The sequence below is a fragment of the Pituophis catenifer genome, unplaced genomic scaffold (assembly GCF_029215685.1).
Source record: "Pituophis catenifer annectens isolate HBS135680 unplaced genomic scaffold, rPitCat1.0.hap2 SCAF_16, whole genome shotgun sequence".
NCBI classification, from domain to species: Eukaryota; Metazoa; Chordata; class Lepidosauria; order Squamata; family Colubridae; genus Pituophis; species Pituophis catenifer.
The window spans coordinates 15,298,861-15,370,582 of record NW_027256896.1 but is presented as its reverse complement, the minus strand read 5'-3'; positions in this window follow the sequence as shown (position 1 = coordinate 15,370,582).

Here is a 71,722-nt window from a genome sequence, read left to right as displayed (position 1 = left end):
AGTGTTTTTGGTGCCCGAGGAAGAAAACGCGTGATGCCGCGGTTAGAAAAAAAGCTGCCCAGGAGCAAAAAAATTTTTTTTTCTCAAATGTAATAACGGATGCTAGAATGTGATTCGGGGTGGAATTCCATGTCTAAAAATATTATTATAAGCTGTTTTTAAAAATCGAGTGTTTTTGGTGCCCGAGGAAGAAAACGCGTGATGCCGTGGTTAGAAAAAAAGCTGCACAGGAGCAAAAAAATTTTTTTTTCTCAAATGTAATAACGGATGCTAGAATGTGATTCGGGGTGGAATTCCATGTCTAAAAATATTATTATTAGCTGTTTTTGAAAATCGAGTGTTTTTGGTGCCCGAGGAAGAAAACGCGTGATGCCGCGGTCAGAAAAAAAGCTGCACAGGAGCAAAAAATTTTTTTTTTCTCAAATGTAATAACGGATGCTAGAATGTGATTTGGGGTGGAATTCCATGTCTAAAAATATTATTATTAGCTGTTTTTAAAAATCGAGTGTTTTTGGTGCCCGAGGAAGAAAACGCGTGATGCCGCGGTCAGAAAAAAAGCTGCCCAGGAGCAAAAAAAAATTTTTTTCTCAAATGTAATAACGGATGCTAGAATGTGATTCGGGGTGGAATTCCATGTCTAAAAATATTATTATAAGCTGTTTTTAAAAATCTAGTGTTTTTGGTGCCCGAGGAAGAAAACGCGTGATGCCGCGGTCAGAAAAAAAGCTGCCCAGGAGCAAAAAAATTTTTTTTCTCAAATGTAATAACGGATGCTAGAATGTGATTCGGGGTGGAATTCCATGTCTAAAAATATTATTATTAGCTGTTTTTAAAAATCGAGTGTTTTTGGTGCCCGAGGAAGAAAACGCGTGATGCCGCGGTAAGAAAAAAAGCTGCCCAGGAGGAAAAATTTTTTTTTCTCAAATGTAATAACGGATGCTAGAATGTGATTCGGGGTGGAATTTCATGTCTAAAAATATTATTATTAGCTATTTTTAAAAATCGAGTGTTTTTGGTGCCCGAGGAAGAAAACGCGTGATGCCGCGGTTAGAAAAAAAGCTGCCCAGGAGCAAAAATTTTTTTTTTCTCAAATGTAATAACGGATGCTAGAATGTGATTCGGGGTGGAATTCCATGTCTAAAAATATTATTATTAGCTATATTTAAAAATCGAGTGTTTTTGGTGCCCGAGGAAGAAAACGCGTGATGCCGCGGTTAGAAAAAAAGCTGCCCAGGAGCAAAAAATTTTTTTTTTCTCAAATGTAATAACGGATGCTAGAATGTGATTCGGGGTGGAATTCCATGTCTAAAAATATTATTATAAGCTGTTTTTAAAAATCGAGTGTTTTTGGTGCCCGAGGAAGAAAATGCGTGATGCCGCGGTCAGAAAAAAAGCTGCCCAGGAGCAAAAATTTTTTTTTTTCTCAAATGTAATAACGGATGCTAGAATGTGATTCGGGGTGGAATTCCATGTCTAAAAATATTATTATTAGCTGTTTTTAAAAATCGAGTGTTTTTGGTGCCCGAGGAAGAAAACGCGTGATGCCGCGGTCAGAAAAAAAGCTGCCCAGGAGCAAAAAAAATTTTTTTTCTCAAATGTAATAACAGATGCTAGAATGTGATTCGGGGTGGAATTCCATGTCTAAAAATATTATTATAAGCTGTTTTTAAAAATCGAGTGTTTTTGGTGCCCGAGGAAGAAAACGCGTGATGCCGCGGTCAGAAAAAAAGCTGCCCAGGAGCAAAAAAATTTTTTTTCTCAAATGTAATAACGGATGCTAGAATGTGATTCGGGGTGGAATTCCATGTCTAAAAATATTATTATTAGCTGTTTTTAAAAATCGAGTGTTTTTGGTGCCCGAGGAAGAAAACGCGTGATGCCGCGGTCAGAAAAAAAGCTGCCCAGAAGCAAAAAAAATTTTTTTTCTCAAATGTAATAACGGATGCTAGAATGTGATTTGGGGTGGAATTCCATGTCTAAAAATATTATTATTAGCTGTTTTTAAAAATCTAGTGTTTTTGGTGCCCGAGGAAGAAAACGCGTGATGCCGCGGTAAGAAAAAAAGCTGCCCAGGAGGAAAATTTTTTTTTTTTCTCAAATGTAATAACGGATGCTAGAATGTGATTCGGGGTGGAATTTCATGTCTAAAAATATTATTATTAGCTATTTTTAAAAATCGAGTGTTTTTGGTGCCCGAGGAAGAAAACGCGTGATGCCGCGGTTAGAAAAAAAGCTGCCCAGGAGCAAAAAAATTTTTTTTTCTCAAATGTAATAACGGATGCTAGAATGTGATTCGGGGTGGAATTCCATGTCTAAAAATATTATTATAAGCTGTTTTTAAAAATCGAGTGTTTTTGGTGCCCGAGGAAGAAAACGCGTGATGCCGTGGTTAGAAAAAAAGCTGCACAGGAGCAAAAAAATTTTTTTTTCTCAAATGTAATAACGGATGCTAGAATGTGATTCGGGGTGGAATTCCATGTCTAAAAATATTATTATTAGCTGTTTTTGAAAATCGAGTGTTTTTGGTGCCCGAGGAAGAAAACGCGTGATGCCGCGGTCAGAAAAAAAGCTGCACAGGAGCAAAAAATTTTTTTTTTCTCAAATGTAATAACGGATGCTAGAATGTGATTTGGGGTGGAATTCCATGTCTAAAAATATTATTATTAGCTGTTTTTAAAAATCGAGTGTTTTTGGTGCCCGAGGAAGAAAACGCGTGATGCCGCGGTCAGAAAAAAAGCTGCCCAGGAGCAAAAAAAAATTTTTTTCTCAAATGTAATAACGGATGCTAGAATGTGATTCGGGGTGGAATTCCATGTCTAAAAATATTATTATTAGCTGTTTTTAAAAATCTAGTGTTTTTGGTGCCCGAGGAAGAAAACGCGTGATGCCGCGGTAAGAAAAAAAGCTGCCCAGGAGGAAAAATTTTTTTTTTTCTCAAATGTAATAACGGATGCTAGAATGTGATTCGGGGTGGAATTTCATGTCTAAAAATATTATTATTAGCTATTTTTAAAAATCGAGTGTTTTTGGTGCCCGAGGAAGAAAACGCGTGATGCCGCGGTCAGAAAAAAAGCTGCCCAGGAGCAAAAAAATTTTTTTTCTCAAATGTAATAACGGATGCTAGAATGTGATTCGGGGTGGAATTCCATGTCTAAAAATATTATTATTAGCTGTTTTTAAAAATCGAGTGTTTTTGGTGCCCGAGGAAGAAAACGCGTGATGCCGCGGTAAGAAAAAAAGCTGCCCAGGAGGAAAAATTTTTTTTTTCTCAAATGTAATAACGGATGCTAGAATGTGATTCGGGGTGGAATTTGATGTCTAAAAATATTATTATTAGCTATTTTTAAAAATCGAGTGTTTTTGGTGCCCGAGGAAGAAAACGCGTGATGCCGCGGTTAGAAAAAAAGCTGCCCAGGAGCAAAAAAAATTTTTTTTCTCAAATGTAATAACGGATGCTAGAATGTGATTCGGAGTGGAATTTCATGTCTAAAAATATTATTATTAGCTATTTTTAAAAATCGAGTGTTTTTGGTGCCCGAGGAAGAAAACGCGTGATGCCGCGGTCAGAAAAAAAGCTGCCCAGGAGCAAAAAAAAATTTTTTTCTCAAATGTAATAACGGATGCTAGAATGTGATTCGGGGTGGAATTCCATGTCTAAAAATATTATGATAAGCTGTTTTTAAAAATCGAGTGTTTTTGGTGCCCGAGGAAGAAAACGCGTGATGCCGCGGTCAGAAAAAAAGCTGCCCAGGAGCAAAAAAATTTTTTTTCTCAAATGTAATAACGGATGCTAGAATGTGATTCGGGGTGGAATTCCATGTCTAAAAATATTATTATTAGCTGTTTTTAAAAATCGAGTGTTTTTGGTGCCCGAGGAAGAAAACGCGTGATGCCGCGGTCAGAAAAAAAGCTGCCCAGGAGCAAAAAATTTTTTTTTTCTCAAATGTAATAACGGATGCTAGAATGTGATTTGGGGTGGAATTCCATGTCTAAAAATATTATTATTAGCTGTTTTTAAAAATCGAGTGTTTTTGGTGCCCGAGGAAGAAAACGCGTGATGCCGCGGTTAGAAAAAAAGCTGCCCAGGAGCAAAAAATTTTTTTTTTCTCAAATGTAATAACGGATGCTAGAATGTGATTCGGGGTGGAATTCCATGTCTAAAAATATTATTATAAGCTGTTTTTAAAAATCGAGTGTTTTTGGTGCCCGAGGAAGAAAATGCGTGATGCCGCGGTCAGAAAAAAAGCTGCCCAGGAGCAAAAATTTTTTTTTTTCTCAAATGTAATAACGGATGCTAGAATGTGATTCGGGGTGGAATTCCATGTCTAAAAATATTATTATTAGCTGTTTTTAAAAATCGAGTGTTTTTGGTGCCCGAGGAAGAAAACGCGTGATGCCGCGGTCAGAAAAAAAGCTGCCCAGGAGCAAAAAAAATTTTTTTTCTCAAATGTAATAACAGATGCTAGAATGTGATTCGGGGTGGAATTCCATGTCTAAAAATATTATTATAAGCTGTTTTTAAAAATCGAGTGTTTTTGGTGCCCGAGGAAGAAAACGCGTGATGCCGCGGTCAGAAAAAAAGCTGCCCAGGAGCAAAAAAATTTTTTTTCTCAAATGTAATAACGGATGCTAGAATGTGATTCGGGGTGGAATTCCATGTCTAAAAATATTATTATTAGCTGTTTTTAAAAATCGAGTGTTTTTGGTGCCCGAGGAAGAAAACGCGTGATGCCGCGGTCAGAAAAAAAGCTGCCCAGAAGCAAAAAAAATTTTTTTTCTCAAATGTAATAACGGATGCTAGAATGTGATTTGGGGTGGAATTCCATGTCTAAAAATATTATTATTAGCTGTTTTTAAAAATCTAGTGTTTTTGGTGCCCGAGGAAGAAAACGCGTGATGCCGCGGTAAGAAAAAAAGCTGCCCAGGAGGAAAATTTTTTTTTTTTCTCAAATGTAATAACGGATGCTAGAATGTGATTCGGGGTGGAATTTCATGTCTAAAAATATTATTATTAGCTATTTTTAAAAATCGAGTGTTTTTGGTGCCCGAGGAAGAAAACGCGTGATGCCGCGGTTAGAAAAAAAGCTGCCCAGGAGCAAAAAAATTTTTTTTTCTCAAATGTAATAACGGATGCTAGAATGTGATTCGGGGTGGAATTCCATGTCTAAAAATATTATTATAAGCTGTTTTTAAAAATCGAGTGTTTTTGGTGCCCGAGGAAGAAAACGCGTGATGCCGTGGTTAGAAAAAAAGCTGCACAGGAGCAAAAAAATTTTTTTTTCTCAAATGTAATAACGGATGCTAGAATGTGATTCGGGGTGGAATTCCATGTCTAAAAATATTATTATTAGCTGTTTTTGAAAATCGAGTGTTTTTGGTGCCCGAGGAAGAAAACGCGTGATGCCGCGGTCAGAAAAAAAGCTGCACAGGAGCAAAAAATTTTTTTTTTCTCAAATGTAATAACGGATGCTAGAATGTGATTTGGGGTGGAATTCCATGTCTAAAAATATTATTATTAGCTGTTTTTAAAAATCGAGTGTTTTTGGTGCCCGAGGAAGAAAACGCGTGATGCCGCGGTCAGAAAAAAAGCTGCCCAGGAGCAAAAAAAAATTTTTTTCTCAAATGTAATAACGGATGCTAGAATGTGATTCGGGGTGGAATTCCATGTCTAAAAATATTATTATTAGCTGTTTTTAAAAATCTAGTGTTTTTGGTGCCCGAGGAAGAAAACGCGTGATGCCGCGGTAAGAAAAAAAGCTGCCCAGGAGGAAAAATTTTTTTTTTTCTCAAATGTAATAACGGATGCTAGAATGTGATTCGGGGTGGAATTTCATGTCTAAAAATATTATTATTAGCTATTTTTAAAAATCGAGTGTTTTTGGTGCCCGAGGAAGAAAACGCGTGATGCCGCGGTCAGAAAAAAAGCTGCCCAGGAGCAAAAAAAAATTTTTTTCTCAAATGTAATAACGGATGCTAGAATGTGATTCGGGGTGGAATTCCATGTCTAAAAATATTATTATAAGCTGTTTTTAAAAATCGAGTGTTTTTGGTGCCCGAGGAAGAAAACGCGTGATGCCGCGGTCAGAAAAAAAGCTGCCCAGGAGCAAAAAAATTTTTTTTCTCAAATGTAATAACGGATGCTAGAATGTGATTCGGGGTGGAATTCCATGTCTAAAAATATTATTATTAGCTGTTTTTAAAAATCGAGTGTTTTTGGTGCCCGAGGAAGAAAACGCGTGATGCCGCGGTAAGAAAAAAAGCTGCCCAGGAGGAAAAATTTTTTTTTTCTCAAATGTAATAACGGATGCTAGAATGTGATTCGGGGTGGAATTTCATGTCTAAAAATATTATTATTAGCTATTTTTAAAAATCGAGTGTTTTTGGTGCCCGAGGAAGAAAACGCGTGATGCCGCGGTTAGAAAAAAAGCTGCCCAGGAGCAAAAAAAATTTTTTTTCTCAAATGTAATAACGGATGCTAGAATGTGATTCGGAGTGGAATTTCATGTCTAAAAATATTATTATTAGCTATTTTTAAAAATCGAGTGTTTTTGGTGCCCGAGGAAGAAAACGCGTGATGCCGCGGTCAGAAAAAAAGCTGCCCAGGAGCAAAAAAAAATTTTTTTCTCAAATGTAATAACGGATGCTAGAATGTGATTCGGGGTGGAATTCCATGTCTAAAAATATTATGATAAGCTGTTTTTAAAAATCGAGTGTTTTTGGTGCCCGAGGAAGAAAACGCGTGATGCCGCGGTCAGAAAAAAAGCTGCCCAGGAGCAAAAAAATTTTTTTTCTCAAATGTAATAACGGATGCTAGAATGTGATTCGGGGTGGAATTCCATGTCTAAAAATATTATTATTAGCTGTTTTTAAAAATCGAGTGTTTTTGGTGCCCGAGGAAGAAAACGCGTGATGCCGCGGTCAGAAAAAAAGCTGCCCAGGAGCAAAAATTTTTTTTTTTCTCAAATGTAATAACGGATGCTAGAATGTGATTTGGGGTGGAATTCCATGTCTAAAAATATTATTATTAGCTGTTTTTAAAAATCGAGTGTTTTTGGTGCCCGAGGAAGAAAATGCGTGATGCCGCGGTCAGAAAAAAAGCTGCCCAGGAGCAAAAATTTTTTTTTTTTCTCAAATGTAATAACGGATGCTAGAATGTGATTCGGGGTGGAATTCCATGTCTAAAAATATTATTATTAGCTGTTTTTAAAAATCGAGTGTTTTTGGTGCCCGAGGAAGAAAACGCGTGATGCCGCGGTCAGAAAAAAAGCTGCCCAGGAGCAAAAAAAATTTTTTTTCTCAAATGTAATAACAGATGCTAGAATGTGATTCGGGGTGGAATTCCATGTCTAAAAATATTATTATAAGCTGTTTTTAAAAATCGAGTGTTTTTGGTGCCCAAGGAAGAAAACGCGTGATGCCGCGGTCAGAAAAAAAGCTGCCCAGGAGCAAAAAAAATTTTTTTTCTCAAATGTAATAACGGATGCTAGAATGTGATTCGGGGTGGAATTCCATGTCTAAAAATATTATTATTAGCTGTTTTTAAAAATCGAGTGTTTTTGGTGCCCGAGGAAGAAAACGCGTGATGCCGCGGTCAGAAAAAAAGCTGCCCAGGAGCAAAAAAAATTTTTTTTCTCAAATGTAATAACGGATGCTAGAATGTGATTTGGGGTGGAATTCCATGTCTAAAAATATTATTATTAGCTGTTTTTAAAAATCTAGTGTTTTTGGTGCCCGAGGAAGAAAACGCGTGATGCCGCGGTAAGAAAAAAAGCTGCCCAGGAGGAAAATTTTTTTTTTTTCTCAAATGTAATAACGGATGCTAGAATGTGATTCGGGGTGGAATTTCATGTCTAAAAATATTATTATTAGCTATTTTTAAAAATCGAGTGTTTTTGGTGCCCGAGGAAGAAAACGCGTGATGCCGCGGTTAGAAAAAAAGCTGCCCAGGAGCAAAAAAATTTTTTTTTCTCAAATGTAATAACGGATGCTAGAATGTGATTCGGGGTGGAATTCCATGTCTAAAAATATTATTATAAGCTGTTTTTAAAAATCGAGTGTTTTTGGTGCCCGAGGAAGAAAACGCGTGATGCCGCGGTCAGAAAAAAAGCTGCCCAGTAGCAAAAAAAATTTTTTTTCTCAAATGTAATAACGGATGCTAGAATGTGATTCGGGGTGGAATTCCATGTCTAAAAATATTATTATAAGCTGTTTTTAAAAATCGAGTGTTTTTGGTGCCTGAGGAAGAAAACGCGTGATGCCGCGGTCAGAAAAAAAGCTGCCCAGGAGCAAAAAAATTTTTTTTTCTCAAATGTAATAACGGATGCTAGAATGTGATTTGGGGTGGAATTCCATGTCTAAAAATATTATTATTAGCTGTTTTTAAAAATCTAGTGTTTTTGGTGCCCGAGGAAGAAAACGCGTGATGCCGCGGTAAGAAAAAAAGCTGCCCAGGAGGAAAAAATTTTTTTTCTCAAATGTAATAACGGATGCTAGAATGTGATTCGGAGTGGAATTTCATGTCTAAAAATATTATTATTAGCTATTTTTAAAAATCGAGTGTTTTTGGTGCCCGAGGAAGAAAACGCGTGATGCCGCGGTCAGAAAAAAAGCTGCCCAGGAGCAAAAAAAAATTTTTTTCTCAAATGTAATAACGGATGCTAGAATGTGATTCGGGGTGGAATTCCATGTCTAAAAATATTATTATAAGCTGTTTTTAAAAATCGAGTGTTTTTGGTGCCCGAGGAAGAAAACGCGTGATGCCGCGGTCAGAAAAAAAGCTGCCCAGGAGCAAAAAAATTTTTTTTCTCAAATGTAATAACGGATGCTAGAATGTGATTCGGGGTGGAATTCCATGTCTAAAAATATTATTATTAGCTGTTTTTAAAAATCGAGTGTTTTTGGTGCCCGAGGAAGAAAACGCGTGATGCCGCGGTAAGAAAAAAAGCTGCCCAGGAGGAAAAATTTTTTTTTCTCAAATGTAATAACGGATGCTAGAATGTGATTCGGGGTGGAATTTCATGTCTAAAAATATTATTATTAGCTATTTTTAAAAATCGAGTGTTTTTGGTGCCCGAGGAAGAAAACGCGTGATGCCGCGGTTAGAAAAAAAGCTGCCCAGGAGCAAAAATTTTTTTTTTCTCAAATGTAATAACGGATGCTAGAATGTGATTCGGGGTGGAATTCCATGTCTAAAAATATTATTATAAGCTGTTTTTAAAAATCGAGTGTTTTTGGTGCCCGAGGAAGAAAACGCGTGATGCCGCGGTTAGAAAAAAAGCTGCCCAGGAGCAAAAATTTTTTTTTTCTCAAATGTAATAACGGATGCTAGAATGTGATTCGGGGTGGAATTCCATGTCTAAAAATATTATTATTAGCTATATTTAAAAATCGAGTGTTTTTGGTGCCCGAGGAAGAAAACGCGTGATGCCGCGGTCAGAAAAAAAGCTGCCCAGGAGCAAAAAATTTTTTTTTTCTCAAATGTAATAACGGATGCTAGAATGTGATTCGGGGTGGAATTCCATGTCTAAAAATATTATTATTAGCTGTTTTTAAAAATCGAGTGTTTTTGGTGCCCGAGGAAGAAAACGCGTGATGCCGCGGTCAGAAAAAAAGCTGCCCAGGAGCAAAAAAATTTTTTTTTTCTCAAATGTAATAACGGATGCTAGAATGTGATTCGGGGTGGAATTCCATGTCTAAAAATATTATTATAAGCTGTTTTTAAAAATCGAGTGTTTTTGGTACCCGAGGAAGAAAACGCGTGATGCCGCGGTCAGAAAAAAAGCTGCCCAGGAGCAAAAAATTTTTTTTTTCTCAAATGTAATAACGGATGCTAGAATGTGATTCGGGGTGGAATTCCATGTCTAAAAATATTATTATTAGCTGTTTATAAAAATCGAGTGTTTTTGGTGCCCGAGGAAGAAAACGCGTGATGCCGCGGTCAGAAAAAAAGCTGCCCAGGAGCAAAAAAAATTTTTTTTCTCAAATGTAATAACGGATGCTAGAATGTGATTCAGGGTGGAATTCCATGTCTAAAAATATTATTATTAGCTGTTTTTAAAAATCGAGTGTTTTTGGTACCCGAGGAAGAAAACGCGTGATGCCGCGGTCAGAAAAAAAGCTGCCCAGGAGCAAAAAAAATTTTTTTTCTCAAATGTAATAACGGATGCTAGAATGTGATTCAGGGTGGAATTCCATGTCTAAAAATATTATTATTAGCTGTTTTTAAAAATCGAGTGTTTTTGGTGCCCGAGGAAGAAAACGCGTGATGCCGCGGTCAGAAAAAAAGCTGCCCAGGAGCAAAAAAATTTTTTTTTCTCAAATGTAATAACGGATGCTAGAATGTGATTCGGGGTGGAATTCCATGTCTAAAAATATTATTATAAGCTGTTTTTAAAAATCGAGTGTTTTTGGTGCCCGAGGAAGAAAACGCGTGATGCCGCGGTCAGAAAAAAAGCTGCCCAGGAGCAAAAAAAATTTTTTTTCTCAAATGTAATAACGGATGCTAGAATGTGATTTGGGGTGGAATTCCATGTCTAAAAATATTATTATTAGCTGTTTTTAAAAATCGAGTGTTTTTGGTGCCCGAGGAAGAAAATGCGTGATGCCGCGGTCAGAAAAAAAGCTGCCCAGGAGCAAAAAATTTTTTTTTCTCAAATGTAATAACGGATGCTAGAATGTGATTCGGGGTGGAATTCCATGTCTAAAAATATTATTATTAGCTGTTTTTAAAAATCGAGTGTTTTTGGTGCCCGAGGAAGAAAACGCGTGATGCCGCGGTCAGAAAAAAAGCTGCCCAGGAGCAAAAAAATTTTTTTTTCTCAAATGTAATAACGGATGCTAGAATGTGATTCGGGGTGGAATTCCATGTCTAAAAATATTATTATAAGCTGTTTTTAAAAATCGAGTGTTTTTGGTACCCGAGGAAGAAAACGCGTGATGCCGCGGTCAGAAAAAAAGCTGCCCAGGAGCAAAAAAAATTTTTTTTCTCAAATGTAATAACGGATGCTAGAATGTGATTCGGGGTGGAATTCCATGTCTAAAAATATTATTATTAGCTGTTTTTAAAAATCGAGTGTTTTTGGTGCCCGAGGAAGAAAACGCGTGATGCCGCGGTCAGAAAAAAAGCTGCCCAGGAGCAAAAAAAATTTTTTTTCTCAAATGTAATAACGGATGCTAGAATGTGATTCGGGGTGGAATTCCATGTCTAAAAATATTATTATTAGCTGTTTATAAAAATCGAGTGTTTTTGGTGCCCGAGGAAGAAAACGCGTGATGCCGCGGTCAGAAAAAAAGCTGCCCAGGAGCAAAAAAATTTTTTTTTCTCAAATGTAATAACGGATGCTAGAATGTGATTCAGGGTGGAATTCCATGTCTAAAAATATTATTATTAGCTGTTTTTAAAAATCGAGTGTTTTTGGTGCCCGAGGAAGAAAACGCGTGATGCCGCGGTCAGAAAAAAAGCTGCCCAGGAGCAAAAAAATTTTTTTTTCTCAAATGTAATAACGGATGCTAGAATGTGATTCGGGGTGGAATTCCATGTCTAAAAATATTATTATAAGCTGTTTTTAAAAATCGAGTGTTTTTGGTGCCCGAGGAAGAAAACGCGTGATGCCGCGGTCAGAAAAAAAGCTGCCCAGGAGCAAAAATTTTTTTTTTCTCAAATGTAATAACGGATGCTAGAATGTGATTCGGGGTGGAATTCCATGTCTAAAAATATTATTATTAGCTGTTTTTAAAAATCGAGTGTTTTTGGTGCCCGAGGAAGAAAACGCGTGATGCCGCGGTCAGAAAAAAAGCTGCCCAGGAGCAAAAAAATTTTTTTTTCTCAAATGTAATAACGGATGCTAGAATGTGATTCCGGGTGGAATTCCATGTCTAAAAATATTATTATAAGCTGTTTTTAAAAATCGAGTGTTTTTGGTGCCCGAGGAAGAAAACGCGTGATGCCGCGGTCAGAAAAAAAGCTGCCCAGGAGCAAAAAAATTTTTTTTTCTCAAATGTAATAACGGATGCTAGAATGTGATTCGGGGTGGAATTCCATGTCTAAAAATATTATTATGAGCTGTTTTTAAAAATCGAGTGTTTTTGGTGCCCGAGGAAGAAAACGCGTGATGCCGCGGTCAGAAAAAAAGCTGCCCAGGAGCAAAAATTTTTTTTTTTCTCAAATGTAATAACGGATGCTAGAATGTGATTCGGGGTGGAATTCCATGTCTAAAAATATTATTATTAGCTGTTTTTAAAAATCGAGTGTTTTTGGTGCCCGAGGAAGAAAACGCGTGATGCCGCGGTCAGAAAAAAAGCTGCCCAGGAGCAAAAAAAATTTTTTTTCTCAAATGTAATAACGGATGCTAGAATGTGATTTGGGGTGGAATTCCATGTCTAAAAATATTATTATTAGCTGTTTTTAAAAATCGAGTGTTTTTGGTGCCCGAGGAAGAAAATGCGTGATGCCGCGGTCAGAAAAAAAGCTGCCCAGGAGCAAAAAATTTTTTTTTTCTCAAATGTAATAACGGATGCTAGAATGTGATTCGGGGTGGAATTCCATGTCTAAAAATATTATTATTAGCTGTTTTTAAAAATCGAGTGTTTTTGGTGCCCGAGGAAGAAAACGCGTGATGCCGCGGTCAGAAAAAAAGCTGCCCAGGAGCAAAAAAATTTTTTTTTCTCAAATGTAATAACGGATGCTAGAATGTGATTCGGGGTGGAATTCCATGTCTAAAAATATTATTATAAGCTGTTTTTAAAAATCGAGTGTTTTTGGTACCCGAGGAAGAAAACGCGTGATGCCGCGGTCAGAAAAAAAGCTGCCCAGGAGCAAAAAAAAATTTTTTTCTCAAATGTAATAACGGATGCTAGAATGTGATTCGGGGTGGAATTCCATGTCTAAAAATATTATTATTAGCTGTTTTTAAAAATCGAGTGTTTTTGGTGCCCGAGGAAGAAAACGCGTGATGCCGCGGTCAGAAAAAAAGCTGCCCAGGAGCAAAAAAAATTTTTTTTCTTAAATGTAATAACGGATGCTAGAATGTGATTCGGGGTGGAATTCCATGTCTAAAAATATTATTATAAGCTGTTTTTAAAAATCGAGTGTTTTTGGTGCCCGAGGAAGAAAACGTGTGATGCCGCGGTCAGAAAAAAAGCTGCCCAGGAGCAAAAAATTTTTTTTTCTCAAATGTAATAACAGATGCTAGAATGTGATTCGGGGTGGAATTCCATGTCTAAAAATATTATTATTAGCTGTTTTTAAAAATCGAGTGTTTTTGGTGCCCGAGGAAGAAAACGCGTGATGCCGCGGTCAGAAAAAAAGCTGCCCAGGAGCAAAAAAATTTTTTTTTCTCAAATGTAATAACGGATGCTAGAATGTGATTCGGGGTGGAATTCCATGTCTAAAAATATTATTATAAGCTGTTTTTAAAAATCGAGTGTTTTTGGTGCCCGAGGAAGAAAACGCGTGATGCCGCGATCAGAAAAAAAGCTGCCTAGGAGCAAAAATTTTTTTTTTCTCAAATGTAATAACGGATGCTAGAATGTGATTCGGGGTGGAATTCCATGTCTAAAAATATTATTATTAGCTGTTTTTAAAAATCGAGTGTTTTTGGTGCCCGAGGAAGAAAACGCGTGATGCCGCGGTCAGAAAAAAAGCTGCCCAGGAGCAAAAAAAATTTTTTTTCTCAAATGTAATAACGGATGCTAGAATGTGATTCGGGGTGGAATTCCATGTCTAAAAATATTATTATTAGCTGTTTTTAAAAATCGAGTGTTTTTGGTGCCCGAGGAAGAAAACGCGTGATGCCGCGGTCAGAAAAAAAGCTGCCTAGGAGCAAAAATTTTTTTTTTCTCAAATGTAATAACGGATGCTAGAATGTGATTCGGGGTGGAATTCCATGTCTAAAAATATTATTATTAGCTGTTTTTAAAAATCGAGTGTTTTTGGTGCCCGAGGAAGAAAACGCGTGATGCCGCGGTCAGAAAAAAAGCTGCCCAGGAGCAAAAAAATTTTTTTTTCTCAAATGTAATAACGGATGCTAGAATGTGATTCCGGGTGGAATTCCATGTCTAAAAATATTATTATAAGCTGTTTTTAAAAATCGAGTGTTTTTGGTGCCCGAGGAAGAAAATGCGTGATGCCGCGGTCAGAAAAAAAGCTGCCCAGGAGCAAAAAAATTTTTTTTTCTCAAATGTAATAACGGATGCTAGAATGTGATTCGGGGTGGAATTCCATGTCTAAAAATATTATTATAAGCTGTTTTTAAAAATCGAGTATTTTGGTGCCCGAGGAAGAAAACGCGTGATGCCGCGGTCAGAAAAAAAGCTGCCCAGGAGCAAAAAAATTTTTTTTTCTCAAATGTAATAACGGATGCTAGAATGTGATTCGGGGTGGAATTCCATGTCTAAAAATATTATTATTAGCTGTTTTTAAAAATCGAGTGTTTTTGGTGCCCGAGGAAGAAAACGCGTGATGCCGCGGTCAGAAAAAAAGCTGCCCAGGAGCAAAAAAAATTTTTTTTCTCAAATGTAATAACGGATGCTAGAATGTGATTCGGGGTGGAATTCCATGTCTAAAAATATTATTATGAGCTGTTTTTAAAAATCGAGTGTTTTTGGTGCCCGAGGAAGAAAACGCGTGATGCCGCGGTCAGAAAAAAAGCTGCCCAGGAGCAAAAAATTTTTTTTTTCTCAAATGTAATAACGGATGCTAGAATGTGATTCGGGGTGGAATTCCATGTCTAAAAATATTATTATTAGCTGTTTTTAAAAATCGAGTGTTTTTGGTGCCCGAGGAAGAAAACGCGTGATGCCGCGGTCAGAAAAAAAGCTGCCCAGGAGCAAAAAAAATTTTTTTTCTCAAATGTAATAACGGATGCTAGAATGTGATTCGGGGTGGAATTCCATGTCTAAAAATATTATTATTAGCTGTTTTTAAAAATCGAGTGTTTTTGGTGCCCGAGGAAGAAAACGCGTGATGCCGCGGTCAGAAAAAAAGCTGCCTAGGAGCAAAAATTTTTTTTTTCTCAAATGTAATAACGGATGCTAGAATGTGATTCGGGGTGGAATTCCATGTCTAAAAATATTATTATTAGCTGTTTTTAAAAATCGAGTGTTTTTGGTGCCCGAGGAAGAAAACGCGTGATGCCGCGGTCAGAAAAAAAGCTGCCCAGGAGCAAAAAAATTTTTTTTTCTCAAATGTAATAACGGATGCTAGAATGTGATTCCGGGTGGAATTCCATGTCTAAAAATATTATTATAAGCTGTTTTTAAAAATCGAGTGTTTTTGGTGCCCGAGGAAGAAAACGCGTGATGCCGCGGTCAGAAAAAAAGCTGCCCAGGAGCAAAAAAATTTTTTTTTCTCAAATGTAATAACGGATGCTAGAATGTGATTCGGGGTGGAATTCCATGTCTAAAAATATTATTATTAGCTGTTTTTAAAAATCGAGTGTTTTTGGTGCCCGAGGAAGAAAACGCGTGATGCCGCGGTCAGAAAAAAAGCTGCCCAGGAGCAAAAAAAAATTTTTTTCTCAAATGTAATAACGGATGCTAGAATGTGATTCGGGGTGGAATTCCATGTCTAAAAATATTATTATAAGCTGTTTTTAAAAATCGAGTGTTTTTGGTGCCCGAGGAAGAAAACGCGTGATGCCGCGGTCAGAAAAAAAGCTGCCCAGGAGCAAAAATTTTTTTTTTCTCAAATGTAATAACGGATGCTAGAATGTGATTCGGGGTGGAATTCCATGTCTAAAAATATTATTATTAGCTGTTTTTAAAAATCGAGTGTTTTTGGTGCCCGAGGAAGAAAACGCGTGATGCCGCGGTCAGAAAAAAAGCTGCCCAGGAGCAAAAAATTTTTTTTTTCTCAAATGTAATAACGGATGCTAGAATGTGATTCGGGGTGGAATTCCATGTCTAAAAATATTATTATTAGCTGTTTTTAAAAATCGAGTGTTTTTGGTGCCCGAGGAAGAAAACGCGTGATGCCACGGTCAGAAAAAAAGCTGCCCAGGAGCAAAAATTTTTTTTTTTCTCAAATGTAATAACGGATGCTAGAATGTGATTCGGGGTGGAATTCCATGTCTAAAAATATTATTATTAGCTGTTTTTAAAAATCGAGTGTTTTTGGTGCCCGAGGAAGAAAACGCATGATGCCGCGGTCAGAAAAAAAGCTGCCCAGGAGCAAAAAAATTTTTTTTTCTCAAATGTAATAACGGATGCTAGAATGTGATTCGGGGTGGAATTCCATGTCTAAAAATATTATTATTAGCTGTTTTTAAAAATCGAGTGTTTTTGGTGCCCGAGGAAGAAAACGCGTGATGCCGCGGTCAGAAAAAAAGCTGCCCAGGAGCAAAAAAATTTTTTTTTCTCAAATGTAATAACGGATGCTAGAATGTGATTCGGGGTGGAATTCCATGTCTAAAAATATTATTATAAGCTGTTTTTAAAAATCGAGTATTTTGGTGCCCGAGGAAGAAAACGCGTGATGCCGCGGTCAGAAAAAAAGCTGCCCAGGAGCAAAAAAATTTTTTTTTCTCAAATGTAATAACGGATGCTAGAATGTGATTCGGGGTGGAATTCCATGTCTAAAAATATTATTATTAGCTGTTTTTAAAAATCGAGTGTTTTTGGTGCCCGAGGAAGAAAACGCGTGATGCCGCGGTCAGAAAAAAAGCTGCCCAGGAGCAAAAATTTTTTTTTTTCTCAAATGTAATAACGGATGCTAGAATGTGATTCGGGATGGAATTCCATGTCTAAAAATATTATTATTAGCTGTTTTTAAAAATCGAGTGTTTTTGGTACCCGAGGAAGAAAACGCGTGATGCCGCGGTCAGAAAAAAAGCTGCCCAGGAGCAAAAAAAATTTTTTTTCTCAAATGTAATAACGGATGCTAGAATGTGATTCGGGGTGGAATTCCATGTCTAAAAATATTATTATTAGCTGTTTTTAAAAATCGAGTGTTTTTGGTGCCCGAGGAAGAAAACGCGTGATGCCGCGGTCAGAAAAAAAGCTGCCCAGGAGCAAAAAAAATTTTTTTTCTCAAATGTAATAACGGATGCTAGAATGTGATTCGGGGTGGAATTCCATGTCTAAAAATATTATTATAAGCTGTTTTTAAAAATCGAGTGTTTTTGGTGCCCGAGGAAGAAAACGCGTGATGCCGCGGTCAGAAAAAAAGCTGCCCAGGAGCAAAAAATTTTTTTTTCTCAAATGTAATAACGGATGCTAGAATGTGATTCGGGGTGGAATTCCATGTCTAAAAATATTATTATTAGCTGTTTTTAAAAATCGAGTGTTTTTGGTGCCCGAGGAAGAAAACGCGTGATGCCGCGGTCAGAAAAAAAGCTGCCCAGGAGCAAAAAAATTTTTTTTTCTCAAATGTAATAACGGATGCTAGAATGTGATTCCGGGTGGAATTCCATGTCTAAAAATATTATTATAAGCTGTTTTTAAAAATCGAGTGTTTTTGGTGCCCGAGGAAGAAAACGCGTGATGCCGCGGTCAGAAAAAAAGCTGCCCAGGAGCAAAAAAATTTTTTTTTCTCAAATGTAATAACGGATGCTAGATTGTGATTCGGGGTGGAATTCCATGTCTAAAAATATTATTATAAGCTGTTTTTAAAAATCGAGTGTTTTTGGTGGCCGAGGAAGAAAACGCGTGATGCCGCGGTCAGAAAAAAAGCTGCCCAGGAGCAAAAAAATTTTTTTTTCTCAAATGTAATAACGGATGCTAGAATGTGATTCGGGGTGGAATTCCATGTCTAAAAATATTATTATAAGCTGTTTTTAAAAATCGAGTGTTTTTGGTGCCCGAGGAAGAAAACGCGTGATGCCGCGGTCAGAAAAAAAGCTGCCCAGGAGCAAAAAATTTTTTTTTTCTCAAATGTAATAACGGATGCTAGAATGTGATTCGGGGTGGAATTCCATGTCTAAAAATATTATTATTAGCTGTTTTTAAAAATCGAGTGTTTTTGGTGCCCGAGGAAGAAAACGCGTGATGCCGCGGTCAGAAAAAAAGCTGCCCAGGAGCAAAAAAAATTTTTTTTCTCAAATGTAATAACGGATGCTAGAATGTGATTCGGGGTGCAATTCCATGTCTAAAAATATTATTATTAGCTGTTTTTAAAAATCGAGTGTTTTTGGTGCCCGAGGAAGAAAACGTGTGATGCCGCGGTCAGAAAAAAAGCTGCCCAGGAGCAAAAAAAATTTTTTTTCTCAAATGTAATAACGGATGCTAGAATGTGATTTGGGGTGGAATTCCATGTCTAAAAATATTATTATTAGCTGTTTTTAAAAATCGAGTGTTTTTGGTGCCCGAGGAAGAAAATGCGTGATGCCGCGGTCAGAAAAAAAGCTGCCCAGGAGCAAAAATTTTTTTTTTTCTCAAATGTAATAACGAATGCTAGAATGTGATTCGGGATGGAATTCCATGTCTAAAAATATTATTATTAGCTGTTTTTAAAAATCGAGTGTTTTTGGTGCCCGAGGAAGAAAACGCGTGATGCCGCGGTCAGAAAAAAAGCTGCCCAGGAGCAAAAAAATTTTTTTTTCTCAAATGTAATAACGGATGCTAGAATGTGATTCGGGGTGGAATTCCATGTCTAAAAATATTATTATAAGCTGTTTTTAAAAATCGAGTGTTTTTGGTACCCGAGGAAGAAAACGCGTGATGCCGCGGTCAGAAAAAAAGCTGCCCAGGAGCAAAAAATTTTTTTTTTCTCAAATGTAATAACGGATGCTAGAATGTGATTCGGGGTGGAATTCCATGTCTAAAAATATTATTATTAGCTGTTTTTAAAAATCGAGTGTTTTTGGTGCCCGAGGAAGAAAATGCGTGATGCCGCGGTCAGAAAAAAAGCTGCCCAGGAGCAAAAAAAATTTTTTTTCTCAAATGTAATAACGGATGCTAGAATGTGATTCCGGGTGGAATTCCATGTCTAAAAATATTATTATAAGCTGTTTTTAAAAATCGAGTGTTTTTGGTGCCCGAGGAAGAAAACGCGTGATGCCGCGGTCAGAAAAAAAGCTGCCCAGGAGCAAAAAAATTTTTTTTTCTCAAATGTAATAACGGATGCTAGAATGTGATTCGGGGTGGAATTCCATGTCTAAAAATATTATTATAAGCTGTTTTTAAAAATCGAGTGTTTTTGGTGGCCGAGGAAGAAAACGCGTGATGCCGCGGTCAGAAAAAAAGCTGCCCAGGAGCAAAAAAATTTTTTTTTCTCAAATGTAATAACGGATGCTAGAATGTGATTCGGGGTGGAATTCCATGTCTAAAAATATTATTATTAGCTGTTTTTAAAAATCGAGTGTTTTTGGTGCCCGAGGAAGAAAACGCGTGATGCCGCGGTCAGAAAAAAAGCTGCCCAGGAGCAAAAAAATTTTTTTTTCTCAAATGTAATAACGGATGCTAGAATGTGATTCGGGGTGGAATTCCATGTCTAAAAATATTATTATTAGCTGTTTTTAAAAATCGAGTGTTTTTGGTGGCCGAGGAAGAAAACGCGTGATGCCGCGGTCAGAAAAAAAGCTGCCCAGGAGCAAAAAAAATTTTTTTACTCATATGTAATAACGGATGCTAGAATGTGATTCGGGGTGGAATTCCATGTCTAAAAATATTATTATTAGCTGTTTTTAAAAATCGAGTGTTTTTGGTGCCCGAGGAAGAAAACGCGTGATGCCGCGGTCAGAAAAAAAGCTGCCCAGGAGCAAAAAAATTTTTTTTTCTCAAATGTAATAACGGATGCTAGAATGTGATTCCGGGTGGAATTCCATGTCTAAAAATATTATTATAAGCTGTTTTTAAAAATCGAGTGTTTTTGGTGCCCGAGGAAGAAAACGCATGATGCCGCGGTCAGAAAAAAAGCTGCCCAGGAGCAAAAAAAATTTTTTTTCTCAAATGTAATAACGGATGCTAGAATGTGATTCGGGGTGGAATTCCATGTCTAAAAATATTATTATAAGCTGTTTTTAAAAATCGAGTGTTTTTGGTGGCCGAGGAAGAAAACGCGTGATGCCGCGGTCAGAAAAAAAGCTGCCCAGGAGCAAAAAATTTTTTTTTTCTCAAATGTAATAACGGATGCTAGAATGTGATTCGGGGTGGAATTCCATGTCTAAAAATATTATTATTAGCTGTTTTTAAAAATCGAGTGTTTTTGGTGCCCGAGGAAGAAAACGCGTGATGCCGCGGTCAGAAAAAAAGCTGCCCAGGAGCAAAAAAAATTTTTTTTCTCAAATGTAATAACGGATGCTAGAATGTGATTCGGGGTGCAATTCCATGTCTAAAAATATTATTATTAGCTGTTTTTAAAAATCGAGTGTTTTTGGTGCCCGAGGAAGAAAACGTGTGATGCCGCGGTCAGAAAAAAAGCTGCCCAGGAGCAAAAAAAATTTTTTTTCTCAAATGTAATAACGGATGCTAGAATGTGATTTGGGGTGGAATTCCATGTCTAAAAATATTATTATTAGCTGTTTTTAAAAATCGAGTGTTTTTGGTGCCCGAGGAAGAAAATGCGTGATGCCGCGGTCAGAAAAAAAGCTGCCCAGGAGCAAAAATTTTTTTTTTTCTCAAATGTAATAACGAATGCTAGAATGTGATTCGGGGTGGAATTCCATGTCTAAAAATATTATTATAAGCTGTTTTTAAAAATCGAGTGTTTTTGGTACCCGAGGAAGAAAACGCGTGATGCCGCGGTCAGAAAAAAAGCTGCCCAGGAGCAAAAAAATTTTTTTTTCTCAAATGTAATAACGGATGCTAGAATGTGATTCGGGGTGGAATTCCATGTCTAAAAATATTATTATTAGCTGTTTTTAAAAATCGAGTGTTTTTGGTGCCCGAGGAAGAAAATGCGTGATGCCGCGGTCAGAAAAAAAGCTGCCCAGGAGCAAAAAAAATTTTTTTTCTCAAATGTAATAACGGATGCTAGAATGTGATTCCGGGTGGAATTCCATGTCTAAAAATATTATTATAAGCTGTTTTTAAAAATCGAGTGTTTTTGGTGCCCGAGGAAGAAAACGCGTGATGCCGCGGTCAGAAAAAAAGCTGCCCAGGAGCAAAAAAAATTTTTTTTCTCAAATGTAATAACGGATGCTAGAATGTGATTCGGGGTGGAATTCCATGTCTAAAAATATTATTATAAGCTGTTTTTAAAAATCGAGTGTTTTTGGTGGCCGAGGAAGAAAACGCGTGATGCCGCGGTCAGAAAAAAAGCTGCCCAGGAGCAAAAAAATTTTTTTTCTCAAATGTAATAACGGATGCTAGAATGTGATTCGGGGTGGAATTCCATGTCTAAAAATATTATTATTAGCTGTTTTTAAAAATCGAGTGTTTTTGGTGCCCGAGGAAGAAAACGCGTGATGCCGCGGTCAGAAAAAAAGCTGCCCAGGAGCAAAAAAAATTTTTTTTCTCAAATGTAATAACGGATGCTAGAATGTGATTCGGGGTGGAATTCCATGTCTAAAAATATTATTATTAGCTGTTTTTAAAAATCGAGTGTTTTTGGTGCCCGAGGAAGAAAACGCGTGATGCCGCGGTCAGAAAAAAAGCTGCCCAGGAGCAAAAATTTTTTTTTTTCTCAAATGTAATAACGAATGCTAGAATGTGATTCGGGATGGAATTCCATGTCTAAAAATATTATTATTAGCTGTTTTTAAAAATCGAGTGTTTTTGGTGCCCGAGGAAGAAAACGCGTGATGCCGCGGTCAGAAAAAAAGCTGCCCAGGAGCAAAAAAATTTTTTTTTCTCAAATGTAATAACGGATGCTAGAATGTGATTCGGGGTGGAATTCCATGTCTAAAAATATTATTATAAGCTGTTTTTAAAAATCGAGTGTTTTTGGTACCCGAGGAAGAAAACGCGTGATGCCGCGGTCAGAAAAAAAGCTGCCCAGGAGCAAAAAATTTTTTTTTTCTCAAATGTAATAACGGATGCTAGAATGTGATTCGGGGTGGAATTCCATGTCTAAAAATATTATTATTAGCTGTTTTTAAAAATCGAGTGTTTTTGGTGCCCGAGTAAGAAAATGCGTGATGCCGCGGTCAGAAAAAAAGCTGCCCAGGAGCAAAAAAAATTTTTTTTCTCAAATGTAATAACGGATGCTAGAATGTGATTCCGGGTGGAATTCCATGTCTAAAAATATTATTATAAGCTGTTTTTAAAAATCGAGTGTTTTTGGTGCCCGAGGAAGAAAACGCGTGATGCCGCGGTCAGAAAAAAAGCTGCCCAGGAGCAAAAAAAATTTTTTTTCTCAAATGTAATAACGGATGCTAGAATGTGATTCGGGGTGGAATTCCATGTCTAAAAATATTATTATAAGCTGTTTTTAAAAATCGAGTGTTTTTGGTGGCCGAGGAAGAAAACGCGTGATGCCGCGGTCAGAAAAAAAGCTGCCCAGGAGCAAAAAAATTTTTTTTCTCAAATGTAATAACGGATGCTAGAATGTGATTCGGGGTGGAATTCCATGTCTAAAAATATTATTATTAGCTGTTTTTAAAAATCGAGTGTTTTTGGTGCCCGAGGAAGAAAACGCGTGATGCCGCGGTCAGAAAAAAAGCTGCCCAGGAGCAAAAAAAATTTTTTTTCTCAAATGTAATAACGGATGCTAGAATGTGATTCGGGGTGGAATTCCATGTCTAAAAATATTATTATTAGCTGTTTTTAAAAATCGAGTGTTTTTGGTGCCCGAGGAAGAAAACGCGTGATGCCGCGGTCAGAAAAAAAGCTGCCCAGGAGCAAAAAAATTTTTTTTTCTCAAATGTAATAACGGATGCTAGAATGTGATTCGGGGTGGAATTCCATGTCTAAAAATATTATTATTAGCTGTTTTTAAAAATCGAGTGTTTTTGGTGCCCGAGGAAGAAAACGCGTGATGCCGCGGTCAGAAAAAAAGCTGCCCAGGAGCAAAAAAATTTTTTTTACTCATATGTAATAACGGATGCTAGAATGTGATTCGGGGTGGAATTCCATGTCTAAAAATATTATTATTAGCTGTTTTTAAAAATCGAGTGTTTTTGGTGCCCGAGGAAGAAAACGCGTGATGCCGCGGTCAGAAAAAAAGCTGCCCAGGAGCAAAAAAATTTTTTTTTCTCAAATGTAATAACGGATGCTAGAATGTGATTCCGGGTGGAATTCCATGTCTAAAAATATTATTATAAGCTGTTTTTAAAAATCGAGTGTTTTTGGTGCCCGAGGAAGAAAACGCATGATGCCGCGGTCAGAAAAAAAGCTGCCCAGGAGCAAAAAAAATTTTTTTTCTCAAATGTAATAACGGATGCTAGAATGTGATTCGGGGTGGAATTCCATGTCTAAAAATATTATTATAAGCTGTTTTTAAAAATCGAGTGTTTTTGGTGGCCGAGGAAGAAAACGCGTGATGCCGCGGTCAGAAAAAAAGCTGCCCAGGAGCAAAAAAATTTTTTTTTCTCAAATGTAATAACGGATGCTAGAATGTGATTCGGGGTGGAATTCCATGTCTAAAAATATTATTATTAGCTGTTTTTAAAAATCGAGTGTTTTTGGTGCCCGAGGAAGAAAACGCGTGATGCCGCGGTCAGAAAAAAAGCTGCCCAGGAGCAAAAAAAAATTTTTTACTCATATGTAATAACGGATGCTAGAATGTGATTCGGGGTGGAATTCCATGTCTAAAAATATTATTATTAGCTGTTTTTAAAAATCGAGTGTTTTTGGTGCCCGAGGAAGAAAACGCGTGATGCCGCGGTCAGAAAAAAAGCTGCCCAGGAGCAAAAAAATTTTTTTTTCTCAAATGTAATAACGGATGCTAGAATGTGATTCCGAGTGGAATTCCATGTCTAAAAATATTATTATAAGCTGTTTTTAAAAATCGAGTGTTTTTGGTGCCCGAGGAAGAAAACGCGTGATGCCGCGGTCAGAAAAAAAGCTGCCCAGGAGCAAAAAATTTTTTTTTTCTCAAATGTAATAACGGATGCTAGAATGTGATTCGGGGTGGAATTCCATGTCTAAAAATATTATTATTAGCTGTTTTTAAAAATCGAGTGTTTTTGGTGCCCGAGGAAGAAAACGCGTGATGCCGCGGTCAGAAAAAAAGCTGCCCAGGAGCAAAAAAATTTTTTTTTCTCAAATGTAATAACGGATGCTAGAATGTGATTCGGGGTGGAATTCCATGTCTAAAAATATTATTATTAGCTGTTTTTAAAAATCGAGTGTTTTTGGTGCCCGAGGAAGAAAATGCGTGATGCCGCGGTCAGAAAAAAAGCTGCCCAGGGCAAAAAATTTTTTTTTTCTCAAATGTAATAACGGATGCTAGAATGTGATTCGGGGTGGAATTCCATGTCTAAAAATATTATTATTAGCTGTTTTTAAAAATCGAGTGTTTTTGGTGCCCGAGGAAAAAAACGCGTGATGCCGCGGTCAGAAAAAAAGCTGCCCAGGAGCAAAAAAATTTTTTTTTCTCAAATGTAATAACGGATGCTAGAATGTGATTCGGGGTGGAATTCCATGTCTAAAAATATTATTATAAGCTGTTTTTAAAAATCGAGTGTTTTTGGTACCCGAGGAAGAAAACGCGTGATGCCGCGGTCAGAAAAAAAGCTGCCCAGGAGCAAAAAATTTTTTTTTTCTCAAATGTAATAACGGATGCTAGAATGTGATTCGGGGTGGAATTCCATGTCTAAAAATATTATTATTAGCTGTTTTTAAAAATCGAGTGTTTTTGGTGCCCGAGGAAGAAAACGCGTGATGCCGCGGTCAGAAAAAAAGCTGCCCAGGAGCAAAAAAAAATTTTTTACTCATATGTAATAACGGATGCTAGAATGTGATTCGGGGTGGAATTCCATGTCTAAAAATATTATTATTAGCTGTTTTTAAAAATCGAGTGTTTTTGGTGCCCGAGGAAGAAAACGCGTGATGCCGCGGTCAGAAAAAAAGCTGCCCAGGAGCAAAAAAATTTTTTTTTCTCAAATGTAATAACGGATGCTAGAATGTGATTCCGAGTGGAATTCCATGTCTAAAAATATTATTATAAGCTGTTTTTAAAAATCGAGTGTTTTTGGTGCCCGAGGAAGAAAACGCGTGATGCCGCGGTCAGAAAAAAAGCTGCCCAGGAGCAAAAAAATTTTTTTTTCTCAAATGTAATAACGGATGCTAGAATGTGATTCGGGGTGGAATTCCATGTCTAAAAATATTATTATAAGCTGTTTTTAAAAATCGAGTGTTTTTGGTGCCCGAGGAAGAAAACGCGTGATGCCGCGGTCAGAAAAAAAGCTGCCCAGGAGCAAAAAAATTTTTTTTTCTCAAATGTAATAACGGATGCTAGAATGTGATTCGGGGTGGAATTCCATGTCTAAAAATATTATTATTAGCTGTTTTTAAAAATCGAGTGTTTTTGGTGCCCGAGGAAGAAAACGCGTGATGCCGCGGTCAGAAAAAAAGCTGCCCAGGAGCAAAAAAATTTTTTTTTTCTCAAATGTAATAACGGATGCTAGAATGTGATTCGGGGTGGAATTCCATGTCTAAAAATATTATTATTAGCTGTTTTTAAAAATCGAGTGTTTTTGGTGCCCGAGGAAAAAAACGCGTGATGCCGCGGTCAGAAAAAAAGCTGCCCAGGAGCAAAAAAATTTTTTTTTCTCAAATGTAATAACGGATGCTAGAATGTGATTCGGGGTGGAATTCCATGTCTAAAAATATTATTATCAGCTGTTTTTAAAAATCGAGTGTTTTTGGTGCCCGAGGAAGAAAACGCGTGATGCCGCGGTCAGAAAAAAAGCTGCCCAGGAGCAAAAAATTTTTTTTTTCTCAAATGTAATAACGGATGCTAGAATGTGATTCGGGGTGGAATTCCATGTCTAAAAATATTATTATTAGCTGTTTTTAAAAATCGAGTGTTTTTGGTGCCCGAGGAAGAAAACGCGTGATGCCGCGGTCAGAAAAAAAGCTGCCCAGGAGCAAAAAAATTTTTTTTTCTCAAATGTAATAACGAATGCTAGAATGTGATTCCGGGTGGAATTCCATGTCTAAAAATATTATTATAAGCTGTTTTTAAAAATCGAGTGTTTTTGGTGCCCGAGGAAGAAAACGCGTGATGCCGCGGTCAGAAAAAAAGCTGCCCAGGAGCAAAAAAATTTTTTTTTCTCAAATGTAATAACGGATGCTAGAATGTGATTCGGGGTGGAATTCCATGTCTAAAAATATTATTATAAGCTGTTTTTAAAAATCGAGTGTTTTTGGTGGCCGAGGAAGAAAACGCGTGATGCCGCGGTCAGAAAAAAAGCTGCCCAGGAGCAAAAAAAATTTTTTTTCTCAAATGTAATAACGGATGCTAGAATGTGATTCGGGGTGGAATTCCATGTCTAAAAATATTATTATTAGCTGTTTTTAAAAATCGAGTGTTTTTGGTGCCCGAGGAAGAAAACGCGTGATGCCGCGGTCAGAAAAAAAGCTGCCCAGGAGCAAAATTTTTTTTTTTCTCAAATGTAATAACGGATGCTAGAATGTGATTCGGGGTGGAATTCCATGTCTAAAAATATTATTATTAGCTGTTTTTAAAAATCGAGTGTTTTTGGTGCCCGAGGAAGAAAACGCGTGATGCCGCGGTCAGAAAAAAAGCTGCCCAGGAGCAAAAAAAATTTTTTTACTCATATGTAATAACGGATGCTAGAATGTGATTCGGGGTGGAATTCCATGTCTAAAAATATTATTATTAGCTGTTTTTAAAAATCGAGTGTTTTTGGTGCCCGAGGAAGAAAACGCGTGATGCCGCGGTCAGAAAAAAAGCTGCCCAGGAGCAAAAAATTTTTTTTTTCTCAAATGTAATAACGGATGCTAGAATGTGATTCGGGATGGAATTCCATGTCTAAAAATATTATTATAAGCTGTTTTTAAAAATCGAGTGTTTTTGGTGCCCGAGGAAGAAAACGCGTGATGCCGCGGTCAGAAAAAAAGCTGCCCAGGAGCAAAAATTTTTTTTTTCTCAAATGTAATAACGGATGCTAGAATGTGATTCGGGGTGGAATTCCATGTCTAAAAATATTATTATTAGCTGTTTTTAAAAATCGAGTGTTTTTGGTGCCCGAGGAAGAAAACGCGTGATGCCGCGGTCAGAAAAAAAGCTGCCCAGGAGCAAAAAAAATTTTTTTACTCATATGTAATAACGGATGCTAGAATGTGATTCGGGGTGGAATTCCATGTCTAAAAATATTATTATTAGCTGTTTTTAAAAATCGAGTGTTTTTGGTGCCCGAGGAAGAAAACGCGTGATGCCGCGGTCAGAAAAAAAGCTGCCCAGGAGCAAAAATTTTTTTTTTCTCAAACGTAATAACGGATGCTAGAATGTGATTCAGGGTGGAATTCCATGTCTAAAAATATTATTATTAGCTGTTTTTAAAAATCGAGTGTTTTTGGTGCCCGAGGAAGAAAACGCGTGATGCCGCGGTCAGAAAAAAAGCTGCCCAGGAGCAAAAAAATTTTTTTTTCTCAAATGTAATAACGGATGCTAGAATGTGATTCGGGGTGGAATTCCATGTCTAAAAATATTATTATTAGCTGTTTTTAAAAATCGAGTGTTTTTGGTGCCCGAGGAAGAAAATGCGTGATGCCGCGGTCAGAAAAAAAGCTGCCCAGGAGCAAAAAATTTTTTTTTTCTCAAATGTAATAACGGATGCTAGAATGTGATTCGGGGTGGAATTCCATGTCTAAAAATATTATTATTAGCTGTTTTTAAAAATCGAGTGTTTTTGGTGCCCGAGGAAAAAAACGCGTGATGCCGCGGTCAGAAAAAAAGCTGCCCAGGAGCAAAAAAATTTTTTTTTCTCAAATGTAATAACGGATGCTAGAATGTGATTCGGGGTGGAATTCCATGTCTAAAAATATTATTATAAGCTGTTTTTAAAAATCGAGTGTTTTTGGTACCCGAGGAAGAAAACGCGTGATGCCGCGGTCAGAAAAAAAGCTGCCCAGGAGCAAAAAAATTTTTTTTTCTCAAATGTAATAACGGATGCTAGAATGTGATTCGGGGTGGAATTCCATGTCTAAAAATATTATTATTAGCTGTTTTTAAAAATCGAGTGTTTTTGGTGCCCGAGGAAGAAAACGCGTGATGCCGCGGTCAGAAAAAAAGCTGCCCAGGAGCAAAAAAAAATTTTTTACTCATATGTAATAACGGATGCTAGAATGTGATTCGGGGTGGAATTCCATGTCTAAAAATATTATTATTAGCTGTTTTTAAAAATCGAGTGTTTTTGGTGCCCGAGGAAGAAAACGCGTGATGCCGCGGTCAGAAAAAAAGCTGCCCAGGAGCAAAAAAATTTTTTTTTCTCAAATGTAATAACGGATGCTAGAATGTGATTCCGAGTGGAATTCCATGTCTAAAAATATTATTATAAGCTGTTTTTAAAAATCGAGTGTTTTTGGTGCCCGAGGAAGAAAACGCGTGATGCCGCGGTCAGAAAAAAAGCTGCCCAGGAGCAAAAAAATTTTTTTTTCTCAAATGTAATAACGGATGCTAGAATGTGATTCGGGGTGGAATTCCATGTCTAAAAATATTATTATTAGCTGTTTTTAAAAATCGAGTGTTTTTGGTGCCCGAGGAAGAAAACGCGTGATGCCGCGGTCAGAAAAAAAGCTGCCCAGGAGCAAAAAAATTTTTTTTTCTCAAATGTAATAACGGATGCTAGAATGTGATTCGGGGTGGAATTCCATGTCTAAAAATATTATTATTAGCTGTTTTTAAAAATCGAGTGTTTTTGGTGCCCGAGGAAGAAAACGCGTGATGCCGCGGTCAGAAAAAAAGCTGCCCAGGAGCAAAAAAATTTTTTTTTCTCAAACGTAATAACGGATGCTAGAATGTGATTCGGGGTGGAATTCCATGTCTAAAAATATTATTATAAGCTGTTTTTAAAAATCGAGTGTTTTTGGTGCCCGAGGAAGAAAACGCGTGATGCCGCGGTCAGAAAAAAAGCTGCCCAGGAGCAAAAAATTTTTTTTTCTCAAATGTAATAACGGATGCTAGAATGTGATTCGGGGTGGAATTCCATGTCTAAAAATATTATTATCAGCTGTTTTTAAAAATCGAGTGTTTTTGGTGCCCGAGGAAGAAAACGCGTGATGCCGCGGTCAGAAAAAAAGCTGCCCAGGAGCAAAAAAAATTTTTTTTCTCAAATGTAATAACGGATGCTAGAATGTGATTCGGGGTGGAATTCCATGTCTAAAAATATTATTATTAGCTGTTTTTAAAAATCGAGTGTTTTTTGTGCCCGAGGAGGAAAAAGGCGTGATGCCGCGGTCAGAAAAAAAGCTGCCCAGGAGCAAAAATTTTTTTTTTCTCAAACGTAATAACGGATGCTAGAATGTGATTCAGGGTGGAATTCCATGTCTAAAAATATTATTATTAGCTGTTTTTAAAAATCGAGTGTTTTTGGTGCCCGAGGAAGAAAACGCGTGATGCCGCGGTCAGAAAAAAAGCTGCCCAGGAGCAAAAATATTTTTTTTCTCAAATGTAATAACGGATGCTAGAATGTGATTCGGGGTGGAATTCCATGTCTAAAAATATTATTATTAGCTGTTTTTAAAAATCGAGTGTTTTTGGTGCCCGAGGAAGAAAACGCGTGATGCCGCGGTCAGAAAAAAAGTTGCCCAGGAGCAAAAAAATTTTTTTTTCTCAAATGTAATAACGGATGCTAGAATGTGATTCGGGGTGGAATTCCATATCTAAAAATATTATTATTAGCTGTTTTTAAAAATCGAGTGTTTTTGGTGCCCGAGGAAGAAAACGCGTGATGCCGCGGTCAGAAAAAAAGCTGCCCAGGAGCAAAAAAAATTTTTTTTCTCAAATGTAATCACGGATGCTAGAATGTGATTTGGGGTGGAATTCCATGTCTAAAAATATTATTATTAGCTGTTTTTAAAAATCGAGTGTTTTTTGTGCCCGAGGAAGAAAACGCGTGATGCCGCGGTCAGAAAAAAAGCTGCCCAGGAGCAAAAAATTTTTTTTTTCTCAAATGTAATAACGGATGCTAGAATGTGATTCGGGGTGGAATTCCATGTCTAAAAATATTATTATTAGCTGTTTTTAAAAATCGAGTGTTTTTGGTGCCCGAGGAAGAAAACGCGTGATGCCGCGGTCAGAAAAAAAGCTGCCCAGGAGCAAAAAATTTTTTTTTTCTCAAATGTAATAACGGATGCTAGAATGTGATTCGGGGTGGAATTCCATGTCTAAAAATATTATTATTAGCTGTTTTTAAAAATCGAGTGTTTTTTGTGTCCGAGGAAGAAAACGCGTGATGCCGCGGTCAGAAAAAAAGCTGCCCAGGAGCAAAAAAAATTTTTTTTCTCAAATGTAATAACGGATGCTAGAATGTGATTCGGGGTGGAATTCCATGTCTAAAAATATTATTATTAGCTGTTTTTAAAAATCGAGTGTTTTTGGTGCCCGAGGAAGAAAACGTGTGATGCCGCGGTCAGAAAAAAAGCTGCCCAGGAGCAAAAAAAAATTTTTTTCTCAAATGTAATAACGGATGCTAGAATGTGATTTGGGGTGGAATTCCATGTCTAAAAATATTATTATAAGCTGTTTTTAAAAATCGAGTGTTTTTGGTGCCCGAGGAAGAAAACGCGTGATGCCGCGGTCAGAAAAAAAGCTGCCCAGGAGCAAAAATTTTTTTTTTCTCAAACGTAATAACGGATGCTAGAATGTGATTCAGGGTGGAATTCCATGTCTAAAAATATTATTATTAGCTGTTTTTAAAAATCGAGTGTTTTTGGTGCCCGAGGAAGAAAACGCGTGATGCCGCGGTCAGAAAAAAAGCTGCCCAGGAGCAAAAAAATTTTTTTTCTCAAATGTAATAACGGATGCTAGAATGTGATTCGGGGTGGAATTCCATGTCTAAAAATATTATTATTAGCTGTTTTTAAAAATCGAGTGTTTTTGGTGCCCGAGGAAGAAAACGCGTGATGCCGCGGTCAGAAAAAAAGTTGCCCAGGAGCAAAAAAATTTTTTTTTCTCAAATGTAATAACGGATGCTAGAATGTGATTCGGGGTGGAATTCCATATCTAAAAATATTATTATAAGCTGTTTTTAAAAATCGAGTGTTTTTGGTGCCCGAGGAAGAAAACGCGTGATGCCGCGGTCAGAAAAAAAGCTGCCCAGGAGCAAAAAAATTTTTTTTTCTCAAATGTAATAACGGATGCTAGAATGTGATTCGGGGTGGAATTCCATGTCTAAAAATATTATTATTAGCTGTTTTTAAAAATCGAGTGTTTTTTGTGTCCGAGGAAGAAAACGCGTGATGCCGCGGTCAGAAAAAAAGCTGCCCAGGAGCAAAAAAAATTTTTTTTCTCAAATGTAATCACGGATGCTAGAATGTGATTTGGGGTGGAATTCCATGTCTAAAAATATTATTATTAGCTGTTTTTAAAAATCGAGTGTTTTTTGTGCCCGAGGAAGAAAACGCGTGATGCCGCGGTCAGAAAAAAAGCTGCCCAGGAGCAAAAAATTTTTTTTTTCTCAAATGTAATAACGGATGCTAGAATGTGATTCGGGGTGGAATTCCATGTCTAAAAATATTATTATTAGCTGTTTTTAAAAATCGAGTGTTTTTGGTGCCCGAGGAAGAAAACGCGTGATGCCGCGGTCAGAAAAAAAGCTGCCCAGGAGCAAAAAAATTTTTTTTTCTCAAATGTAATAACGGATGCTAGAATGTGATTCGGGGTGGAATTCCATGTCTAAAAATATTATTATTAGCTGTTTTTAAAAATCGAGTGTTTTTTGTGTCCGAGGAAGAAAACGCGTGATGCCGCGGTCAGAAAAAAAGCTGCCCAGGAGCAAAAAAAAATTTTTTTCTCAAATGTAATAACGGATGCTAGAATGTGATTCGGGGTGGAATTCCATGTCTAAAAATATTATTATTAGCTGTTTTTAAAAATCGAGTGTTTTTGGTGCCCGAGGAAGAAAACGCGTGATGCCGCGGTCAGAAAAAAAGCTGCCCAGGAGCAAAAAAAATTTTTTTTCTCAAATGTAATAACGGATGCTAGAATGTGATTCGGGGTGGAATTCCATGTCTAAAAATATTATTATGAGCTGTTTTTAAAAATCGAGTGTTTTTGGTACACGAGGAAGAAAACGCGTGATGCCGCGGTCAGAAAAAAAGCTGCCCAGGAGCAAAATTTTTTTTTTTTCTCAAATGTAATAACGGATGCTAGAATGTGATTCGGGGTGGAATTCCGTGTCTAAAAATATTATTATTAGCTGTTTTTAAAAATCGAGTGTTTTTGGTGCCCGAGGAAGAAAACGCGTGATGCCGCGGTCAGAAAAAAAGTTGCCCAGGAGCAAAAAAATTTTTTTTTCTCAAATGTAATAACGGATGCTAGAATGTGATTCCGGGTGGAATTCCATGTCTAAAAATATTATTATAAGCTGTTTTTAAAAATCGAGTGTTTTTGGTGCCCGAGGAAGAAAACGCGTGATGCCGCGGTCAGAAAAAAAGCTGCCCAGGAGCAAAAAAATTTTTTTTTCTCAAATGTAATAACAGATGCTAGAATGTGATTCGGGGTGGAATTCCATGTCTAAAAATATTATTATAAGCTGTTTTTAAAAATCGAGTATTTTGGTGCCCGAGGAAGAAAACGCGTGATGCCGCGGTCAGAAAAAAAGCTGCCCAGGAGCAAAAAAATTTTTTTTTCTCAAATGTAATAACGGATGCTAGAATGTGATTCGGGTTGGAATTCCATGTCTAAAAATATTATTATTAGCTGTTTTTAAAAATCGAGTGTTTTTGGTGCCCGAGGAAGAAAACGCGTGATGCCGCGGTCAGAAAAAAAGCTGCCCAGGAGCAAAAATTTTTTTTTTCTCAAACGTAATAACGGATGCTAGAATGTGATTCAGGGTGGAATTCCATGTCTAAAAATATTATTATTAGCTGTTTTTAAAAATCGAGTGTTTTTGGTGCCCGAGGAAGAAAACGCGTGATGCCGCGGTCAGAAAAAAAGCTGCCCAGGAGCAAAAAAATTTTTTTTTCTCAAACGTAATAACGGATGCTAGAATGTGATTCGGGGTGGAATTCCATGTCTAAAAATATTATTATTAGCTGTTTTTAAAAATCGAGTGTTTTTTGTGCCCGAGGAGGAAAAAGGCGTGATGCCGCGGTCAGAAAAAAAGCTGCCCAGGAGCAAAAAAAAATTTTTTTCTCAAATGTAATAACGGATGCTAGAATGTGATTTGGGGTGGAATTCCATGTCTAAAAATATTATTATAAGCTGTTTTTAAAAATCGAGTGTTTTTGGTGCCCGAGGAAGAAAACGCGTGATGCCGCGGTCAGAAAAAAAGCTGCCCAGGAGCAAAAAAAAATTTTTTTCTCAAATGTAATAACGGATGCTAGAATGTGATTCGGGGTGGAATTCCATGTCTAAAAATATTATTATAAGCTGTTTTTAAAAATCGAGTGTTTTTGGTGCCCGAGGAAGAAAACGCGTGATGCCGTGGTCAGAAAAAAAGCTGCCCAGGAGCAAAAAAATTTTTTTTTCTCAAATGTAATAACGGATGCTAGAATGTGATTCGGGGTGGAATTCCATGTCTAAAAATATTATTATAAGCTGTTTTTAAAAATCGAGTGTTTTTGGTGCCCGAGGAAGAAAACGCGTGATGCCGCGGTCAGAAAAAAAGCTGCCCAGGAGCAAAAAAATTTTTTTTTCTCAAATGTAATAACGGATGCTAGAATGTGATTCGGGGTGGAATTCCATGTCTAAAAATATTATTATTAGCTGTTTTTAAAAATCGAGTGTTTTTGGTGCCCGAGGAAGAAAACGTTTGATGCCGCGGTCAGAAAAAAAGCTGCCCAGGAGCAAAAATTTTTTTTTTCTCAAACGTAATAACGGATGCTAGAATGTGATTCAGGGTGGAATTCCATGTCTAAAAATATTATTATTAGCTGTTTTTAAAAATCGAGTGTTTTTGGTGCCCGAGGAAGAAAACGCGTGATGCCGCGGTCAGAAAAAAAGCTGCCCAGGAGCAAAAAAATTTTTTTTCTCAAATGTAATAACGGATGCTAGAATGTGATTCGGGGTGGAATTCCATGTCTAAAAATATTATTATTAGCTGTTTTTAAAAATCGAGTGTTTTTGGTGCCCGAGGAAGAAAACGCGTGATGCCGCGGTCAGAAAAAAAGTTGCCCAGGAGCAAAAAAATTTTTTTTTCTCAAATGTAATAACGGATGCTAGAATGTGATTCGGGGTGGAATTCCATATCTAAAAATATTATTATTAGCTGTTTTTAAAAATCGAGTGTTTTTGGTGCCCGAGGAAGAAAACGCGTGATGCCGCGGTCAGAAAAAAAGCTGCCCAGGAGCAAAAAAAATTTTTTTTCTCAAATGTAATCACGGATGCTAGAATGTGATTTGGGGTGGAATTCCATGTCTAAAAATATTATTATTAGCTGTTTTTAAAAATCGAGTGTTTTTTGTGCCCGAGGAAGAAAACGCGTGATGCCGCGGTCAGAAAAAAAGCTGCCCAGGAGCAAAAAAATTTTTTTTTCTCAAATGTAATAACGGATGCTAGAATGTGATTCGGGGTGGAATTCCATGTCTAAAAATATTATTATTAGCTGTTTTTAAAAATCGAGTGTTTTTGGTGCCCGAGGAAGAAAACGCGTGATGCCGCGGTCAGAAAAAAAGCTGCCCAGGAGCAAAAAAATTTTTTTTTCTCAAATGTAATAACGGATGCTAGAATGTGATTCGGGGTGGAATTCCATGTCTAAAAATATTATTATTAGCTGTTTTTAAAAATCGAGTGTTTTTTGTGTCCGAGGAAGAAAACGCGTGATGCCGCGGTCAGAAAAAAAGCTGCCCAGGAGCAAAAAAAATTTTTTTTCTCAAATGTAATAACGGATGCTAGAATGTGATTCGGGGTGGAATTCCATGTCTAAAAATATTATTATTAGCTGTTTTTAAAAATCGAGTGTTTTTGGTGCCCGAGGAAGAAAACGCGTGATGCCGCGGTCAGAAAAAAAGCTGCCCAGGAGCAAAAAAAATTTTTTTTCTCAAATGTAATAACGGATGCTAGAATGTGATTCGGGGTGGAATTCCATGTCTAAAAATATTATTATGAGCTGTTTTTAAAAATCGAGTGTTTTTGGTACACGAGGAAGAAAACGCGTGATGCCGCGGTCAGAAAAAAAGCTGCCCAGGAGAAAAAAAATTTTTTTTTCTCAAATGTAATAACGGATGCTAGAATGTGATTCGGGGTGGAATTCCATGTCTAAAAATATTATTATTAGCTGTTTTTAAAAATCGAGTGTTTTTGGTGCCCGAGGAAGAAAACGCGTGATGCCGCGGTCAGAAAAAAAGCTGCCCAGGAGCAAAAATTTTTTTTTTCTCAAATGTAATAACGGATGCTAGAATGTGATTCGGGGTGGAATTCCATGTCTAAAAATATTATTATTAGCTGTTTTTAAAAATCGAGTGTTTTTGGTGCCCGAGGAAGAAAACGCGTGATGCCGCGGTCAGAAAAAAAGCTGCCCAGGAGCAAAAATTTTTTTTTTCTCAAATGTAATAACGGATGCTAGAATGTGATTCGGGGTGGAATTCCATGTCTAAAAATATTATTATTAGCTGTTTTTAAAAATCGAGTGTTTTTGGTGCCCGAGGAAGAAAACGCGTGATGCCGCGGTCAGAAAAAAAGTTGCCCAGGAGCAAAAAAATTTTTTTTTCTCAAATGTAATAACGGATGCTAGAATGTGATTCCGGGTGGAATTCCATGTCTAAAAATATTATTATAAGCTGTTTTTAAAAATCGAGTGTTTTTGGTGCCCGAGGAAGAAAACGCGTGATGCCGCGGTCAGAAAAAAAGCTGCCCAGGAGCAAAAAATTTTTTTTTTCTCAAATGTAATAACAGATGCTAGAATGTGATTCGGGGTGGAATTCCATGTCTAAAAATATTATTATAAGCTGTTTTTAAAAATCGAGTATTTTGGTGCCCGAGGAAGAAAACGCGTGATGCCGCGGTCAGAAAAAAAGCTGCCCAGGAGCAAAAAAATTTTTTTTTCTCAAATGTAATAACGGATGCTAGAATGTGATTCGGGGTGGAATTCCATATCTAAAAATATTATTATTAGCTGTTTTTAAAAATCGAGTGTTTTTGGTGCCCGAGGAAGAAAACGCGTGATGCCGCGGTCAGAAAAAAAGCTGCCCAGGAGGAAAAAAAAATTTTTTTCTCAAATGTAATAACGGATGCTAGAATGTGATTTGGGGTGGAATTCTATGTCTAAAAATATTATTATTAGCTCTTTTTAAAAATCGAGTGTTTTTGGTGCCCGAGGAAGAAAACGCGTGATGCCGCGGTCAGAAAAAAAGCTGCCCAGGAGCAAAAAAATTTTTTTTTCTCAAATGTAATAACGGATGCTAGAATGTGATTCCGAGTGGAATTCCATGTCTAAAAATATTATTATAAGCTGTTTTTAAAAATCGAGTGTTTTTGGTGCCCGAGGAAGAAAACGCGTGATGCCGCGGTCAGAAAAAAAGCTGCCCAGGAGCAAAAAATTTTTTTTTTCTCAAATGTAATAATGGATGCTAGAATGTGATTCGGGGTGGAATTCCATGTCTAACAATATTATTATAAGCTGTTTTTAAAAATCGAGTGTTTTTGGTGCCCGAGGAAGAAAACGCGTGATGCCGCGGTCAGAAAAAAAGCTGCCCAGGAGCAAAAAAATTTTTTTTTCTCAAATGTAATAACGGATGCTAGAATGTGATTCGGGGTGGAATTCCATGTCTAAAAATATTATTATTAGCTGTTTTTAAATATCGAGTGTTTTTGGTGCCCGAGGAAGAAAACGCGTGATGCCGCGGTCAGAAAAAAAGCTGCCCAGGAGCAAAAAAAATTTTTTTTCTCAAATGTAATAACGGATGCTAGAATGTGATTTGGGGTGGAATTCTATGTCTAAAAATATTATTATTAGCTGTTTTTAAAAATCGAGTGTTTTTGGTGCCCGAGGAAGAAAACGCGTGATGCCGCGGTCAGAAAAAAAGCTGCCCAGGAGCAAAAAAATTTTTTTTTCTCAAATGTAATAACGGATGCTAGAATGTGATTCGGGGTGGAATTCCATGTCTAAAAGTATTATTATAAGCTGTTTTTAAAAATCGAGTGTTTTTGGTGCCCGAGGAAGAAAACGCGTGATGCCGCGGTCAGAAAAAAAGCTGCCCAGGAGCAAAAAAAATTTTTTTTCTCAAATGTAATAACGGATGCTAGAATGTGATTCGGGGTGGAATTCCATGTCTAAAAATATTATTATTAGCTGTTTTTAAAAATCGAGTGTTTTTGGTGCCCGAGGAAGAAAACGCGTGATGCCGCGGTCAGAAAAAAAGCTGCCCAGGAACAAAAATTTTTTTTTTTCTCAAATGTAATAACGGATGCTAGAATGTGATTCGGGGTGGAATTCCATGTCTAAAAATATTATTATTAGCTGTTTTTAAAAATCGAGTGTTTTTGGTGCCCGAGGAAGAAAACGCGTGATGCCGCGGTCAGAAAAAAAGCTGCCCAGGAGAAAAAAAATTTTTTTTTCTCAAATGTAATAACGGATGCTAGAATGTGATTCGGGGTGGAATTCCATGTCTAAAAATATTATTATTAGCTGTTTTTAAAAATCGAGAGTTTTTGGTGCCCGAGGAAGAAAACGTGTGATGCCGCGGTCAGAAAAAAAGCTGCCCAGGAGCAAAAAAATTTTTTTTTCTCAAACGTAATAACGGATGCTAGAATGTGATTCGGGGTGGAATTCCATGTCTAAAAATATTATTATTAGCTGTTTTTAAAAATCGAGAGTTTTTGGTGCCCGAGGAAGAAAACGTGTGATGCCGCGGTCAGAAAAAAAGCTGCCCAGGAGCAAAAAAATTTTTTTTTCTCAAACGTAATAACGGATGCTAGAATGTGATTCGGGGTGGAATTCCATGTCTAAAAATATTATTATTAGCTGTTTTTAAAAATCGAGTGTTTTTGGTGCCCGAGGAAGAAAACGCGTGATGCCGCGGTCAGATAAAAAGCTGCCCAGGAGCAAAAAAATTTTTTTTTCTCAAATGTAATAACGGATGCTAGAATGTGATTCGGGGTGGAATTCCATGTCTAAAAATATTATTATTAGCTGTTTTTAAAAATCGAGTGTTTTTGGTGCCCGAGGAAGAAAACGCGTGATGCCGCGGTCAGAAAAAAAGCTGCCCAGGAGCAAAAAAATTTTTTTTTCTCAAATGTAATAACGGATGCTAGAATGTGATTCGGGGTGGAATTCCATGTCTAAAAATATTATTATTAGCTGTTTTTAAATATCGAGTGTTTTTGGTGCCCGAGGAAGAAAACGCGTGATGCCGCGGTCAGAAAAAAAGCTGCCCAGGAGCAAAAAAAATTTTTTTTCTCAAATGTAATAACGGATGCTAGAATGTGATTTGGGGTGGAATTCTATGTCTAAAAATATTATTATTAGCTGTTTTTAAAAATCGAGTGTTTTTGGTGCCCGAGGAAGAAAACGCGTGATGCCGCGGTCAGAAAAAAAGCTGCCCAGGAGCAAAAAAATTTTTTTTTCTCAAATGTAATAACGGATGCTAGAATGTGATTCGGGGTGGAATTCCATGTCTAAAAGTATTATTATAAGCTGTTTTTAAAAATCGAGTGTTTTTGGTGCCCGAGGAAGAAAACGCGTGATGCCGCGGTCAGAAAAAAAGCTGCCCAGGAGCAAAAAAAATTTTTTTTCTCAAATGTAATAACGGATGCTAGAATGTGATTCGGGGTGGAATTCCATGTCTAAAAATATTATTATTAGCTGTTTTTAAAAATCGAGTGTTTTTGGTGCCCGAGGAAGAAAACGCGTGATGCCGCGGTCAGAAAAAAAGCTGCCCAGGAACAAAAATTTTTTTTTTTCTCAAATGTAATAACGGATGCTAGAATGTGATTCGGGGTGGAATTCCATGTCTAAAAATATTATTATTAGCTGTTTTTAAAAATCGAGTGTTTTTGGTGCCCGAGGAAGAAAACGCGTGATGCCGCGGTCAGAAAAAAAGCTGCCCAGGAGCAAAAAAAATTTTTTTACTCATATGTAATAACGGATGCTAGAATGTGATTCGGGGTGGAATTCCATGTCTAAAAATATTATTATTAGCTGTTTTTAAAAATCGAGTGTTTTTGGTGCCCGAGGAAGAAAACGCGTGATGCCGCGGTCAGAAAAAAAGCTGCCCAGGAGAAAAAAAATTTTTTTTTCTCAAATGTAATAACGGATGCTAGAATGTGATTCGGGGTGGAATTCCATGTCTAAAAATATTATTATTAGCTGTTTTTAAAAATCGAGAGTTTTTGGTGCCCGAGGAAGAAAACGTGTGATGCCGCGGTCAGAAAAAAAGCTGCCCAGGAGCAAAAAAATTTTTTTTTCTCAAACGTAATAACGGATGCTAGAATGTGATTCGGGGTGGAATTCCATGTCTAAAAATATTATTATTAGCTGTTTTTAAAAATCGAGAGTTTTTGGTGCCCGAGGAAGAAAACGTGTGATGCCGCGGTCAGAAAAAAAGCTGCCCAGGAGCAAAAAAATTTTTTTTTCTCAAACGTAATAACGGATGCTAGAATGTGATTCGGGGTGGAATTCCATGTCTAAAAATATTATTATTAGCTGTTTTTAAAAATCGAGTGTTTTTGGTGCCCGAGGAAGAAAACGCGTGATGCCGCGGTCAGATAAAAAGCTGCCCAGGAGCAAAAAAATTTTTTTTTCTCAAATGTAATAACGGATGCTAGAATGTGATTCGGGGTGGAATTCCATGTCTAAAAATATTATTATAAGCTGTTTTTAAAAATCGAGTGTTTTTGGTGCCCGAGGAAGAAAACGCGTGATGCCGCGGTCAGAAAAAAAGCTGCCCAGGAGCAAAAAAATTTTTTTTTCTCAAATGTAATAACGGATGCTACAATGTGATTCGGGGTGGAATTCCATGTCTACAAATATTATTATTAGCTGTTTTTAAAAATCGAGTGTTTTTGGTGCCCGAGGAAGAAAACGCGTGATGCCGCGGTCAGAAAAAAAGCTGCCCAGGAGCAAAAAAATTTTTTTTTCTCAAATGTAATAACGGATGCTAGAATGTGATTCGGGGTGGAATTCCATGTCTAAAAATATTATTATAAGCTGTTTTTAAAAATCGAGTGTTTTTGGTGCCCGAGGAAGAAAACGCGTGATGCCGCGGTTAGAAAAAAAGCTGCCCAGGAGCAAAAAAAATTTTTTTTCTCAAATGTAATAACGGATGCTAGAATGTGATTCGGGGTGGAATTCCATGTCTAAAAATATTATTATTAGCTGTTTTTAAAAATCGAGAGTTTTTGGTGCCCGAGGAAGAAAACGTGTGATGCCGCGGTCAGAAAAAAAGCTGCCCAGGAGCAAAAAAATTTTTTTTTCTCAAACGTAATAACGGATGCTAGAATGTGATTCGGGGTGGAATTCCATGTCTAAAAATATTATTATTAGCTGTTTTTAAAAATCGAGAGTTTATGGTGCCCGAGGAAGAAAACGTGTGATGCCGCGGTCAGAAAAAAAGCTGCCCAGGAGCAAAAAAATTTTTTTTTCTCAAACGTAATAACGGATGCTAGAATGTGATTCGGGGTGGAATTCCATGTCTAAAAATATTATTATTAGCTGTTTTTAAAAATCGAGTGTTTTTGGTGCCCGAGGAAGAAAACGCGTGATGCCGCGGTCAGATAAAAAGCTGCCCAGGAGCAAAAAAATTTTTTTTTCTCAAATGTAATAACGGATGCTACAATGTGATTCGGGGTGGAATTCCATGTCTAAAAATATTATTATAAGCTGTTTTTAAAAATCGAGTGTTTTTGGTGCCCGAGGAAGAAAACGCGTGATGCCGCGGTCAGAAAAAAAGCTGCCCAGGAGCAAAAAAATTTTTTTTTCTCAAATGTAATAACGGATGCTACAATGTGATTCGGGGTGGAATTCCATGTCTACAAATATTATTATTAGCTGTTTTTAAAAATCGAGTGTTTTTGGTGCCCGAGGAAGAAAACGCGTGATGCCGCGGTCAGAAAAAAAGCTGCCCAGGAGCAAAAAAATTTTTTTTTCTCAAATGTAATAACGGATGCTAGAATGTGATTCGGGGTGGAATTCCATGTCTAAAAATATTATTATAAGCTGTTTTTAAAAATCGAGTGTTTTTGGTGCCCGAGGAAGAAAACGCGTGATGCCGCGGTTAGAAAAAAAGCTGCCCAGGAGCAAAAAAAATTTTTTTTCTCAAATGTAATAACGGATGCTAGAATGTGATTCGGGGTGGAATTCCATGTCTAAAAATATTATTATTAGCTGTTTTTAAAAATCGAGAGTTTTTGGTGCCCGAGGAAGAAAACGTGTGATGCCGCGGTCAGAAAAAAAGCTGCCCAGGAGCAAAAAAATTTTTTTTTCTCAAACGTAATAACGGATGCTAGAATGTGATTCGGGGTGGAATTCCATGTCTAAAAATATTATTATTAGCTGTTTTTAAAAATCGAGAGTTTATGGTGCCCGAGGAAGAAAACGTGTGATGCCGCGGTCAGAAAAAAAGCTGCCCAGGAGCAAAAAAATTTTTTTTTCTCAAACGTAATAACGGATGCTAGAATGTGATTCGGGGTGGAATTCCATGTCTAAAAATATTATTATTAGCTGTTTTTAAAAATCGAGTGTTTTTGGTGCCCGAGGAAGAAAACGCGTGATGCCGCGGTCAGATAAAAAGCTGCCCAGGAGCAAAAAAATTTTTTTTTCTCAAATGTAATAACGGATGCTACAATGTGATTCGGGGTGGAATTCCATGTCTAAAAATATTATTATTAGCTGTTTTTAAAAATTGAGTGTTTTTGGTGCCCGAGGAAGAAAACGCGTGATGCCGCGGTCAGAAAAAAAGCTGCCCAGGAGCAAAAAAATTTTTTTTCTCAAATGTAATAACGGATGCTAGAATGTGATTCGGGGTGGAATTCCATGTCTAAAAATATTATTATTAGCTGTTTTTAAAAATCGAGTGTTTTTGGTGCCCGAGGAAGAAAACGCGTGATGCCGTGGTCAGAAAAAAAGCTGCCCAGGAGCAAAAAAAAATTTTTTTTCTCAAACGTAATAACGGATGCTAGAATGTGATTCGGGGTGGAATTCCATGTCTAAAAATATTATTATTAGCTGTTTTTAAAAATCGAGTGTTTTTGGTGCCCGAGGAAGAAAACGCGTGATGCCGCGGTCAGAAAAAAAGCTGCCCAGGAGCAAAAAAATTTTTTTTTCTCAAATGTAATAACGGATGCTAGAATGTGATTCGGGGTGGAATTCCATGTCTAAAAATATTATTATTAGCTGTTTTTAAAAATCGAGTGTTTTTGGTGCCCGAGGAAGAAAACGTGTGATGCCGCGGTCAGAAAAAAAGCTGCCCAGGAGCAAAAAATTTTTTTTTTCTCAAATGTAATAACGGATGCTAGAATGTGATTCGTGGTGGAATTCCATGTCTAAAAATATTATTATTAGCTGTTTTTAAAAATCGAGTGTTTTTGGTGCCCGAGGAAGAAAACGCGTGATGCCGCGGTCAGAAAAAAAGCTGCCCAGGAGCAAAAAATTTTTTTTTTCTCAAATGTAATAACGGATGCTAGAATGTGATTCGGGGTGGAATTCCATGTCTAAAAATATTATTATTAGCTGTTTTTAAAAATCGAGTGTTTTTGGTGCCCGAGGAAGAAAACGCGTGATGCCGCGGTCAGAAAAAAAGCTGCCCAGGAGCAAAAAAATTTTTTTTTCTCAAATGTAATAACGGATGCTAGAATGTGATTCGGGGTGGAATTCCATGTCTAAAAATATTATTATTAGCTGTTTTTAAAAATCGAGTGTTTTTGGTGCCCGAGGAAGAAAACGTTTGATGCCGAGGTCAGAAAAAAAGCTGCCCAGGAGCAAAAAAATTTTTTTTTCTCAAACGTAATAATGGATGCTAGAATGTGATTCGGGGTGGAATTCCATGTCTAAAAATATTATTATTAGCTGTTTTTAAAAATCGAGTGTTTTTGGTGCCCGAGGAAGAAAACGCGTGATGCCGCGGTCAGAAAAAAAGCTGCCCAGGAGCAAAAAAATTTTTTTTTCTCAAATGTAATAACGGATGCTAGAATGTGATTCGGGGTGGAATTCCATGTCTAAAAATATTATTATAAGCTGTTTTTAAAAATCGAGTGTTTTTGGTGCCCGAGGAAGAAAACGCGTGATGCCGCGGTCAGAAAAAAAGCTGCCCAGGAGCAAAAAAAATTTTTTTTCTCAAATGTAATAACGGATGCTAGAATGTGATTCGGGGTGGAATTCCATGTCTAAAAATATTATTATTAGCTGTTTTTAAAAATCGAGTGTTTTTGGTGCCCGAGGAAGAAAACGCGTGATGCCGCGGTCAGAAAAAAAGCTGCCCAGGAGCAAAAAATTTTTTTTTCTCAAATGTAATAACGGATGCTAGAATGTGATTCGGGGTGGAATTCCATGTCTAAAAATATTATTATTAGCTGTTTTTAAAAATTGAGTGTTTTTGGTGCCCGAGCAAGAAAACTCGTGATGCCGCGGTCAGAAAAAAAGCTGCCCAGGAGCAAAAAAATTTTTTTTTCTGAAATGTAATAACGGATGCTAGAATGTGATTCGGGGTGGAATTCCATGTCTAAAAATATTATTATTAGCTGTTTTTAAAAATCGAGTGTTTCTGGTGCCCGAGGAAGAAAACTCGTGATGCCGCGGTCAGAAAAAAAGCTGCCCAGGAGCAAAAAAATTTTTTTTTCTCAAATGTAATAACGGATGCTAGAATGTGATTCGGGGTGGAATTCCATGTCTAAAAATATTATTATTAGCTGTTTTTAAAAATTGAGTGTTTTTGCTGCCCGAGGAAGAAAACGCGTGATGCCGCGGTCAGAAAAAAAGCTGCCCAGGAGCAAAAAATTTTTTTTTCTCAAATGTAATAACAGATGCTAGAATGTGATTTGTGGTGGAATTCCATGTCTAAAAATATTATTATTAGCTGTTTTTAAAAATCGAGTGTTTTTGGTGCCCGAGGAAGAAAACGCGTGAATCCGCGGTCAGAAAAAAAGCTGCCCAGGAGCAAAAAAATTTTTTTTCTCAAATGTAAAAACGGATGCTAGAATGTGATTCGGGGTGGAATTTCATGTCTAAAAATATTATTATTAGCTGTTTTTAAAAATCGAGTGTTTTTGCTGCCCGAGCAAGAAAACGCGTGATGCCGCGGTCAAAAAAAAAGCTGCCGAGGAGCAAAAAAAAATTTTTTTTCTCAAATGTAATAACGGATGCTAGAATGTGATTCGGGGTGGAATTCCATGTCTAAAAATATTATTTTTAACTGTTTTTAAAAATCGAGTGTTTTTGCTACCCGAAGAAGAAAATGTGTGATGCCGCGGTCCGAAAAAAAGCTGCCGAGGAGCAAAAAATTTTTTTTTCTCAAATGTAATAACGGATGCTAGAATGTGATTCGGGATGAAATTCCATGTCTAAAAATGGTGTTGCTTCCACTTTTTAAAAATCGAGCCTTTTTGGTGCCTGGGGAAGAAAACGCGTGACTCCGCGGTCAGGAAAAATGCTGCCCAGGAACCAAAAAGTTTTTTGAAGCCAATTTTTTTTTTGAAACCAAATGCAAAAATGGACTCCAGGATGAGTTTCTGGATGAATTTCCATGTCTAAATATGGTGTTGCTTCCACTTTTTAAAAATTGAGCCTTTTTGGTGCCTGGGGAAGAAAACGCGTGACTCCGCGGTCAGGAAAAATGCTGCCCAGGAACCAAAAAGTTTTTTGAAGCCAAATTTGTTTCTTTAAACCAAATGCAAAAACGGACACCAGGATGAGTTTCGGGATGAAATTCCATCTCTAAAAATGGTGTTGCTTCCATTTTTTAAAAATCGAGCCTTTTTGGTGCCTGGGGAAGGAAACGCAGGACTCCACAGTCAGGAAAATTGCTGCCCAGGAACCAAAAAGTTTTTTGAAGCCAAATTTGTTTTTTTAAACCAAATGCAAAAACCGACACCAGGATGAGTTTTGGGATGAAATTCCATGTCTAAAAATGGTGTTGCTTCCACTTTTTAAAAATCGAGCCTTTTTGGTGCCTGGGGAAGAAAACGCGTGACTCTGCGGTCAGGAAAAATACTGCCCAGAACCCAAATTTTTTTTGAAGCCAAATTTGTTTCTTTAAACCAAATGCAAAAACGGACACCAGGATGAGTTTCGGGATGAAATTCCATCTCTAAAAATGGTGTTGCTTCCATTTTTTAAAAATCGAGCCTTTTTGGTGCCTGGGGAAGGAAACGCAGGACTCCACGGTCAGGAAAATTGCTGCCCAGGAACCAAAAAGTTTTTTGAAGCCAAATTTGTTTTTTTAAACCAAATGCAAAAACCGACACCAGGATGAGTTTTGGGATGAAATTCCATGTCTAAAAATGGTGTTGCTTCCACTTTTTAAAAATCGAGCCTTTTTGGTGCCTGGGGAAGAAAACGCGTGACTCTGCGGTCAGGAAAAATACTGCCCAGAACCCAAATTTTTTTTGAAGCCAAATTCAAAAATTGATCAATCTCCAAACTGAGTCTCATTGGCTGACTCAGTTGCCATGCTTATTCACTGTCTGACCTTGTTATCATGTCTCTGCCAGTTCATGAATAATTTGATACGCACGTCTCTCCACATCTTCTGATCTTGCATTGCTTCTTTGACTTTTCTACACTCTGGCTGCTGTCAGTTTTGATGGTGTCCACCCATCGTATTCTTTAACAGCCTGTTTTCCATTTATTTATTTATTTATTTATTTATTTATTTATTTATTTATTTATTTATTTATTTATTTATTTATTTATTTATTTTTGAATTTGTATACCGCCCTTCTCCCTGAGGACTCAGGGCGGTGAACAGCCAGATAAAAACATCAGATACAAATATTAAAACACATTTAAAAATATATATAGATTTGGCCCCATTAATTAAAACGATAAGCAAAACAAAAAAATTAAAAAGCCCTTAAAAAGAAATTAAGCCAGCCCCGCTTGTTGAAAAAAGAAAGTTTTAAGGGCACGGCGGAAGGCACTGAGGTCATGGATTCTCCTTATCTCAGGGGGCAACTGATTCCAGAGGGTAGGTGCCCCCACAGAGAAGGCCCTCCCCCTGGGGGTCACCAGCCTGCATTGTTTGGCTGATGGCACCCCGAGGAGGCCCTCTCTGTGGGAGCGCACGGGTCGGTGGGAGGTCGTCGGTGGCAGTAGACGGTCTCGAAGATAGCTAGGCCCTATGCCATGGAGCGCTTTAAAGGTGATAACCAACACCTTGAAGCGCACCCGGAAGACCACCGGGAGCCAGTGCAGTTCACGCAGGAGCGGTGTTACATGGGAGCGCCACGCTGCTCCCGTCACTACCCGCGCTGCTGCGTTCTGGACCAGTTGGAGCCTCCAGGTGCTCCTCAAGGGGAGCCCCATGTAGAGAGCATTGCAGTAATCAAGGCGAGAGGTTACGAGGGCATGAGTGACTGTGCACAAGGAATCCCGATCAAGAAAGGGCCGCAACTGGTGAATCAGGCGAACCTGATAAAAGGTCCCCCTGGTTACAGCCGTCAGATGTTCCTCCAAGGACAGCTGCGTATCCAGGAGGACTCCCAGATTGCGAGCCCTCTCTGTGGGGGCCAAAGACTCGCCCCCAATGGTCAGTGATGGAGTCAACTGACCATATCGGGATGCCGGGAACCACAGCCACTCAGTCTTGGAAGGGTTGAGCCTGAGCCTGTTCCTCCTCATCCAGATCCGTACAGCCTCCAGGCACTGGGACATCACTTCAAGGGCATCGTTGGGGTGGCCTGGGGTGGAGATGTACAGCTGAGTATCATCAGCGTACTGATGGTATCTCACCCCAAAGCCACGGATGATCTCGCCCAGCGGCTTCACATAAATGTTGAACAGGAGGGGCGAGAGGACCGACCCCTGAGGCACTCCACATATAAGAGGCCTCGAGGTCGACCTCTGCCCCCCTGCCAACACGAACTGCGACTGGTCGGAGAGAAAGGAGGAGAACCACCGTAACACGGTGCCCCCCATCCCCAACTCTTCCAACCGGTGCAGCATGATACCATGGTCGATGGTATCAAAAGCCGCTGAGAGGTCTAACAGGACCAGAACAGAGGAGCAACCCCTGTCCCGAGCCCTCCAGAGATCATCAACCAACGCGACCAATGCCGTTTCCGTGCTGTGCCCAGGCCTGAAACCAGACTGGAACGGATCCAGATAGGATGTTTCCTCCAGGAATTGCGGGAACTGTCGCGCGACCACACTCTCAACAACCTTCGCCAGGAAGCAAAGGTTGGAGACAGGACGATAGTTGGCCAATATTGCTGGATCCAGGGACGGCTTCTTGAGGAGAGGCCTCACCACCGCCTCCTTCAAGGCCGCGGGGAAGTAACCTTCACTCAACGAAGCGTTGATAACACCCTGAAGCCAGCCTCGTGTAACCTCCCGGGAAGCCAGTACCAACCAGGAGGGACACGGGTCCAGTAAACATGTGGCCGCACTAAGTCTCCCCAAAATCCTGTCCACATCATCGGGAGTCACAGCATCAAACTCCTCCCAGATAACATTCTCAAGACTATTCCTCGTCACCCTGCCCTGATCTACCCAGTCAGAGTCCAAGTCCCCCCGGATCTGAGCGATTTTGTCATGCAGGTATTGTCCGAAATCCTCTGCCCTGCCTTCCAAGGGATCCTCCCGCGCTCCCAGGTGGAGCAGGGAGCGGGTTACCCTGAACAGGGTGGCCGGACGATTCCCTGATGACGCAATAGAGGCGGAAAAGTAATTGAACTTTGCCGTCTTTATCGCCACTAGGTAGGTCTTAATATGCGACCTTACCAGTGTTCGGTCAGATTCAGCGCGACTGGCCCTCCAACCGCTCTCTAGGCGTCTTTTCCGGCGTTTCATCTCCCTCAGTTCCTCGGTAAACCAAGGAGCCGCGAGGGATCGACACCGGGTCAGAGGCCGCAAAGGCACGACTCGATCCAAGGCCCCACCAGCCGCCCGGTCCCAGGCAGCTACTAGGTCCTCGGCCGAGTCGTGTGCCAGATCATCAGGAATTGGCCCAAGCTCCGTCTGGAACCTATCAGGATCCATCAGGCGCCTGGGGCGGACCCATCTAATTGGGTCCGCCTCCCTGCGGCGGGGTGTAGCGGTACGAAGGTCCAGACGAAGGAGTGAGTGATCTGACCACGACAAGGGTTCCATATCTATATCCCCTATAACAAGATCACTCAACCACTGGCCAGAGACAAAAATCAAGTCTAGGGTGTGTCCCCCCCCCGTGAGTGGGGCCATGAACTAACTGGGTCAGGTCCATGGCCGTCATGGAAGCCATGAACTCCCGAGCCATCCCAGACGTTTCACCAACGGATGGCAAGTTGAAATCACCCATGACCATAAGCCTGGGTGTATCAACTGCCACCGCGGCTATCACGTCGAGTAGCTCAGGCAGGGCTGCTGCCACGCGGCAGGGAGCCAGGTACGCAAGCAGCAAGCCCATCTGAACCCCATGACCCCATCTCACGAAGAGGGACTCACACCCGACAATCTGAGGCACAGTGGTCTCCCTCGAACCAAGACCTTCTTTAATAATAACCGCTAACTTTTACCACTAACTCTTCCAAACGTAATTCGTTTCTCCAGTAAATTTCCCTGCATGAGATTGTTGTGGCCTGTCGGCTGCCAGCCCCTCCAACAGCCAAATTAGAGGAGGAGGAGGAGGTATGGGAGTCAGGGTCAGCATCAAGGCAACCTGAGAGCTCCAAGGGGAAAGAGGGAATGGAGCTGTCAGAGAGAGAGAGAGAGAGGCAAAGACTGGGCCGTCCGTCAGCCCTCAAATGGAGAGTCAACAGCCCCCAGGTCTGGAGGTGGCTGATGAGGAAGAGGAGGAACAGCTGGGTCCAGTGCCTGATGCACGGATGCACAGAAGGCAGAGGAGAGGAGAGCAGTGGAAATCTGTGGGCCGATCCATGGGATGCAAGAGCCACCACTGCTAGTGAAGCCCCACCCTAGCTCTGGGGATAAAAGGCAGAGGGTGGAGATGAATAGATGTGGCAGACAACTATTCATCTCCCTTGCGGATAGATTTGTTAGCTTGCATTGAGAGATAAACTTTTTTGCTAGGGCTGCTGGCGCTCCTAATAAAGGAGTCGTTGATTTAAATTTGCTTGTCATTTTGTCATGTTTTGGGGAGCTGGATCAGAACATACAGAGCCAAAATAAGTGAGATGCAGGTTTGTGATTTTTGCCTTCCAATCACACATTTGGTGTTATGCGCTCAAATATTTGCTTGTTAGTCCCCTTTGTTGTCCAAGCAATATGCAGGAGACTTCTCCGGCATCACAGTCAAATCTGAGTTAATTTTCTTCCTGTCTTTCTTGCTTTTTTAAGGTCCAACTTTCACAACCACACGTGGAGTCCAGAGGCAGAGTTAAATGTGTCATTAGTTTGGAATCCTTACACAGCCATAAACGACTCAAGTCCAACCCCTTGTGAATTTCGTTGGCTCTTAGCTAGTGCCAATTTGCCTTGACTGTTAGTAATTCAGATTCTTGTATGCAGGGAGCATTAAATAAAGCTCGTAGTACTTTTGAACTCCATCCTGGCTCCTGGTTTCTTGTGCCTGATGGCAGCCCTGATCTAAAGACTGCAGAAGCTGATCAAATTGTCTGCCAAACTATTTCCTAAAAAGAAGTCTTTACATTTAATCCTTGCACTGGGAGAAAAAAAAACCCAACAACCTACCACACTGATGAAACACAACTTATCTTTGTGTTTTCCTCTAGCTTTCCTTAATTTCTCTTTGCTTGTTAAGGTCATTGACAAGAGAGCAATTTTTCTAATAAACCTTTATTGCTCCAACTTTCAAAGGAGGCTGGAATGGATTGTTATTTTAAAAAGGAGAGATTGTGCCAAAGAATATAAATTGGAAACGTACTTTGAAAAAGCAAAGAAGATATATTTTTTTAAAAATCATTTGGAATAATGCCAGAATAGCCTGTTTCATTTGTGTTATAAAGTCTGCTCTGCTTGAACAAAAGAAAAAAGAAAAAAAAAGAACTATATATATATATATATATATATATATATATATATATATATATATATATATATATATATATGAGTTTTCTAACAATCAATCTGAACAAGTAGGTGAAAGTTGGATTTCTTTTAGATGCCTGACTTACGTACATTAGCAGATTGTTAATTCAGTACCCAAACAAATAAGAAAGTTACAAGGGTTTTATAAGTGAATCTTACATAAAATCTTTCAGATAATAATCTAGGGCACCCCTAACCAGGGGTGAAATCCAGCAGGTTCTGACAGGTTCTGGAGAACCGATAGCGGAAATTTTGAGCAGTTCGGAGAACCGGTAAATACCATCTCTGGCTGGTCCCAGAGTGGGGTGGGAATGGAGATTTTGCAGTATCCTTCCCCTGGAGTGGGGTGGGAATGGAGATTTTGCAGTATCCTTCCCTTGCCACACCCACCAAGCCACATCACGCCCACCAAGCCACGCCCACAGAACCAGTAGTAAAAAAATTTGGATTTCACCACTGATGTTAACCATTTATTTATTTATTTATTTATTTATTTATTTATTTATTTATTTATTTATTTATTTATTTATTAGTCATATTTCTATGCCGCCCACTCTCTGAGGACTCTAGGCAGCTTACACCAAAGACAGGATACTAAATAGCATATTGCCCCCTAACAATTCTGGGTCCTCGTTTTACCCACCTCGGAAGGATGGAAGGCTGAGTCAACCTTGAGCCGGTGAACTAGCAGTCAGCTAAAGTAGCTGCAGTACTGCACTCTAACCACTGCGCCACCTCGGCTCTTTTACCCCATCTAATGATGTCAAAGGGATTTTCACATGTAATTTAACAGGAAATGGTAGATCAGGTAGCCTTGAAGTCATAGACCAAATCCATCAGCAATGTCCATTTCACCTGCCCAATGGGATTTTCCCATGTATATTACACAGAGGTGGGATTCACTTACCTTCCCTACCGGTTCGCAAATGTGTGTGGAGACTCCTGTGAGGGGCGGGTGATATGGGCATGCATGCGTGTCTCCCACATGTGCCGCAGAGACCCAAAAATCAGCTGGCCAGCGGGAGGTGCGTGCATGCGTGACCTAGGGCAATGGCTCACGTGCCTGCAGAAATGGCTCCATGTGCCATAGTTTCGCCATCATGGATATAGAGTAAGAGGTTTGGAAGGGACTTTGGAGGGCCTTTTCCCTACCTCTTATGTCTTTTCTTGCTGAGTGGAAAAAATTCACTGCATTTCTTTTTTTCTTAGCCGTTCTTATTTATCTAGGAAAAATGTGATACATTCTCGGCTGTCATGGGCCCAAGTTTAGACTGGCTGTCTTCCACGTTCAGCCTCACTGCCTCCTCAAACATCACTGTCCCTGGGATTTCCAGCTTGCTAACAAGGATGGAGGAAAAGGAACTTGCATAGCTGAGAGATGAATGGCCCAATCATTTTTGTTTTTGCTACTTTTGAGTTGCAGAGGCATCAAGTTCAGAAATGAACTTGGCATCCTAGGGATCCATAATTCTTTTCGGTTGGGCTGAGGGGCCGTAATTATCATTATTTAGATGGCTGTCGGCAGCAGTCTAATGAGATCCAGCATAAAGTTCCTTCAGAAAAGGCGAGAGGGAATTTGGCAGTCTGGTTAGAGTTGAACAACCCCAATATTCTCTCACATAGTGGGTTTGGCTTCTTAAAATTACAGGAATAATGATCTCAATGAGAAAATAAACTGTTAACACCCCATAACTGTGGTGGTGGGGAGATTCAGCCTTTCGTGGCTGTGGGTCACTCTGAATCCTTTATATTGGGTGAAGAATTGCAGTGAGAAGGGTGTACAGCAGTGGGAAAATCCATTTTTTTTTTACTACCGGTTCTGTGGGCGTGGTGTGGCGGGCGTGGCTTGGTGGGCGTGGCTTGGTGGGCATGACAGGAAAAGGATACTGCAAAATCCCCATTCCCACCCCATTCTGGGGCCAGCCAGAGGTGGTATTTGCTGGTTCTCCGAACTGCTCAAAATTTCCGCTACCGGTTCACCAGAACCTGTCAGAACCTGCTGGATTTCACCCCTGGTGTACAGGCATCTGGTGAAAATAATGATCGGTTGTGTTGTGTCATTTCCATGACATGAGAATGGCAGGTGAAATTTCCTTGTATTGGGTAGGGGTGGTGGGTTTTTTTGAGCCGTGTTATTTACTTCTCACCTTTTTTTTTTTTTTTTACAAATAATGTAAATGGATATTCATTTTAAGGCGTCCATTCCAGTTTCCAAGGGCACATTATTTTAGTTATTAAACTGTTTTATATGAATAGCGTGATGGCCTAGTGGCGAAGACACTCACCTCCCATTTGGAAGATTGAGAGTTCAATCCTAGGTAGTGGCAGATATTTCTCTCCTAGGGTGCAAAGAAAAAAAAAAATCTGTGTGAACCAGTGGTGGGTTTCAAAAAATTTTACTATTGGTTCTGTGCGTGTAGCTTGGCGGACATGTCATGGGAAGGATACTGTAAAATCTCCATTCCCACCCTACTCCAGGGGAAGGATACTGTAAAATCTCCATTCCCTCCCCAATCCAGGGGAAGGTTACTGCAAAATCCCCATTTCCTCCCAATCAGCTGGGACTTGGGAGGCAGAGAATAGATGGGGGGCGGGGCCAGTCAGAATTTTTACTACCGGTTTTCCGAACTACTCAAAATTTCCACTACCGGTTCTCCAGAACTGGTCAGAACCTGTTGAAACCCACCTCTGCTGTGAACTCCGTGTGCCTCCAGCCAGTAAATGCTCAACTCCATCCAGTTACCCAGACTGTACCCAAAATTAAGGGATTACAGCAGGGATGAAATGTAAAATTTGTTACTACCGGTTCTGTGGGCATGGCTTGGTGTGGGGGGGGAGCGGGTAATGTGACTGGGTGGGCGTGGCCAACTTTTTTTTTAAAAAAACTTTTCAAAGCATTTTTCCTAATGCTTTGAAAAGCCTCTGCCGATCAGGCAACTCAGCTGGGATCCTCAGAGACTTTTCAAAGCATTTTTTTTACCACCTCTTCGGCCAAGAGGTTGCAGAAAAAAAATGCTTTGAAAAGCCTCTGATGATCCCAACTGAGCCGCGCGATCATCAGAGGCTTTTTTTTTTACTTTTAAAAGCAGTTTTTTCGTCGGAAGAGGTTGTAGAAAAAATGCTTTTAAAAGTAAAAAAAAAAAAGCCTCTGATGATCGTGCGGCTCAGCTGGGCATGGGGGGGGGGGGCACAGGGATTTTTGCTACTGGTTCTCCGAACCACCCACCACCATCGCTACCGGATCAGGCGATCTGGTCCGCACCGGGAACATTTCACCCCTGGATTACAGGGTCATAAAAAGAGAGGGTTTTTTTTTTTTTTATTAAACAGATTCACAAAATGAAATGGCAAAATCTTAGGATATGCTTGTTCTGCTCAATCAAAGTGAACCTCTTCGAAGTAGCACATGCCGCACAACTTGTGGAACTGAATGAACAGGATCACTCACGATTGCGCAGAATATTCACATCCCAAGATCTTGTCGTTTCATTCAAGAACAGCTGGGTGTGTTTTGTTGGGAGTTTCTATTTGGGCCCTGTCCTTTTTTTTTTTTGGTATGACTTGGATGTCCTTAGATTGATTCAAAATGGGCGTTTTTTTAAAAAAAACATGTGGCACGTGCATCAAAAAAAAGTAGGAAAACACATATATTGATCTTTGAAAGTGCTTAAGCATAAGGTAAAAAGTATGACAAGGTTCAGCAAAATCAATATATATAAATTAAAGCTTCCCTTGGCTCTATGGAAAACAAAGAGGACTATAGACATTAAGAGGTTTTAAATGTACATTTAAAAACCTCAGCACAGCAGATGACCAAAATAGTTTGAATAGGCCTTTTTTAAAAAATAATAATAATAATATGTGGAGTAAATGCATCCATTACGCATTTCTAAATTTTGAAAGGCACAGGATCTTACCTTTGCAAAAAAAAGCAGACATATAGTAGGTTGTCTGTTTTGTCCTCCACTGCAAAGACAGTTTGTCCTCCATAATTTCTCTCACATATCAACTTTTCTACACCTAAATGAAGAAATCTGTCTTTTGGATGTCCTTTTTTAAATGAACCATTTATCATTTCCGCAATTTACTGTCAACGATATGACAACCCCTTGCTGGGAGGGCTTTAGAAGAGAATGAGACTTATTCATCAAGCTTGAAGTTTCTTGGTAGCAACCAAGTGCCAGAAATGATTGTTTTATCTTCAGAAGAAGCCTATCGGTTGTTAGTAGGCATCATCTTCTTCATGAGTCAACTAAGGGCTTCTCTGAAGCATCTCATGACCTCTTTTGAGGAACAAGAGGTTGAACGATAGAGACTTCCATCCTGAAGCTGTTTGGTTTTTTCCTTACGAAAAGACTGTTTCAGATACCGGTTTTCAGCATGTGTGAATTGGAGCATCTACAGATAACCTGGTTTGGGAAAATTGGTTTATGTTGATACTTGTCACATGAACCTTTGGATCCTTATGGAAGAAGATTAGGAGAACCTCTGATCTGGCTATGATTTGCCAAGGCGGTGTTAGAATCCCATAGTCTTTGTTACTGTGTTTTCATACTTGCAAAAGGTTCTGTCAATGAAGCTTTAGAATAAAGTAGATTTAGCTCACCAAGTTGTGGTTCCTATCTGGTTTATCCCACAAGGATGACATCAATCTTGCAGGCATGAAAGTACAATGCTTTGCCAACTGTCTCCTTTACAGCCTGAGAAACTAGGGAGGGTCTCTTCTGGGCCTCTTGTCCCACCCATTATCCAACTAAGGGCTGTGCGGTCTCTTATCTGACTATCCCTTTGGTAGTGTCTCCTCACCCAGTTTCCCAAGGTCTTTCTCATATACCATTACACTTCTGCAGGTGTCCCGAGATCCTTTCCTCATAGAGTTGCTGTCAGGGTTCCAAGTAACACCTCCAATGAAAGAAACCTCAAAGGCTTGAAGTTCCTCGAAGTTCCATTTTATTTTAGAGATGTCATATTGGCACATCTGGGAAAACCCAAATCTGAAAGTTTCCAGGTTTTCCCCACCCAAAGGAAAGTTCAAGTCCCTGCCCAACACCCACAAGTCCATAACATGGTCCAATCAAAGCACCGTCCCAACTGGAGATGCCTCTCAGTTCCAGCCTTCCAGGTGCAGGGCAAGATGTCCTTGACTCTCTGAGAAAGGAATGTTATTATGACTACATATCACCCTGGCTCCACACAATTCCCCCCTCCCAGTTTCCCACAGTAGTAAATGTGGCAGGCCTGAAGGCCCAATGAAAAAGAGAGCTTCCAGGCCTGACAGTTGCGTTAGTAGTCCTCTTCTGAACTTAATCCAGTTTGCCACTGGAACTTTTTGAACTGTGGCGCCATGAACAGGACACAAGACTGACTTCAAGTGGGGTGTCGGTAACCAGTGCAGAATCAAACAATTAACTTCCTGAGATCTGGACTTTGTATGCTGGATAGTTCTCTTGGGAAAATCAAAAAGGGTTCTAGGAAATACCAAAAGGTTTGGGGACACGTGTCAGCTGCAAAGAGCCCAGTCTTGTTTTGCAAGTTGTTTTCAAGAAATAGATTCTGTCTCAGACATGATCTCAACCTTCTCGGGGCATTACAACTGATGTGTTATTAGTGAAAACAATTGCAACAGGAAATATTCAAAATTCTCGCCTTTCTCCCCGACATTATTACCAGCTTCATATTTCCATCAAACTGTATTACACACACTTCCCCGGCATCACACCATCGTATTTCAATCTTTGCAATATTTCTGGCAAACCAGACGGGAGGCGAAAAGGAATAAAGAGTGAAATAAAACAGAAGCAACATTGAAAGTCGTTCTTAGCTTACGGCCACAATTGGGAACGGAGCTCCCGTCACTAAAAGAGACAGTTGTTAAGTGAGTTACACTGGGTTTTACAACCTTTTTTTTTTGTTGTTGCGGTTGTTAAGTGAGTCAGGAGGTCATGAAGCAAACTCAGATTTCTGCAGACTTTGCTTGTGGGAAGCCAGCTGAAAAGGCCGCAAATGGCAGTCCAGTGTTCCTGAGATGCTGCAACCGTCATAAATACATAATCGTTACCAAGTGCCCAAAATTCTGATCTTGTGACTGTGGGAATGCTGTGATGGTCATAAGTGCAAGGACTGGTCGTTAACTGCAAGGACTGGCATTTTTCAGCCTCCTCGTAACTTTGGTCACTAAACAACTGGTCGTAAGTTGAGGACTTCCTGTATTATCCCTTGTTATCTCCAGAATGGAGAAAGTTTGTCTCTTCGGAGTTGGTTCCCCTTCATTTCAGAGTGGAGAAGAGAGACACGTGCAGGGGTGGGCTTCAACATTTTTTAGCAAGGGGTTCTCTGCCCGGTTGCTGAATGGGCATGGCCATCATGGGCGTGGCCTTGTCAGCCTCCTGCACCATGGTGTGGGGGGGCATTTTTGCCCTCCTCAGGTTCCGGAGCCTTTTCTCGAGCCTCCTGGAGGGTGAAAACGGCCTCCCCAGGCTCCAGAGGCCCTCTGGAGGGGCTGTTTCCAGCCTTCCCGAACTTCTGGTAGGCCCATTTTTCACTCTCCTACCTGCATCCAAAACGGGCCGCATGGGGACTCCTGGGAGGGGAGGGGTGGAGTGGGTGGGGCCAGCCAGGAGTGGGATTTGGGGGTTCTCCGAATTGCCCAGAATCTTAATTAGAAGTTCTCCCAAATTCCTGAGAACCCCCAGCAGCCCCACTCCTGGACACGTGGTTTGAATTCTTCTCCTGATTAATGTGAAATATAGATTAAGGAAAACAAATTAACCAGCTCAAGGGTTAAGGGCATCCCCAAACCTTTTACTGGGTGATCAAAAGCCCCCCCCCCGAATTAAGGCTGACTTCACCCAATACTAATTGGCAGAGACAATCCAGAAATGTAGCAACCGGCCTACATTAAATTTTAGGAGAGCTCAGTGCAGAAGCTGTGAATTACTACTTCTTTTTGACACTGCGGTCTGAAAATGTTGGCAGCTGTGCTGAAATAGCACACAAGTCTTTTTTTATTATTATTACGGTACTATTTTTTTAAAAAAAATCAACGTTTGATACGTTGTAACAGACAAAGGAAGGAAGTTGTTCCTTGCCAGGAAATCTAAAATATGCATTTCAAAAAAAATCCGCATGGCTTTGGATACGCAGGTGTCTCTCTGAAAGGTGTACATATGTAGAATGTAGAGAGGCTCCGGATATTTTGCACCTAAATTCAACTGAATATTTACTTAGAGTGAAGATGCATGGAGGGGGCGTACATAAGCACACCAGCCTGCCTACCGTGATTAGTGGTGGGATTCAAAATTTTTTACTACCAGTTCTGTGGGCGTGGCTTGGTGGGCATGGCAGGAGAAGGATACTGTGAAATCTCCATTCCCTCCCCAATCCAGGGGAAGGTTGCTGCAAAATCCCCATTTCCTCCCGATCAGCTGGGACTCGGGAGGCAGAGAATAGATGGGGGCGGGGCCAGTCAGAGGTGGTTATTTACCGGTTCTCTGAACTACTCAAAATTTCCGCTACCGGTTCTCCAGAACTGGTCAGAAACTGCTGAATACCACCTCTGCTACCGTCCCTGTCTTACTGTCTCCACTGTTTATGTTCATACCTATACTTGTTTATTTATTGGTTCGATTTATATGCCGCCCTTCTCCGGAGACCCAGGACGGCTTACAATGCGTTAAGCAATAGCCTTCATTCTTTTGTATATACCTGCTTAGTAGGGCTTTTGGCCCCCCCAAAGCAGTGTTCTTTTTTATACAAAGTCAGCTTATTGCTCCCACAATCTGGATCCTCATTTTACCTACCTCGAAAGAATGGAAGGCTGAGTCAACCTTGAGCCTGGTGAGATTTGAACTTGCAGTAATTGAGGCAGCTGGTGTTACTTAACAGCACTTTAGTCTGCTGTGCCACCAAGGCTCTTGTTATCTTGTATACATTTGACAAAGAAACAAATAAATAAAAATAAATATGGGAACACGCTGGTTAACATGAGAAAATTTTGTAGACATCTTGATCATTTACTTTAATGCAGGTGGGTGGGTGTATGGGAAAACTTTTGCCAATTATCTGTACCACCTTTTCCCATAAAAAATGCTTATTGGGGAATTAAAGATTTGCCTTGCAAAACAATTGGCTAATTGTGTTAGGGGATTTGTAACCGCCACGAAACCTCCGGAGATGCATTTCTATCGGAAAGTATAACCTTGGCATTTATGCTACCTTTCTCCTGTTGGAAATCAGCTCTAGAAAAATCCATCTCTGATATTGTTTCGGGAGCCGACATTTGTTGTGAAAAGGTTCTCTTTTTTTACCTTCCCCCACTTTCATAGGAGCTGTCTGCTGTTATCTAGTAATATTGAGATAATGGCTTCTTTCATAGCTGTGAGGTTTTTTTTCTTTGTCGGGTTTCTAATACACAGAACTGTTTTAATAAAATCAGGAAACCTCATTTCAAGCAGTCAGGAGGCCCCGCAGGGAGGTCAGAAAATGGCCAGAGGGCGAAGGCGAGGTTGAAACAGAAATTGTACATCTTTTGTACGTGTACAAAAGTACACAACTTCGTATTGTAACACCAACATCACGTGTTTTGGCTGCACACCCGTGAATGGATGCCGTTAGAAAGCAATTCCTACTAACAAGATTCAAATATTTGCTGTCCTTTGATTTGATTTTGGAGTGGAATGTACAGGCAGTCCTTGACTTACAACGGTTCACTTGGTGACCGTTTGAAGTTACGGCACTGGGACAAGGGACAAGGGACGACCGTTGCAGCCTCTCCCATGGTCACGTGATTAAAATTCGGACATTTGGCGGCTGGTTCGTATTTATAATAGTTGCGGCGTCCCAGAGTCATGTGATCCTCTTCTAACAAGCAAAGTCGACAGGGAAGCCAGATTCATTTAACAACCGTGTGACTAACTTAACCAACTGCAATTCACTTAACAACCGTGGCAAGAAAGATCGTAAAACAGGACAAAACTCACTTAAAAACTGTCTCACAGCGACAGAAATTTTGGGTTCTGAGGGGTCCTAGGTGCTCCCTGAGCTGGCTTGTTTTCTTGAAGACGTTTCATTACCCTAACTAGGTAACATCATCAATGCTAGCACTGATGATGTTCCCTAGTTTGGTCATGAAACGTCTTCAAGAAAACAAGCCATCTCAGGGAGCACCAAAGACAACTCATTTCAACCCTGAGCTACAAATATTCTCCTTTATTTTTGGGTTCTATTGTGATCATAAATTGAGGATGACCTGTAGTCCAGATTTCCAGGAGGGAGGGGCTGCATTCCAGAGAACCAAGAGACAGCGAAGTTTAGAGGGTTTGGTTGAGTGGAAGAGAGTTAAGATGGCTCCTCCTTAGGATTTCTCAGAATATCTCTTTAACCATGTGTATAGCTTGCTTTAATTTGGCAAGATTTCTGTCTTTGGGTGAGGAATAATAAAGAATACTGTCCAGAAGAGCCTCAGAGTATCTTTCTTGGTTTTTGCAGCTTGACAGAATTACATAATATAGTCATAAAAAGTATAATACCTTTTCAATAAATGGATGCAAATCGTCTGTACCCAGGAGATTTGGGGATGTGATCGATGATCTTTCCGCAAACTTAAAGGGCAAGTGTTACGTTTGTAGGAGTCAATCAAAGACTCCTTTCTCTCATTTCCATTCATTTATTCCAGGTTTCCCCCAGCTACAACACTGATGTCGTCCCTGCTGCATTTCTGTCGGAATAAAAGCAACCCTCGGAATATGTAATTGTTATGTGAGCTAAATTACATTGATTCTGACAGCTTTATAGTAGTTTGAAGATTAGAATTGGCAAATGTTCTAGATTATTGGTGGAATAAATCCAAGCAAATGGATTCCTGACAACAGGAAGTTAAGAAAATGAATGCCTTCGATAGAATATAACTTACGTGGAGCATCTTCACTTTTGGAATTGAGTTAGTGGCTTTGATTGTTTTCATAGTCCAGGAGATATTTATTATATTGGCTTAGAGCCTGTTCATTAGCCACTTTCCCTGTGTTCAAGCAGCCCATCAATCTCTAAACTAACAGAAGGTGTACGTGTGTGTGTGTGTGTGTGTGTGTGTGTGTGTGTGTGTGTGTGTATGTGTGGTCAGTTTCTAAATTACTGACTTAGTGAAAGGACTAATCAGATTCATGGAATGAAAAGGATAAGGATAAAGATAATTTTATTTCTATACCACCCCTCTCCTGAGGGACTCGGGGTGGTGTACAGCCAGGTAAAACACAATACAAATATCACAATTTAAATTTAAAAATTCTTAAAAGTATTACATTTGAGGCCAATTAGCTGAAAAACCCAAAAAATTGAAATTCAAAATTCAAATTCAATTCAAAAGATTGAAGAACTCCGAATTTAAAACTCAATTATGAAGCTGTCGGAAGAGAAGGGTCTTAAGAGCACAGCGGAAAACTCGGAGGTCTAGAGATCTTGCGTATGTCCGGGGGCAGTTCATTCCAAAGGGCAGGGGCTCCCACAGAGAAGGCTGTCCCCCTGGGTGTCGCCAGCTGACATAATTTGGCCGACGGCACCCTGAGGAGTCCCTCTCTGTGGGAGCGCACTGGTCGATGGGAGGCTATCGGTGGCAGAAGGCGGTCTCGTAAGTAAAGAGGAAAGTTTAAGACAGATTCTGCAATAAAGGAGCCAGTTTGGTGTAGTAATTAGGGGTATTAGTCTAGAAACCAGGGACGGAGTTCTAGTCCAGCATTAGGCGTGAAAGTCAACTGGGTGACTTTGGGCCAATCACCAGGAGACAGTGAGTTCTAGTGCCACCTTGGGCATGCAAGCAGACTAGGTGACTTTGGATCAGTCACTCTGTTAGCCCAGCCCCTCTCACAGGGTTGTTTTGTGGTGAACAGAGGAGAAAAATATTATGTATGATTGCCACCTTGACTCATAAAGTAATAAAGGTAGGATTAAACTTTTTAATAAATAGTATGGAAACTTGCAAACAGAAATAATTGCTCCTTGAGTTTCAAAACGCCTGAATGCTGGAGCTTTGGGTTTATGTATGGAAGACTTTGTTTTCCCCCTGCTTTGAGTCAAAAGCAGATGATATAACCAACATCTCCCTGGAAACCTGGACAGTTAGCTAGAGAATTATTTGCTATCTGGCCAGATAATCATTTGAACTGGGATGAGGCAGCTTCAAATAACTAAGGAAGTGTCATTTCCAGCAGGTCTCCATGGCCAACATTACGAGTGGGTCCACCACCGTTGCTGAACAGTGACAGTCCCGGCCAGCAGAAACTCACATTTCTAGTTTCTATGCAACTGCGTCATGTTATGACCGGCATGTAGAAGAACTATATAAATAGGACTGAAATGTTTGTCCATGTGTCTGGCTCTTATGCGCTCTGTGCTCATAGCAGACACATGGTAATAAAAACATGTACTTACTCATAGGAGAAGGCATGCATCTGCCCAGTGGTGAAATCCACATTTTTTTACTACCAGTTCTATGGGCATGGTGTGGTGGGGCTTGGTGGGCATAGCAGGGGAAAGATATTGCAAAATCTCCATTCCCACCCCACTCCAGGGGAAGGATACTGCAAAATCTCCATTCCCAACCCACTCTGGGGCCAGCCAGAGGTGGTATTTGCCGGTTCTCCGAACTGCTCAAAATTTCCGCTACTGGTTCTACAGAACCTGTCAGAACCTGCTGGATTTCACCCCTGTCTCTGCCTCCTTACAACTCCTTGAAATGTGGCCTAGAGTGCTTCACATTTGCCCAGGTCAGGGGGGTCTCCAACCTTGGCAACGTTAAGACTTGTGGACTTCAATTGAAGTCCACAAGTCTTAACGTTGCCAAGGTTGGAGACCCCCTGGCCCAGGTCATCAATCTGAAATGGGTTAAAAAAGCGAGGTCAATCAGAATAGAGATGGAAGGGACCCCGGAGGTCTTCTAGTCCAACCCTCTGCTCAAGCAGGAGAAGAACCTATACAATTTTATTTGAGACAAGTGTGGCTGTCGGCGAAGGGTTCCTCAGGTGGGGCGATGCCTGGAGGAGAAGGCACTTGCACACTCACACACACGTGCACATAGACTGCCTGCCTGCCTGCAATCTCCCTCACCTGGGCGGCCGAGGCCCACCTGGCCAGTTTCCATGGCAACTTTGGCTCGGCCGAAAGCGGTCTCACCTGCGTACCTCACGCGCGTGCCTTTCCCGCCCGGCGCGCTCGGACCGCCCACCTCGGCTGTTTGATTGGCTGCTTTGAAGGAACCATTCCCTCGGATTGGCTGATTGGCTTCCCTCTCTCTCTCTTCCCCCCTCCCTTCGAGTTTAAAAAGTCGGCGGGCTCCTCACGCCGAGGTAAATGAAGCGAGCGCGCTGTAGAAGCAACAAGCGCCGCTTGCGTCTCTCGGAGAAGCGAAAGGTCTTCGATGAAAAAAGCAGAGAAAGTCACAGTTGCCTCTTTGAGAGGGAAAACAAAATAAAACTCCAAGTCATGGGACAACCCCTGACCTGGGTGACCGAGACTCTCCAGAGACGCTGCGTCTCTTCTTCCTTCGATAGAGACGCCGCTGCAAGGGCGCGGGAGAGGGGGGGAAAACAAAACCCCTCTCTCTCCCATCTGCGCTTCCGCAGCCGAAGACTTCGTGCCTTGGACCGTGCTGTAGCCTCTTGCGTCCTGAGGTAAATCTAGAGCGGAGACTCTTGGATGTGGTGGTGGGATACGGAGGGGCGCTAGTGAATAGTCAATTCTCTGGGAGTAAGGATAGCACCTGGGGAAATTTTAATGCTTAGGAGTAAAACTACTCCTAGGAGTAAAAAAATACTCTTAGGAGTAAAATGCCAGGGACGGCTGAGGTAATATCTCTGCATCTTATTTAAAGGACTCCAAATTACCACAGCTCACCTAGGGTGAGTTACCTCAGTCGGTCCCACAAAACGGTTTCCCTCAGGGAAATGAGGCAAACTTCTGGGTCCCTGAATAGTTTTAGCGAAGGCTCGAGTTTTTAGGGAGTAAAATATTGGTGGAGTCTCAGTTCATTTCGGCCATGCCTTGTTAAAAAAAAAAAAAAAAAAAAAACGACCAAACCACCACAGGTGAGCAAGAGTTAAAATTAGCTTAGGAGGAATAAAGCTGAGGCAAACTTTTAGGCATGTGCAGATAAAAAGGCTAAACTAGCACAGGTGGAAGAAGTGTTAACATCAGCTTGAAGGCAAAATTGTGCTTCAGTCTCTGGAATTGACCTTTCGTCTCTTGAATAAAGTTTAATTCTTGGCACCTGAGGTAATTTTAGCCAAGTTCTTAAAAGAAGCAAAGCATGTAATTCTTGGCACCTGAGGTAATTTTAGCCAAGTTCTTAAAAGAAGCAAAGCATGTAGAGGACTAGCTACTTCAAGTAACTAAAGGCAAAATTACTTCATGTCCATGAGTTGACCTTACTTTCTTGAAATAGTCAACTGAGGGTAATTTTAGCCAAAACTTAAGTTTTTAGAGTACTGGTGGAACCTGAGGTAATCTCAGCCATGTCCTGTTGAAAGGGCCAAACCACCACAGGCAAGTCAGAATTAAAAGTAACTTTAAAGATAAAAGTTACCTCAGGAGCTGACCTTGCTCTCAGGAATTAATGAATGCTTGGGACTTGAGGTACTTTTAGTTAAGGCTCAAGTTCCTAAAATTCCTTAGCCAAATAAAGTACTCTATTCTAAAGTTAACTACAGTACAATTACTTCAGGTCCAGGAGTTGTCTTGTACTCAGAAATAAATAAGTAATAATAATAGATAAATAATATGTTCTTGGGACCTGAGGCAATTCTAAGCCAAGGCTAGAGTTCTTAAAGTAAAATAAGTCAAGTTTAAGTCAAGTTCTTAAAAGTAAAATATTGGCTGAGGTAAATCTTGACCATGTTAAAAAGGACCAAACCACCATGGTGAGTCAGATTTAAAAATAGTTTTAAAGGTAAAATTACCTTAGGAGCTGACCTTGCTCTGTAAAATAAAGTCAATTCTTGGGACCTGAGGTAATTCTAGCCAAGGCTCAAGCCCTTAAAAAAAGCAAAACATGTAGGAGACTAGCTTCTTCAATGAACTAAAGGCAAAAGTTAACTAAAAATTGCTTTAGGGCTGGAGGCCATATCTTTGGGAACAGTAGAAACCTGTGGGTCTGAGGTATTCTCAAGGGCACAACATTCAAAACAATACAATGTATTACAATGTAATACAATACAATACAATGACAATAAAGTGACAATATTCCAATTCATTGTATCTTTTTTCACTGGTAACATAAAGCACAGAAAAGCCTATTTGTGAAATTGTTGAATTGGTTTTCTAGTCTTTGAACATCAGGTGGACATTTGGTGATGTTGATTTTTTTTTTTTAATTTCAGAGGCACTCACTGAGTAAAATCAGTCAAAACTGAAGACATCAAAGGTAAGTCATTGGTTTCATTAACTATCCAGCGCTGCATTTAGCCAAGAAGCCTGACAGGTACTGTTGGCAACATGAGATTAATTCTGGCAAAAACCTTTGGGCCTTGCTAAAGCTTACCCTAAGGCTTGCTTTAGTGAAGTTTTGCTGTATAAAACAGTAGGCATGAATGTGAGAAATGTATCTAAAACATATGCATTTCTAACTGACCTCCCCTACTTGTGGGGGGTCATTCAGTCCCTGAGCTTCCAGTCTCTGATACTCAGACTGAATGAGCCTGGTAATCGGCCGCTGCCTATCTCATTCAATCCCTGAACATACACACACTGGAAGACTCACATTGGATGGCCTTTCTGGGGTTCCACTGGGTGACCCTTCCAAGTCACTGAGTGAGCAGTGAGGGCAAATCAGCCTAGAGGAGTCCAGTGCTCAGCTGCAAGCCTCCAGTCCCTGAGGACCCCCTCAGTACTCCGACTGGAAGGAATCCTTTTGGATCACCTCCATCTCTCCTTCACTCACTTAGAAAGAATGCCAGTACCAGTCAGACTTCTTACCACTGGAAGTAAACCTGGTGATGCATTTTAATATGATGCTGTATACAATACAGGACAAGATTTGTGGCTCAGTTTTTAAATGAGGGGTTCTTGGTGCTCTCTGAGCTTGGTGGTTTTCTTGCAGATGTTTCATTACCAACAAGTGAAGTGTTGGGAGGGAAAGATTTTGCTCTCAACTTTTGTTTTAGTGGCGGCTTGTTTTAGTGTTCGTGGAAGTAGTCTTGGAGGTTCTTTGGTTGAGTTATTTGTTGTTAACATGTTTGGCACTTCTTTGGGCATTATTTTTCTTTTTTTCAAATCATTTTTTTATTTTCAAACATAAAATAACATAAGAACATCCTCCTTTCAAACAATTACAGTGTATCGGTCGGTTAGTATCCTTTTGTGCTCACATTATCTTCAAAACATCAATCTGTAACACTTATTAAAAAATTCTTCATCAGTAGGTATTTTCTCTTCTTTCCAGCTTTTTGCAAATACAATTCTAGCCGCTGTTAAAATATTCACAAATAAATATTGCAAATCTGTATTATATGTCTCTGGTAAGATCCCTTGGTAGCGCAGCGGACTAAATTACTGTTAAAGTAGCACTTAGCTGCCAGCTGCCTGCAATTACTGCAAGTTCAATTCTCACCAAGCTCAAGGTTGACTCAGCCTTCCATCCTTTCGAGGTAGGTAAAATGAGAACCCGGTTTGTGGGGGCAATAAGCTGACTTTGTATAAAATAGAACACCGCTTGGGGGGGGTCAAAAAGCCCTACTAAGCAGGTATATACAAAAGTATGAAGGCTATTGCTTAACGCATTGTAAGCCACCCTGAGTCTCCGGAGAAGGGCGGCATATAAATCGAACTAATAAATAATAATAAATAAATAAAAAAAATATTTCTGGTTTAAAGTCAGTGTGTCTCTATCATTTTTTCCAAACACATGTGTATCTTAGTCCAATATCTTTTGGCTTCTCTGCATGTCCACCACATATGGTAATATGGACCCGGCGTCTGGTGACACTTCCAACATTTCTCCGACTTATTCTTGAACATTCTGGCTATTTCTTTGGGCATTATTTACTGTGTGTTGATCTGATGTTAATCTAGGATCAATCTGTTTACCTTGGGCTTGTTGATTGTCTCTTGTGGACAGGCTATAGATATGGTTTATGTTTATGTGCTGCGCGATGGCTAATTTGTAAGCGTGCTGGACTTTTAGAATTTTCCTAACAACTTTGCATGGTCTATAATGCTCTGATTCCCAGGTTGAAACTATGCTGAAATCTGTCAATCCTTTGTGAAACTAAGGAGATTTCATGAGGTATTCGGATTGCTACTTGCTGTTATCACATATCTCTTTATACCTCTCTTCCTAGGTTTACTGCTAACCATGGTTCTCTGAACCAGAAAACAGAGCTCAACGGCCCATTTTAAGGCTAGGCGTGGCCATTGGCTGATAATAGAGTTTATAGTTTTCTTGCCTGGCATAATTTTGGCCAAGGTGATGGTTTTTAGAACCAGAAAACAAAGCTCAATGGCCCGTTTTAAGGCTAGGCATGGCTATTGGCTGATAATACAGTTTATGGCTTTCTAACCTGGTGTAAATTTGGCCAAGGCAATGGTTTCTAGAAAACAGAGCTCAATGGCCCACTTTAAGGCTAGGCGTGGCTGTTGGCTGATAATAGAGTTTATAGTTTTCTTGCCTGGTGTAACTTTGGCCAAGGCGATGGTTTTTAGAACCAGAAAACAGCTCAACGGCCCACTTTAAGGCTAGGCGTGGCTATTGGCTGATAATAGAGTTTATAGTTTTCTTGCCTGGTGTAACTTTGGCCAAGGCAATAGTTTTTAGAACCAGAAAACAGCTCAATGGCCTACTTTAAGGCTAGGCGTGGTTATTGGCTGATAATAGAGTTTATAGTTTTCTTGCCTGGTGTAACTTTGGCCAAGGCGATGGTTTTTAGAACCAGAAAACAGCTCAATGGCCCACTTTAAGGCGAGGCGTGGCTATTGGCTGATAATAGAGTTTATAGTTTTCTTGCCTGGTGTAACTTTGGCCAAGGCAATAGTTTTTAGAACCAGAAAACAGCTCAATGGCCTACTTTAAGGCTAGGCGTGGTTATTGGCTGATAATAGAGTTTATAGTTTTCTTGCCTGGTGTAACTTTGGCCAAGGCGATGGTTTTTAGAACCAGAAAACAGCTCAATGGCCCACTTTAAGGCGAGGCGTGGCTATTGGCTGATAATAGAGTTTATAGTTTTCTTGCCTGGTGTAACTTTGGCCAAGGCAATAGTTTTTAGAACCAGAAAACAGCTCAATGGCCTACTTTAAGGCTAGGCGTGGTTATTGGCTGATAATAGAGTTTATAGTTTTCTTGCCTGGTGTAACTTTGGCCAAGGCGATGGTTTTTAGAACCAGAAAACAGCTCAATGGCCCTCTTTAAGGCTAGGCGTGGCTATTGGCTGATAATAGAGTTTATAGTTTTCTTGCCTGGTGTAACTTTGGCCAAGGCGATGGTTTTTAGAACCAGAAAACAGCTCAATGGCCCACTTTAAGGCGAGGCGTGGCTATTGGCTGATAATAGAGTTTATAGTTTTCTTGCCTGGTGCAACTTTGGCCAAGGCAATGGTTCTTAGAACCAGAAAACAGCTCAATGGCCCACTTTAAGGCTAGGTGTGGTTATTGGCTGATAATAAGAGTTTATAGTTTTCTTGCCTGGTGTAACTTTGGCCAAGGCAATGGTTTTTAGAACCAGAAAACAGCTCACCGGCCCTCTTTAATGCTAGGCGTGGCTATTGGCTGATAATAGAGTTTATAGTTTTCTTGCCTGGCGTAACTTTGGCCAAGGCAATGGTTCTTAGAACCAGAAAACAGCTCAATGGCCCACTTTAAGGCTAGGCGTGGCTATTGGCTGATAATAGAGTTTATAGTTTTCTTGCCTGGCGTAATTTTGGCCAAGGTGATGGTTCTTAGAACCAGAAAACAGCTCAATGGCCCACTTTAAGGCGAGGCATGGCTATTGGCTGATAATAGAGTTTATAGTTTTCTTGCCTGGTGTAACTTTGGCCAAGGCGATGGTTTTTAGAACCAGAAAACAGCTCAATGGCCCACTTTAAGGCTAGGCGTGGCTATTGGCTGATAATAGAGTTTATAGTTTTCTTGCCTGGCGTAATTTTGGCCAAGGTGATGGTTCTTAGAACCAGAAAACAGCTCAATGGCCCACTTTAAGGCGAGGCATGGCTATTGGCTGATAATAGAGTTTATAGTTTTCTTGCCTGGTGTAACTTTGGCCAAGGCGATGGTTTTTAGAACCAGAAAACAGCTCAATGGCCCACTTTAAGGCTAGGCGTGGCTATTGGCTGATAATAGAGTTTATAGTTTTCTTGCCTGGTGTAACTTTGGCCAAGGCAATGGTTCTTAGAACCAGAAAACAGCTCAATGGCCCACTTTAAGGCTAGGCGTGGCTATTGGCTGATAATAGAATTTATAGTTTTCTTGCCTGGTGTAACTTTGGCCAAGGCGATGGTTCTTAGAAACAGAAAACAGCTCAATGGCCCACTTTAAGGCTAGGCGTGGCTATTGGCTGATAATAGAGTTTATAGTTTTCTTGCCTGGCGTAATTTTGGCCAAGGCGATGGTTTTTAGAACCAGAAAACAGCTCAATGGCCCACTTTAAGGCGAGGCATGGCTATTGGCTGATAATAGAGTTTATAGTTTTCTTGCCTGGTGTAACTTTGGCCAAGGCGATGGTTTTTAGAACCAGAAAACAGCTCAATGGCCCACTTTAAGGCGAGGCATGGCTATTGGCTGATAATAGAGTTTATAGTTTTCTTGCCTGGTGTAACTTTGGCCAAGGCGATGGTTTTTAGAACCAGAAAACAGCTCAATGGCCCACTTTAAGGCTAGGCGTAGCTATTGGCTGATAATAGAGTTTATAGTTTTCTTGCCTGGTGTAACTTTGGCCAAGGCGATGGTTTTTAGAACCAGAAAACAGCTCAATGGCCCACTTTAAGGCGAGGCATGGCTATTGGCTGATAATAGAGTTTATAGTTTTCTTGCCTGGTGTAACTTTGGCCAAGGCGATGGTTTTTAGAACCAGAAAACAGCTCAATGGCCCACTTTAAGGCTAGGCGTGGCTATTGGCCGATAATAGAGTTTATAGTTTTCTTGCCTGGTGTAACTTTGGCCAAGGCGATGGTTCTTAGAACCAGAAAACAGCTCAATGGCCCACTTTAAGGCTAGGTGTGGTTATTGGCTGATAATAAGAGTTTATAGTTTTCTTGCCTGGTGTAACTTTGGCCAAGGCAATGGTTTTTAGAACCAGAAAACAGCTCACCGGCCCTCTTTAATGCTAGGCGTGGCTATTGGCTGATAATAGAGTTTATAGTTTTCTTGCCTGGTGTAACTTTGGCCAAGGCAATGGTTTTTAGAACCAGAAAACAGCTCAATGGCCCACTTTAAGGCTAGGCGTGGCTATTGGCTGATAATAGAGTTTATAGTTTTCTTGCCTGGCGTAATTTTGGCCAAGGTGATGGTTCTTAGAACCAGAAAACAGCTCAATGGCCCACTTTAAGGCGAGGCATGGCTATTGGCTGATAATAGAGTTTATAGTTTTCTTGCCTGGTGTAACTTTGGCCAAGGCAATGGTTTTTAGAACCAGAAAACAGCTCAATGGCCCACTTTAAGGCTAGGCGTGGCTATTGGCTGATAATAGAGTTTATAGTTTTCTTGCCTGGTGTAACTTTGGCCAAGGCAATGGTTCTTAGAACCAGAAAACAGCTCAATGGCCCACTTTAAGGCTAGGCGTGGTTATTGGCTGATAATAGAGTTTATAGTTTTCTTGCCTGGTGTAACTTTGGCTAAGGCGATGGTTTTTAGAACCAGAAAACAGTTCAACGGCCCACTTTAAGGCTAGGCGTGGCTATTGGCTGATAATAGAGTTTATAGTTTTCTTGCCTGGTGTAACTTTGGCCAAGGCAATGGTTCTTAGAACCAGAAAACAGCTCAACGGCCCACTTTAAGGCTAGGCGTGGCTATTGGCTGATAATAGAATTTATAGTTTTCTTGCCTGGTGTAACTTTGGCCAAGGCGATGGTTTTTAGAACCAGAAAACAGCTCAACGGCCCACTTTAAGGCGAGGCGTGGCTATTGGCTGATAATAGAGTTTATAGTTTTCTTGCCTGGTGTAACTTTGGCCAAGGCGATGGTTTTTAGAACCAGAAAACAGCTCAATGGCCCACTTTAAGGCTAGGCGTGGCTATTGGCTGATAATAGAATTTATAGTTTTCTTGCCTGGTGTAACTTTGGCCAAGGCAATGGTTTTTAGAACCAGAAAACAGCTCAATGGCCCACTTTAAGGCTAGGCATGGCTATTGGCTGATAATAGAATTTATAGTTTTCTTGCCTGGTGTAACTTTGGCCAAGGCGATGGTTTTTAGAACCAGAAAACAGCTCAACGGCCCACTTTAAGGCGAGGCGTGGCTATTGGCTGATAATAGAGTTTATAGTTTTCTTGCCTGGTGTAACTTTGGCCAAGGCGATGGTTTTTAGAACCAGAAAACAGCTCAATGGCCCACTTTAAGGCTAGGCGTGGCTATTGGCTGATAATAGAATTTATAGTTTTCTTGCCTGGTGTAACTTTGGCCAAGGCGATGGTTTTTAGAACCAGAAAACAGCTCAATGGCCCACTTTAAGGCTAGGCATGGCTATTGGCTGATAATAGAGTTTATAGTTTTCTTGCCTGGTGTAACTTTGGCCAAGGCGATGGTTTTTAGAACCAGAAAACAGCTCAATGGCCCACTTTAAGGCTAGGCGTGGCTATTGGCTGATAATAGAGTTTATAGTTTTCTTGCCTGGTGTAACTTTGGCCAAGGCAATGGTTTTTAGAACCAGAAAACAGCTCAATGGCCCACTTTAAGGCTAGGCATGGCTATTGGCTGATAATAGAATTTATAGTTTTCTTGCCTGGTGTAACTTTGGCCAAGGCGATGGTTTTTAGAACCAGAAAACAGCTCAATGGCCCACTTTAAGGCTAGGCATGGCTATTGGCTGATAATAGAGTTTATAGTTTTCTTGCCTGGTGTAACTTTGGCCAAGGCGATGGTTTTTAGAACCAGAAAACAGCTCAATGGCCCACTTTAAGGCTAGGCGTAGCTATTGGCTGATAATAGAGTTTATAGTTTTCTTGCCTGGTGTAACTTTGGCCAAGGCGATGGTTTTTAGAACCAGAAAACAGCTCAATGGCCCACTTTAAGGCTAGGCGTGGCTATTGGCTGATAATAGAGTTTATAGTTTTCTTGCCTGGTGTAACTTTGGCCAAGGCGATGGTTTTTAGAACCAGAAAACAGCTCAATGGCCCACTTTAAGGCTAGGCGTAGCTATTGGCTGATAATAGAGTTTATAGTTTTCTTGCCTGGTGTAACTTTGGCCAAGGCGATGGTTCTTAGAACCAGAAAACAGCTCAATGGCCCACTTTAAGGCTAGGCGTGGCTATTGGCTGATAATAGAGTTTATAGTTTTCTTGCCTGGTGTAACTTTGGCCAAGGCGATGGTTTTTAGAACCAGAAAACAGCTCAATGGCCCACTTTAAGGCTAGGCGTGGCTATTGGCTGATAATAGAGTTTATAGTTTTCTTGCCTGGTGTAACTTTGGCCAAGGCAATGGTTTTTAGAACCAGAAAACAGCTCAATGGCCCA